Source organism: Solea solea, chromosome 6 (assembly GCF_958295425.1).
Source record: "Solea solea chromosome 6, fSolSol10.1, whole genome shotgun sequence".
NCBI lineage: Eukaryota > Metazoa > Chordata > Actinopteri > Pleuronectiformes > Soleidae > Solea > Solea solea.
In genome coordinates, this window is record NC_081139.1 from 22,015,037 (window position 1) to 22,085,278 (window position 70,242).

General features: G+C 39.2%; 7 protein-coding genes across 9 annotated transcripts in view; 2 read left to right on the plus strand and 5 right to left on the minus strand.

Annotated features, from left to right (window-relative positions):
* The window catches only part of LOC131461126 (transmembrane protein 198-like), a 14,772-nt gene extending 12,479 nt beyond the window's left edge, over positions 1-2,293 (minus strand). The window contains exon 1 of one of the 3 annotated variants that reach the window (XM_058632139.1): positions 1,751-2,293. The gene's annotated coding sequence lies outside the window, so the exon portion shown is untranslated. The remainder of the gene's footprint in view (positions 1-1,750) is intronic. The other 2 variants (XM_058632140.1, XM_058632137.1) reach the window with 2 other exon arrangements.
* A 5,384-nt stretch (positions 2,294-7,677) lies between these two features.
* On the minus strand, positions 7,678-20,397 carry timeless (timeless circadian clock). Its single transcript, XM_058631886.1, has 30 exons — positions 20,264-20,397; positions 19,273-19,393; positions 18,996-19,149; positions 18,719-18,833; positions 18,525-18,587; positions 18,326-18,427; positions 18,052-18,207; positions 17,833-17,966; positions 17,086-17,173; positions 16,817-16,993; positions 16,399-16,616; positions 15,397-15,500; positions 15,070-15,239; positions 14,854-14,979; positions 14,406-14,557; positions 14,174-14,271; positions 13,817-13,943; positions 13,524-13,725; positions 13,273-13,412; positions 13,002-13,081; positions 12,783-12,906; positions 11,987-12,069; positions 11,718-11,872; positions 11,345-11,594; positions 10,028-10,096; positions 9,791-9,909; positions 9,211-9,454; positions 8,802-8,853; positions 8,638-8,705; positions 7,678-8,113 (listed from the first exon to the last, which is right to left on the minus strand). The coding sequence occupies exons 2-30, from the start codon at positions 19,352-19,354 to the stop codon at positions 7,983-7,985; spliced, it is 3,783 nt and encodes a 1,260-aa protein (XP_058487869.1). The 5' UTR covers positions 19,355-19,393; positions 20,264-20,397; the 3' UTR covers positions 7,678-7,982.
* Positions 20,398-21,826: 1,429 nt separating this feature from the next.
* prph (peripherin) lies at positions 21,827-27,197 on the minus strand. Its single transcript, XM_058631887.1, has 9 exons — positions 26,509-27,197; positions 24,751-24,811; positions 24,292-24,387; positions 23,816-23,980; positions 23,602-23,727; positions 23,291-23,511; positions 22,965-23,014; positions 22,742-22,815; positions 21,827-22,595 (listed from the first exon to the last, which is right to left on the minus strand). Exons 1-9 carry the CDS (start codon positions 27,135-27,137, stop codon positions 22,515-22,517), a joined length of 1,503 nt encoding a protein of 500 aa, XP_058487870.1. The 5' UTR covers positions 27,138-27,197; the 3' UTR covers positions 21,827-22,514.
* A 6,421-nt stretch (positions 27,198-33,618) lies between these two features.
* pmela (premelanosome protein a) lies at positions 33,619-40,314 on the minus strand. Its single transcript, XM_058632715.1, has 12 exons — positions 40,171-40,314; positions 38,744-38,839; positions 38,493-38,639; positions 38,145-38,279; positions 37,268-37,429; positions 36,895-37,179; positions 35,841-36,806; positions 35,604-35,759; positions 35,375-35,477; positions 35,016-35,221; positions 34,836-34,926; positions 33,619-34,145 (listed from the first exon to the last, which is right to left on the minus strand). The coding sequence occupies exons 1-12, from the start codon at positions 40,226-40,228 to the stop codon at positions 33,992-33,994; spliced, it is 2,559 nt and encodes an 852-aa protein (XP_058488698.1). The 5' UTR covers positions 40,229-40,314; the 3' UTR covers positions 33,619-33,991.
* Positions 40,315-45,678: 5,364 nt separating this feature from the next.
* cdk2 (cyclin dependent kinase 2) lies at positions 45,679-49,836 on the plus strand. The gene is made up of 7 exons (XM_058632052.1): positions 45,679-46,137; positions 47,356-47,433; positions 47,534-47,654; positions 47,753-47,923; positions 48,406-48,507; positions 48,618-48,821; positions 49,605-49,836. The coding sequence occupies exons 1-7, from the start codon at positions 46,022-46,024 to the stop codon at positions 49,707-49,709; spliced, it is 897 nt and encodes a 298-aa protein (XP_058488035.1). The 5' UTR covers positions 45,679-46,021; the 3' UTR covers positions 49,710-49,836.
* Positions 49,837-52,887: 3,051 nt separating this feature from the next.
* olfml3b (olfactomedin-like 3b) lies at positions 52,888-57,480 on the minus strand. The gene is made up of 3 exons (XM_058632051.1): positions 57,302-57,480; positions 55,724-56,009; positions 52,888-54,658 (listed from the first exon to the last, which is right to left on the minus strand). The coding sequence occupies exons 1-3, from the start codon at positions 57,398-57,400 to the stop codon at positions 53,874-53,876; spliced, it is 1,170 nt and encodes a 389-aa protein (XP_058488034.1). The 5' UTR covers positions 57,401-57,480; the 3' UTR covers positions 52,888-53,873.
* Positions 57,481-59,879: 2,399 nt separating this feature from the next.
* Positions 59,880-70,242, plus strand: part of avil (advillin) — a 12,474-nt gene continuing 2,111 nt past the window's right edge. Inside the window, exons 1-18 of the mRNA XM_058632900.1 lie at positions 59,880-59,986; positions 60,169-60,292; positions 60,393-60,467; positions 62,225-62,421; positions 62,504-62,612; positions 62,696-62,806; positions 63,923-64,128; positions 64,224-64,302; positions 65,204-65,302; positions 65,391-65,544; positions 65,667-65,767; positions 66,231-66,368; positions 66,513-66,671; positions 66,760-66,939; positions 68,361-68,509; positions 68,624-68,768; positions 69,885-70,073; positions 70,170-70,238. Coding sequence (XP_058488883.1) covers positions 60,233-60,292; positions 60,393-60,467; positions 62,225-62,421; positions 62,504-62,612; positions 62,696-62,806; positions 63,923-64,128; positions 64,224-64,302; positions 65,204-65,302; positions 65,391-65,544; positions 65,667-65,767; positions 66,231-66,368; positions 66,513-66,671; positions 66,760-66,939; positions 68,361-68,509; positions 68,624-68,768; positions 69,885-70,073; positions 70,170-70,238 — 2,220 coding nt within the window. The 5' untranslated portion in view covers positions 59,880-59,986; positions 60,169-60,232. The remainder of the gene's footprint in view (positions 59,987-60,168; positions 60,293-60,392; positions 60,468-62,224; positions 62,422-62,503; positions 62,613-62,695; positions 62,807-63,922; positions 64,129-64,223; positions 64,303-65,203; positions 65,303-65,390; positions 65,545-65,666; positions 65,768-66,230; positions 66,369-66,512; positions 66,672-66,759; positions 66,940-68,360; positions 68,510-68,623; positions 68,769-69,884; positions 70,074-70,169; positions 70,239-70,242) is intronic.

The window sequence follows — 70,242 nt, forward strand, 5'->3', positions numbered from 1 at the left end:
TCTCTTTTTTTTTCTTCCCCAAGTCGGGGAAGGGTTTCCTTTCTGCCTTTACAAAGGGACAAAACCATCTGGTGCAGGCTGAGTAGGTCAAGTAGATTGTGGGGTGGGGGCCTAGTGGGGGTGTACTGGAGTGCTGTAACTACAGACTGCTCACTCTCCCCAGTAAAGACAGGACTTGTAGGCTGTCATCATACTGCCTGAAAAACCAAGAGGCACTCCCCACTCTGGATCACACAGCAGAACCACAAGACCAGGGCCTTTTTGTACGCTACGTGGGCCAGAGAGAGACATTAAATGTTTGAAGCATGTTTCTGTCGGGCTAGCATAAAAAGGATGTGAGAGCATAAAGGCGCCCTTTAAAGATTTGCCAAACAACCTGTGGAGTCAGATAACAAAAGAGTCCATGTTTACGTGGGCAGAAATATTCAGATATTATTCTGAATGAATGAGAAAACACCATGTAAACAGCATTTTCAAATAAACATGATTAAGATCTTAATGGGGGATGTGGAGTATTATCTTAATCAGATTTGTCTATCTATTTGTTTTAGCAACGCATGAACATTCACTATGATGTCAGAATATGGTCAATAGCAGGGATGGCTCAATAACACGTTTTGTATCCAATACTGATATCACAACCTTGACTAACTACCTATTTCTTTAAACTAAGCAGTGACTAACACAGGTGTGCTGATGCCAGCCATTTCACAAATGCACTACCAATTCACACGCATGTGGTGGAGGTGTCAACTTTAATGTTTCTGTTTCACTTTGAATGAGCTGGTATGAGAGTTTGTTGAGTTCAAATGATGTGTATGCATTTATACTAAAACTGTACACAGAATGCAGCCAACATTGGCAGAAATAGTGGCGCTTCAACAATTCATGCTCCAAAGTTAGTCATGACAGTCACTGCTAAATAACTGTGAGCCAATATTCTACTCCAACATAATTATATCTGTATATAATCTTTATTCTTTTTTTAAAATATAATTATTCTTATTCTGATTCTGTTCAAATGTTGCTCCTGCTTTTTATTAAGTGTTACCTCAAAATATTGCACTGTTTTTCTTCTTTCTTTTATCTTTGCATAAGGCCACACAACTGATAAGAGTCCTGCAGTGTGGCAGACAGCAGCCCTCACTCATGTTCTGGTCACATGACTACAGGTGGTATCTTGATTTATAGAAGCATTTATGCAACGTTAAAAATGTATACATCATAACTGATTTTTACCAATTTTTTGTCCAATATCTGATCCAGTGAGTTTGACCAGTATGGACCAATACTGCGTCTCATATCATCTCATCCCTGGTGAATAGTCTGTCTGTGGACTGATGGAAGCATGGAGCTGGAGGATTTTGGTCTAAATGACCGGATCGCCGCACACAGATAAAGCCTTTATTATCCTGGATCATTATGTCTTTGTCCTCAAAGGCTGATGGACTATGTCCCTCAAGTTTAAAATGCTTTAAAGTGGAGAAGGGGAGAGAGACACTGCCATGAACCAGTGTGGCTGAGCCACTACGTGTTATTTCCAGCTGTGGAGTTTGGCTCTGACTTGTCATCATCTGGACCTGAATCACTCAGCTATCATCAATCATCTCTGCTAATAATGAATATGCAGATATTGTCTGCATGAACAGACTGGAGTAACCGACACACACACCCCATTGAGACTGCCACACACACACACACACACACACACAGAGAAGATATTTAAGTAAAAATGAGTGCAAACACTTACCTTTGAGGAGTCTGTCGGTGCTGTAGCTTCTATATCAGCGCTGTCAAACTGGAAAAACAGTCCTCTCACACACACATAAGCGACAGTAAGGCACCAGGGAGAACCGGTTTCTCTCCTAACCTTTTCTTTCCCTGCGCTCTTTAAAAAAAACCTCACGGGCAACCACTGAAAATCGACAACAGCGACATAGTTGTGTTCGTGTCTTTGCCTCGTTCACGCAGCAGAACCCGTAAAACAAAGCGGAACTAACAGTGAGCACAGATACGAGTGAGGTTAGCTCGTGTCCAGGTCGGACAACTTTCAGGCTGTTGCGGCTCTTCCACACTTCTCCAGCAGAACCTCTGGAAAATGTTACTGATACTCCTTCCTTCCTTCCTACCCTTCCTACCTCATTCACTTAACTCACACACCTCCCTCCTCTCCTCTCTTCTTCTCTTCTCTTCTCTCCTTTCTCCCTCTCTCTCACTTCGCTGCATTTAAAAAACAAAGGAGGAAAAGTTTTTTCCCTCCTCTCATCTCCTCCTCCCGGGCAGTTCCCTTCACAACCTCCATCCAGCGTCATCAGTTTGTCCGTTGGCAGAGGGGGAGGAGGAGAGTGCGAGGAGAAGAAGAGAGAGGGGCCCCGCCGGCGAGGATGAGCTAGCATGCACGTGAGCTAGCTTAGCTCAAACCTGAACTTTTTTTCTGAGAGGACCAAGTCTAGAGACAAACAGTGGGGAAATACAACAGTCTAATAGCGGGTGGGCACTATGTGCTCAAATATATACAATATACAATATTCCATCATGATATCACAATAAATATATTCTTGATGATATTTCACAGAATCTCATAGTACTTGTTGTATATGGAATGGTGTATAATTCCCAATAAATTCACATTTATGATGCAAAATAAATCTATTATTAAATAAATTCAAAATTAAGTCAATAATATCACTGACAACTGTAATTAAAACACTAAACAAGCTTAAATGTGGAATATATTTTTAGTGGAATGTTATACATTTAATAGTAGTTTTATTAAATGTCTAATATTAAAATCATAGGTTAGTAATGGCTGAGTTCCAATTAGACTATTAATTTTGAGGGTGCTGTCCTGACTTCGTTAACAGGATCAGTAACACCTCGGCTTTTTCTGCTACTACAAAATTGCTGCTGTGCAAAAGGCCTATAGAAATGTCTGTTTTCAGACAAGAACTCAAGCTAATGTCCAGAGATTGGGGTCTGGACATTTTGTGGAGTTTATCTAGGTGAGGTGAGTTCACAACATCAGGAAGTAACACAAAGGAGCCGGCAGTGAAATACACAAATAAATAAAAAGTTACAAGTAACATGCACATCATTTCAGGTAAAAGGTCAACTTTACCTTGAATGAACTTAATTTGCGTGTTACAGGCTGATGTCACTTTTTTAGTCCGTCGAAGAATTCAATGCCTAATTCTGGAAACTTTTCAGTGACCCCCATTTGAAAACCACAGCTCTAATAACACAAGTCTGCACCATGCCCCATAACTGGTAGGCTATAGTGCTTATATGCAGTTGGATGGTAAGTGAGGGGCCAAAGTTAATTTTGCCCACAATGAGGTCCCTTATAAGATTAACCCAGCGATGCACTCAGTTGGACACAGATCAACAACAAACAATAATTTACCTCTTTTCTTTGTCCGTGGTTGGCCGTCCTGAGAGCCAGGGATGGAGGGAACATGTCTCAACGTGTCTGCTGTGTGTGCACAAATTGTCTCCCAATATTGTACCTTATTTGAAGAAATGGTAAATGTGTGTACCATTTACTGCTTTGGGACATTAATGTACCTTTAACATTCAAAAATTTGCCTATATGGACTTGTAATGTAACCCTATTTCTGACAGTGAATCTCTGAAGCAAACAGACTTTGTGGGAAGACTTTCTCAACTGCTGTTTCATATCAAAATGTAAGTGTTGTGTGATGTAATCAGAATATTCATATACAATTATTTAAGAGATACATTTGTTTTTCTCAACACAACTGATAATTCATTTTAACAGAAACCCCATCTACTTAGTTAGACACAAGACACAAGAACAGTTTTTTCCCCCAGGCCGTCACACTACTGAACACTTGACCAGTTTATTTGTTTATTTATTTATTCACTATCTGCACCTTATCGTTTATATATATATTTAAAAATAGACCGGACCTCTGGACACCTTATTTATTCACTCTTGTTGAATGTATGTTAAGTTATGTTGATGTCTACGTTTCATGTACAGCGTGTGTTTGAAAAAAACGGAGTCAAATTCCTTGTATGTGTTCACATACTTGGCCAATAAAGCTGATTCTGATTCGGATTCTGATTAGTTTATGTTTGTATTAAAACTACTAAATCATAGTACTATATCATAGTACTATACAGACATGAGCAACATATTCAAGTGTCTGTATGAGCCCTGTAATGAGCTCCACATGGTGGGACAGTGAGTAGAATATGAATGTGAGGGTGGACAAGTTGAATTACAGGCTAAAGTCATTTTGTATTCGTACAGTCGCACACTGAAAAGGCCTGGGAATTTGCTGCACCAACTGGTGACACAGGACCTTGTGGACTGTGTTGGGACTTTCTGGGGGAATGAGCTACAGCTGTGCGTGCTGAGACTGCAGGAGCGCTTCATTGGGCACAACAGAGGAGGAGGAGGAGGAGGAGGAGGTGGCGGCAGTGATTTGTGCACCAGAGACAGGATCTTATTTATTTATAAACTTTGTAGACTCTATGGCCACAGTGCTAACAGTTCAACAACTAATCTCATGTGTTCAGTGTTCCTCACTAGTATCAGGGTGTGTTTGCATATGGAGATCATTGTATGGATTAGGGTTACAGTCAGATTTGATTTGACTGAGCAGATCGTTATAGACGGCATAGATTATTACTTTGGCGTGCCTTGCAGATTCCATGGTTACTTGGAATAATTTGACAATTTACTGGAACCTCATGAAAATTCATTTCCTGGAAGATTTGGCAACAGACAAGTGTTTTGGCCATTGTGCCGGGGAGTGAAATAAACTGTTGATTTAGTACGTGGAAAATTGAACAAATCATAGTTTCTTGTGCTCTTTCTAGTGATTAACTGAGGTCGTTGTTGACAAGGTCCAAACTAAGTTTTGCATATTCCTCTACTGGTAAAGAAAAATAAAAGTAAAGTAAAGATGCTGTTCTCTTCTTTCCAGTAGACATTTGAAAGTTTTACTATACTAAATAAATACACACAAAAAAGACAAAACAGCATCTTGAGACTGGGAGACATTTCAAACAATGCCTACCATTCACATACATATGACTCTTGTTGCAACATGCTGTGACCTCTGAGGAAAGAAGATTTCACTGACAGTCAGTGTATTTCCAACCTGTTCATAACTGAACTGACAGGTACTTTTACCACAGATTCTACCCAGCAATTATACTTTTCTCCTTAAGTAACCTACAGCAGGAGAAACACTGACGAGTTCTTCTACAGAAGCTTGTTGAAGTAAATTCAGCCCCAGCTTCTGTGTACAGTATACAGCTCGTCACTGGGGTGGTACCCTCTAAGGTACAGATTTATACCCTTGTGGTTTGTACCTTATAGAGATGTTGTTGTTCCCCTATAGTGGGCAATTTCCTACCTTAATTTACGAGTACAAAATACAATCCTTAGTAAGTCTTAAGTAAGACTAATTTTCCATCAACTTTCTGTCATATAGGTTTTGAAGTAAAAGCAAAAACCATGATCAGTGTTTGGTAGATCCACACTGAGAGTAGGGCCGGCCCAAGCCTTTATGGGGCCCTTAGCTAAATCTGATTAGCCCCCCTCCCACCACCTCAGAGTCACCTGTTCTTGACTATTATTGAAACACTATAAATTGCATTATAGTTATATTATGTACACCATTAGCGGGCAGTAAAATCACAAAAGTGGTCTAGTATATAATTTACACTTTCATAGTTAAGTTGAAGCACTAAGCATGATGCTACTGAAGCTGAATTGAAAAATAACAAAACACAACTGCAGACTTTGCATTTGCTGCAAACTACTAAACCAGTTTAATGGCGTTGGTTTTTACAACTTGGAACAAGTGTGCACTTAATGTGCAATCTGCAACTACAAAATAAAACCAAATAACCTTAGATAAATATATGTAGATTTCTTTAATATGTTAAAATATCTTTTTTCTCGCAGCCATTTAGTTTGCTTACGCTTTGGGCGGGCTGTTTCAAAAAGGTACAAATATACAGTATGCACATTTTATTTTATTTTATTCTATTGTCACTTTAACTGAGCTGTTGTAAATGTGCGTTTCCCCCCTGCTTGGGAACATACATACATATACATACACTTTTTGGGCAATGAAAAATGGACATACATGTACTTACAGGTACAGTAATTATCCCTTAGGGCTTTTATTTGCCTAAATTGTACCTATTTCTGACAATTTACTGACAATCTCTAAAGCAAACCAACCTTGTGGGAAGACTCTCTCAACTGCTGTTTTATATCAAATTGTAAGTGTTGTGTGATGTTATTAACTAAGAAGTTAAAGTTTTAGTGGCCATAATGTTGCTTTGAATATAAGCACGTAGTGGCTGAGGAAGACATGCCAGCCAAAGCTTTTAAATAAAACAACAGGCCTCCACTTGCATTAACAATAGCATGATTACTATTACTATACTGAGATTTTGGAAGAATGACATAATGCATCTGTTACTCACATGTGTGCAAAGCAACCTCCAGGCGTTTCCCTCTAAAGTATAAGTGCTCGACACAAAACACATCTCATTTACTGGAAAACTAAGTTTAATTTCAAACGCAGTTAATGTGTCAAAATTGCAACTTGAACAACATTATTTGCAAAACAGAAAATCAGATCACTTTGTTTACGCCAGCCTGTAGTTTGAGAGCTTGCAGTGAGACTCTGTTTGCGTGTTCTTGCTCAAGAGTGTCAGAAACAAACCCTCTGGAAGAGTTTATGTGATGAAATCAGGCTGAAATCTTCACCCTCTGTTTTTAAATAATCCCTTTTACTGAATGACTGTATGAGTTATAGACAGTCTTACTTTTTTAAGAACCACAAAGCACTTTGTTCCTGCTGTTTTGGAAGGTGACCTACAAATACATTTATTGCTATCGTTACATGTACAGTGGGGGTAGAGTACATCATGCCACGCAAGTTGTACCATTTCTATTATAATATGGTTGTACAACTTGAAAATATATGAATGAACCAAATAACCTCTATTTGTACAGCACTGTTTACACTCAAACAACACACTCAGTTTACACAAGAATAGATCAAACAAAGATGGAACCACTTAATGCATTATACTGGATTATGCCATTAAAGATTACAGCATCATTTTAATATTTTTGCCAGACACTGAGCAGAGAAGGTTATATACCTTTAATAGCTTAGCACCACCATTGTACACATATGCTTAACTCACAGCAGCATCTGTAGATTGTCAGGTCGGCCTCGGGCTGTGTGGGATGGGGGCAGAGCAGATGCTGTGACAGGAAGTCACTAACGTGGTCCAGATGTGAGGACAAGAGCCTACCTCCGACACAGCTGGAAAATATGGACAACTTGCAAGCATCGACTGCACATGAGTGAAGAGATCTCCGTTAAAAGGCACAAGTTTCTGTCTTTTTATAGGAATGAAAAGTCAGATATAAGATTAAGGTTTTAATCCACCCTGTGCCTGTCCTCATTTACAGCAGAGGAACAATGATAAAAAGGTTTGCCCAAAAAATGTATTCAAGTCATAAACAGCATATTAAGGACTTCTAATCAGATATACCACAATAAGTCCACTAATCAGACGTTATTCATGAAATATATAATTCATTAAATAAGGTAATTATTTAACAACCAACTGCCCTCTAGTGTTCAAAAAGGTGCAATGCAAAAAAACGAGTACAAAGGCAAGGCACTTTTTTATTATTATTAATAAACAGAAAAACAGGAATTTTAGAGTGAACAGTTCCGACTGACAAGTAAAATATTTTTTGTAAAAATGCAGTAACTTTGTAATCAAAGATAATAATTGGTTGACAAACAAAGGCCTGTTTTGAATCAGAGGAAAATAACAAATTACAACAAGTAAGAACATTTAAACAAATACAACTCAATTGATAACGAAACAGGTTAAACAAGAGAACTGTCCAGCTCAGAACAAAGTGAGGGAGTATTGCGACTCACAGTTCCATTAAAAGGTTCTCACTAATCCTCATCGTCCTCTTCGTCAATTAAGACCATCTTGCGTCTACGTTTCACAGGAGCAGAGACGTCGTCCCCGTCTGAATCTGCATCACTGTTGGCATCCATGTCCATCGCAGCGGAGGAGTCATTCTCTGTAAAAGAGAGAATTGTGTTAACACTGTGCTTCATTCATGACTTAACACCACAGAGAGTGATAACCCCAACACGGGTAAAACACTGATTACAGCCCCTCTGATAAAGATGTATTTATGTTTTGTCAGTTATGTGTTAATTAAGGTTAAATTAATACTGATGCTAAACCCCAACTGTTATGCTAAACCCCAACTGTTCCTGAATGTTCCTGCCATTCAATAAAAATAGTCATTATCTATGGTGGGTATGTTTTCATGCCTTTGGTAAAACCAGGCATGATATTGTGCTCTAATAGATGTTTTTCTCCAAATATGAGTGATGTGAAACCTTCAAAAAACACACTCCTTCCTCTCAGGCTATTTACAAATTTAAATAAATCTGCGGTTCGAAATTCGATCAAAACAAAATTAGGGCTTTAATACTGAACCCAATCTGCTGTGGCACATTCAGTATGTGAAGCTTTCAGTGTAAAATGTGCAATAAAAACCTAAACCGAGTTCACTTTAAAATCACTGTAAAATACCGTTCTCCTCATCATCGTCGTCGTCGTCCAACACTCTGCTTCTCTTAGTTGAGGTCTTCTCTTGGGACCTGGCGTGTACAAAAATATGTTTTAAGGAGATTTAGAAATAAAAATAGACATTTCTCAGCTGTGGATTGGCCTAAGTGATAGACAAAACACCTCACCTCTCAGCTGTGCTTTCTGTGTCCTCAGTGGGGGTGAAATCTGACACAGGGGCTAAAAAAACCCAAAACAAAACAAACACTTAATCCATGACCCACCCATTAATTAGCCAAGGGTTTTCAAAGCAAACTGCAGCAGAAAAGTACTTTACAGTGAAGGTTTTTAGTTCCAAACCAAAACAATTGAGGTGGTAGATTTATATTCTCTTTTATCCTTATAATACATTCTTAGAAAATCAAATCAGTAACAACTTTTTCTATATCACATTCTTAGCTACCTGACTGGCCAAAGCAAGCTGTAGCAGAATTTATGCGCAGCATGTAACTTAATGCTAAAATACCATGTGAGAAAGCTGCAATTAACTGGTGCAACCTGACACTACAAAGCAATTGTTGTGCCATTCCCACACACCTGGACACTCATTGGAGCGGTGTTTCCTCTTGCGTGCGAACAGCAGAGCTCTCAGAGCCTGATCCCTCTGTTCACCTGAGACCACCTCATCCTCCTCATCCTCCTGCTGAGCTTTTTCAGTCGGACTCCGGGGCTCGTCCTGCTCTTCGCCAACTTTTGGCTCATCCTCACTTGGACAAAGAGCTGCAGCTGCACTCCTGAGCTGGGATTTGCTCATCTTTGCTGGGATTCTCCAGAAATATTCCTGATAAACATTTATTAACACATTTCAGTCGAAATCGAATCACATTTTAGTTATAGGGCATATTAAAAAAAGAACACAGTTGGCCAAAGTGCAGCACAGCTGACATTAAAATCTACAAAGATAAGAAAACAAACAAAGCATAAAAGACAAACAAGTAAAATAAGGCCAACATCTCGCACTGTATCAAATGCCATGGGAAAGGGACCATCACAACTAAATGCTGAACCCTAACCCTTAAACCAAGTCTCAAAAAGCCCCTTTAAGAGCCAAAATGTCTTAACTCCCTAAGTTTCTTTGTTCCTCACAAAGATGCCACACAAGAACACACACACACACCTGTTCATCTGCAGGTGGACGTAGCCCCAGTTTGCGTAGCAGCCTCTGAAACCTCTTGTTGTCCATGGCATCTTCATTCGTCTCCGTCAGAGGAACCAGTGGCACAGGCTGGGACAAACCTGTGCAATGAACCACAAAGATTTTTTTTACGACACGCTCACTCACAATAACTCAGACTCTGTAATGAAGTAAATACACAGATCCAAATGCTGTGATAGATCATAAAGTGGCACTAACCATTTTCTTTACGGTTTTCTGCTGTTTTTTTAAGAGAATTCTGCAGCCACAACAGCGGCCCACTCATGCCTGTTAAATAGAAACATAAAAACATTTCATTCATGTTTATACAAATAAATACATCAACATTAAATATTTACTTCTAATTTGGCCTGTAACGATACACCAAAGTCACGATTCGGTTCATATCACGATTTTCGTCCCACGGCTCGATTTATTTGTTGGTTTGTTTTGGGGAGCTCGTAGGAAAAAAAGAGAGAGCTAGAGCTTCTACATTCTGTAACAAAGTCAATTGTTGTTAAAAAATAATCTCCTCCACACTGTGAGGTAACAGACGTCCAGTCTGTGGTGTGAATCTGAAATTAAATAACAAAAAAGTAAAACAAAACAAAGCAACATTTGTCTTTTCTAAAAGTCCATTGTGGAGATGATTTAAGCTTAGGAATCAAACTTTCTGTCTGTGCCATGAACCACAAATATGTAAACAAATGAACAACTCTTTTCATAAGAGAACCAAATGTGTTGCATTGCAGAGTTGATTCAATCAAGATGAAAACTCTTTTTCAGAATACACCATCATGTCCACATTGTCTGGCTAGAGGTTTGCTCTCTGCGCTGTGACACTGTCCCCAGTGTCCCCTGCAGTGGAAAAACCCTCTCACTGAGAACAGATGTGCCTGCTGGGGCTCCAGCACACTGAGCAACCCCTCATTCTTGACCCCCGCAAACAGGCGCATATGCAGCAAGTGCCATGAAAACCCTGGTCCGAATTAGCAGGTAACTTAATGTGAAATAATAATAGACTGCGGCGTTAGGCGTTTCCTCCGCGCCCCACTTAAATAAATCTCAGGATGGAGCCGTTGAACGTGCATTGACATGTTGGACGTGTTGTGCGTCACTTTAAAACACTTTAAAAAGTTAGGGTCTTACTATCGGGAAGCCGAAACGCTCCCATACTGCTGACTTAAATAAACTAGCAGGGTCTGTTATTAGCCATGTTTCCTCTACTCCTCACGTTGATGAACTAGCGGTAGCAAAACTTTGTCTTACTCGTCATATGATTGGATATGTACAGTCGTATCGTCACACAACACACAGATGGAGGAGACGATGAGAAAACTTATCTTAAGTTTTTTTTTAAAAGCTCATCGGGCTGTTTCTGGATTGGAAGGACAAACTCAGGGAGTTGGAGGGGGTGTGTCGCGAATCTGCCCTGTTCCAGCTGTGACACAGGCTTGTGGGTGGTTTCGATATGCGTATTGTTACAGACTTACTTCTAATCTAATATCAACTGGCTGTATTATTACTCCGTCTCACCTTCCTGCTGCAGCGCATTCACCATAGTGCCCACATCAGCTCTCCTCTCCCCCGTGGATACCATGCTTTGGCTCTTCCTCATGCTGCCATTTTGTGACTTGGCCCCTCTCTTCTGCTCTTCATCTTCCTCATCCTCACTCTCTTCAGACTCATCCTCCACCTCCTCATCATCGTCGTCATCATCATCATCTCTGTCCACAGAATCATCTGGAGAACCTTGTGTTAGTCCTGTCAGGAACTCTTCTTCAGTCTGTTGCAGAAGACACAGTAGACAACATGTTTTAACAATATACTTGGGGATATACTGTATTAGGTAATTGAAGACAGTCTTATTGTAAAAGACCTGAATACTGTATGTTTAAAATGACTTTACCATTCCTTTTCCTGAGCTCTTCCGTTGAGCATTGCGACTTCTCTTCTTATACAGCTCCCTTCTCTCCGACACCAGGCCCATACTGAGCAGCTTGTCCACCACTCGTGCGCGGGATCGCTTGGCAGTCAGCTTCTTCATGATGTTTCCCAGCACGTCTGTGAGAGCACAATACATTGTTAGCACCAAAGACACTCAAACTAGCCCAGTTTTTTTTATTGGACTGAAACAAAAAGAGAAAGGTTCTGTGAACAAGCAGATTATTTGTATACCATCAGAGTCTTTGTACTCCTCAAACAGCATCTGTAGTTCCATCTCTTGCTCCTCCCTCCAAAGTACAATCTGGGTACCTTTCCTTTGAAAAACGATACAAACAGTACTTATAGGAAGTCATTCTGTGGCATAATCCTCATTACATTTTTATCAGCACTCATGGAAAGTGTTTTAAATGACTCACTCATTCAATTTCCAGTCCCAAGACAACCTGCACTATTTTTGTTCAATGAAACTATGGTTAGAGATAAGGCCATTAGGAAGATCATATTTGAAGGATTAACCGCTGCCCAACTTTGAACTCTTTGAACTCTGGTATAGTGTTGGTCTAGATTTGTTTATTTATGTATTTACATGTTTTATAATTTCATTTGTCTTACAGCATTTATACACATCTGTAGGCCAATTAGAAGTTGTTTTTTTCATGTTCAGCTTGTATTTATCCTGTATGTATCTGTATCTGTTTGTTTATGTGTCTTAATTCTTTGTGTCGTGTTTCTTGTTAAGATCACTTCAAGCAAATACTCTGTGTACATGACAGAACAAAACACAACAACAAAAAAATGCACTTGAATCCACTTTATATTAATTTTCTTGGACCATTTGCTGATCATATGATTTTATATCTTATTCTTATAGTTCATGTATATTATATTTATATTATATTCTGTGTGTTTAATTTCATAGTTGTAAACCTGGTCTTGGCCAGGACACTCTTGCAAAACAGATTTTCAATCTCGGAGAGTTTTATTCCTTGTTCAATAAAAAAATAAACGAAATTCCTCGAGTACATACTTCTGTTTCTTCAGTTCCTTAGCGCTGCCCACCAGGCCCATACGCACCAGCTGTGTCACCACCTGGCGCCGAGTGCGCTCCCTGCTGCTGAGTAAAGGCAGCAAAGTCTCCACGATGTCTGGGACTAAAGCACAAGAGCAGAAAAAGCAGGTACATGGTAAGCAACTGTATCATAATTTAACACAATAAATGAAAATAAATAACAGAAAGAAAGTTTACCTTCAGAGTGTTGGTGCTCCTCATAGAGCTTACGCAACTCCTCCTCCTCCTCTTCAGTCCAGTTTGGCTTCTTTTCCTCTCTGGCATATTTAGACACCCAATGAGAGAGACAATATTTGAAATGGTAGAGCACTAGATTTGCTGGTTTGTAATAAACATGATAACATGAACTTTTTGAATGAAAATACATCTTTAACCTGTACCTTGTAGGTAAACTTAATACAATGTACCCTTACAATAAAAAAAATGGAAAACAAAGAAAGAGACCAACCCATCCTTGCTGTAGCCCTCTGTCATCTCACGCACAGCTCCCACATTTTTCCAGAAGAGCAGCTCAACATATGCCTTGTTGTTTTTTGTTGCCAGTGAAAAGAAATGGTTCAGCACAAACTTGGCAAAGGTCACCAGTTCCTGTGAAGGAAAGTATGAAAGGTGAGCTCTGGGTGACACTGTATCACCACATACTTGCATGACAATAACAGTTTTTTTTACTTTCTCTGCTACTATACTATGCCACTGTACCCTGTAAGCAGCTGCAGCAGGGTCACTCAGGATTTTGTTGAAAAGGTTGAAGACTGACAGTTGGAAAAGCAGGGCGTCCATTTTGAGGTCAACAGCCAGGCGGTGCAGCATTCGTGCGATGCAGTGGTTTGTGTGGGGAGAGTTTTTCGTGTACGATTTCAGTAGGATGAGGTAAGGACGCACAATATTAGGGCTGGCAAACCTGTGAAGGGAGGGACAGAGACAACATGTCCTGTGAGGAAGCTCACAGTGTGACCAGCCACAATGAGGGTTAACACAACTCTTTTGTTCACCTCTTGATGAAGTCCAGAAAGTTGAACTCCGTTTCAGAAACTTGGACAGACTCCAGCTCTTCTTCTTCTAACTCTAGATCATCATCATCATCCTCCTCCTCTGCCACAGGCTCAGGAGCAGACGACCCTGAAGGTCAAAGGTAAGAAATCACTGACTAGCCAAACGAAAAAAGAATAACATCCTCTCTGGTGTGCGAAGGCCACAGTAGTTCCCAGATGTGCTTGGGAAAACGAGGTGTGAGTGGTTTGTTACAATAGTAATAGATAGTTTCACCATAAGATGCCAATAATGCACAATAATGCATAATACCAGACCTTCAACTGTAGCCTAGAATTTTATAATTTATAGAAACGTACTTGGCAGGTTGGCGTGCAGGATCTGCTTGAGAAGCTCCAGTTCCTCTTCAGGTTCCACATCAGCTGCACCAAACACATCTCCCTCTGGCCACACCTCCCTGAGCACGACAAGAGAACAGAAACATATTGATATTAGACAATCTATGGAAAATCATAAGGAAATTATGATATACTTCAAATTAGAATGGCCATTAAATAAAAGGCTAATATGACAAATATGAGTCTCAGTGACCTGGCAGCTCGCAGCAGCCCCAGTGCCTCTGGTCCCAACCGAGCCAGCAGTGCATCCTTAACCCGAACCATAGCCTCTGTCCGCTGCTCCTCCAGAGGAATTTCAGATGCGGCATCAAAAGGTACGATACTTTCAGTTATAGACTCTGACAACTGCAAACAGAAGACAGAAAAATCCTTTGGATTACCTTTTCAAGTAAAACACTCTTGACATGTGTGATCTTGGGATCTGTCTCTAGCTAAGTCGGTAGAGCAGGGCCCTGTGGTGACCCAGGTGCAATTCCACCCATAGTCCTTTGCTGCATGTCTTTCCCCCTCTCTCTCCCACCTTTCATGCCAACAAAATCTCTTGTAAAAAAAAAAAAAAAAAAAAGTCTGTACAACAACTTAAAATCCAGACAAGGTGATAAAAGCTTTCTGGTCCCTCTGAGGTCGACTCTCACACAGACCTGGAACCCTGAAGTCTTCAGCTCTTCCTCCACAATCTTCCAAGTTTCCTCCAGGGCTTCTGGGCTCGTATCTGCAGATGGTGGATTTTTATTACCTCGAGACTTTCTCCGCTTCACTTTCTTTTTCTGCAGAATGACCAGAGCAAGATATTAATATTTTAAGCAGACACTACTGACATTTACACACACACACAAAAATCTAACAGAAGGAATTACCTGAACCATCAAGTTTCTGCGACCTGTGCAAAAGCGTTCCAACATACGCAAGAAGAGATGAGTCGTCTCCACTAAGTCTTTGAGGTAAGAGTGAGGCTGGTGTGTTTCATCAAACTTCCTCAGCAGGGTCAGAAAAATCTCTCGGTATTCCATCAGGTAGAATATGTTACCTAAAAGATCACAATAATTAGATCATTTAAAGCTGGGAATTGTTTGACTGGTTTGACGTTGGCTATGAAGTGCAAAACTGTACTACAACCCTATGTATGATCACATTTTGAAACAAAATAAAAAATGGCCACTTGGAAAGAGCTACAAGCATCTTACTTTTGATAACGTTGGAACTCTGACGGATGCTCTCGTCCTGTGAGCGGTCCATCTCGTTCACAGTCAGCAGCAGTTCTTGATACGCCTTTAGAGCCAAGTGCATCCTAACGAGATAAAAAATTAACATTAGCCAAATTCACCAGTTAGACATTTTTCTCGCAACCTCCGGGTACATTTTTAGACAATGACAAAAATGTAAGGCCGTATAACATAACATTGACATCTATAGCCTGAACCTATATAAAACGGACATAATGTTGAGTTGCAACATGCAGTCATGTTGATGGGTTTACTGAGGGTCCACAGTTAAACTATTATTTTTTCAATCTTGAGTTATCAGCAGTCTTTGGCAGGCCTGAACACACATACACAAATCAAAGGGAAAAAGTGGTAAAAGTATGATGTAGAAAATAATGCCAATCATTGCATTAAGTAAATAACTTCAGGAAGATCCATTACATAATGTTATTTATTAAAACATTTGGAAACAAGTGTGACATATCAGTAAAATCAATCATATTCCTGGTTGAAGTTTAGAGGGAAAAAAGAACAGGCTGGTCTGTCATCAGTGTGGATGATGCTGTGAGAGAGGAGGGGGCAGATGTCTGCTAAACTAGTGGTAAACATATCACAGAATATAAGTGAAATGCATATAAAGGGATAAGGTAAGAACACTACACAGTGTACTCTTCTTCATGGTAAAAATTAGGTGCGAACATGAGATGTAGGTTAGTGACTTTAACAATTCTTTTCAGATTTGAATATGTAAGGGACACAGGACGCAAACGTACCAACAATTACCTCAATGTGCACTAGATTTTGTACAATAATTATATTTCCTATAATTGCAAACATGACCTTTTGGCTGCATGGGAATATTCTCGATCACACTGTAAGGTTGCCTGTTTCATATGTGTTCATTTAAGGTGGATGTTTAACCACAAAGAGATCAGCTGTCAAACCTGGGGTTGTGAAATACTTGCAGGCCTGCTTTGTTCTCACCTGCGGGACCAGGATGTTGCCTCTTTACGGTCAGTAAGTATCATCTCATAGTAGTTGGTGATGTTGCGCTCAATGAAGTGAAAAGCACGGATGGACATAGTCTCAGACACCAAGTCCGCACGGAAACTGTCGCCACGATTGAAGGCCATGAAAAAGCTGAGAGCCCAGAGGTAATAGGTTTCATCATGTTGCTGCGTTTGCTCTCGAATCAGATTTTCCTGTCGAGAACACGGGGGAGATCAAAGTAGATGGCAAAGAAACAGTAAATAAGATCAAAATGATGTTCTTATTTCAACAAGGCATTTGAGTGTGTGTAGCATGTCAACGTATATGACCAATTAAACAAAATATCTGTTTGGCATTGGCTACAAAAAGTAAAAACAATACAACAAAGCCAGTTATGAAACAGTGGCTTTACCTTGACCAGGTACATCAGGCGGTTGTAGCAGTTCTCCAAGAAGTCTACACAAAATTCTCGTAGAAAGAGACGCACATTTAAGGCCGAGCGCCGTTTCTCCTTACTTTCCTTGGCCTGACGATTCCTCTTCGGTACACGTCTCACTGCTTTGCCCGTGTCATGAGTATAGTTTTTGAACTTAAAAAAAACAAAACAAAAAACCTAGATTATTATTGAATATGTCTCTGTTAACCTTAATAAAACTAATTTCTTCAAATTAAACTACTCACATTATTCAGATTTCTGTGATAGATAACATCTTTGTCTCCAAGTGCCTTGAGACCTTGCACAACAAAGGAGCCTCCAAAGCGAGAGTGCCTAGAAAAGAATAATTTAACAAATATAATTAATTCTAGTGGTATTTCTCACACTGTATTACAATTTTGTGGAAAGAAAAAAGAAAAAAAACTATGGCACATATTAGTTTGACAGCTGCAATAATCCGAGAGGAGCCTGGTTGCAGGTGACGCTTCTGACCCTTTGATTACAAAACCTGAACATGGCGCCAGCCAAATTGTGACTCAGGAGGCTTAGTCAAAACTAAATGAAACACTTAGGGTAGAGGTAAATTCATATATTTACAGTTAACCTCAGATATGAATTTCCTTCAGACTTATCAAATGTAACTCGTGTTGTGTAGGCACAGCCTACACATTTATTTTATAATCGATTTGATAATCGTCAACTATTTTGATAATCGATTATCGGTTTGAGTGTTTTTTTTTTCAGTTATTAAAACAAGCTTTGTGATATTTCAGCTTCTTTAATGGAAATCGTTTCTGGTTTCTTTGCTCCAAATAACAAAGAAATAATTAAAACTGAATCATTTTGGTATCTGGACAAAATACATTCAAGAACTTCATCATTTCCAAGGTTTCACAGTGATTTTACAATTAAACGATTATGTAAATAAATGTTAGTTGCAGGCCTAAATCATTCATCCAGTGTGCACTATGGAGCATCGACTTGTGCGTCACCTGGTTCCTCGTTGTAATTTGCGTGAGTGTTTCTCAGCTTGCTCTCTCTGCCTAAGAGACTCCAGCTCCTGAGAGTCTCTCTGCTTCTCCTCCGTCGATCGAGCTTGACCGGCGCTGACCAAGGCCTCTGGGGTCTGCAGGAAAACAAGAAAAGCTCATAAAACACAGAAAACAGCCAGCAATCTCCAAATGAGCCTCCAAAACATTATATGATCTAACCTGATCTCTGAACATGAGCGAGATTATTTCCAACACGTGCATGCTCCACTGCTGCTCATTCTGTGCCGATGCCAGGAACTTGACCAGGTCATCAAAACCACTCATGTGAATGGCCCACAGCAGCCTATCATGGATGCTGGCATCATCATCTACTTTCTACATTGGGAAACAGAGACAGAGAAGGTAAAAGGAGGAATTAGAGGTAACTGAGATGAGTGATAAACCAAAGATTTCTTCTTTAAAACAATAAAATCACATTGGTATAAGGACAGACCTTCTCTTCATTGGGGTCTGCAGGAACATGAAGCACATTCCTGACCAGCAGCAGAATCCTCTCTATGAGCAGATTATCCTCCTCCTGCCTCTGCTCCCAGTCCTGACAGAGAAATATGTGTTCAAACAGAACTGATTTACTCCATAATTAAGTAAACAGATCAGAAGCGGGCAAAGATTTTGATCAGTAAATAACTCACCAGCTGTAGAAGGTTGTAAAGTGTTTCACTTAAAATACCAAACACCCCTTCATTGGCAAATGCCTGAGAATAATGGAGAGGATGCAAGAGAACAATTATCTCTGTACTTCAGTTTTCAGTGTTGACTGTACCGATATAATTCAACCTTTAAAATGTGAAATAAATTGTTGCATTATAATTAAAGGAGGGAATACCTCTTTATAGGCTTGCAAATGAGAGGTCACTTGCAGAAAGTGATGTCTGAATACGGGGTCGTCAGGGACTTTACCAAAGCAAAGCATAGCAGGCTGAGTGAGGTTGACCATGAGCCTGAGAAGAAACAAATATATGAGCAACATTCATATTATTTACTTATTTTAAGTTCTTCAGATTCCTCACAAAACTGCACAATAAGAACAGTTTTTTAATGTAACTTTAACATTCTTATGTTATGACAAAATAATACGATGTATTATAAAGGTATTTTCTTACCTGATAGAGGCATCAAATAAAGCTTTCTCTTGTCCATGTTGGATGATAATAGGTAGAAGATCATTCTGTACAATCTGGGCTGCTCCCAGCTGCTGACGAACATCACGAGTGTCATCTTCGTGGCGCAAATACCTGATCAAGTCTTTCACGCTCTCTGTATGGCAGAGACAACAGAACGGCTAAGATGATGACAGCTCTAAAGCAAAATTTTATTTTGAACGAATTTTGTTCCAACAAAGTAAAATGTTAACCAATTCACTCAGAACCACTCACTCACCAAGACAGTCGATTTCCTTGTGATAGGTGTTGCCCTCCAGATAACCAAGAGCACTGCAAGTTGCCAGAAGTTCGGAATTCATCCTGAATAAGTCTGTACACCATCAGCCAGTGTAAAGGCCCTGTTTCATCAACCACACAGTGGCACACAGAAAGAGAGATGATACATAAATTCACAGTATTAGTCCTCATCAAAAATGGATGAAGCCAATCAAGACAGCAGAAGCCAAAGCTGTTTGTTTGTGAATCACAACTAAACATCTTATCTTTGTTTGGTATTACTAGGACTGAAGACAACATATCATATTGTGACAGATATTGTGATGCTAGTATTTATTCATGTGGAAATACTTAAATTTAAAGTGAGTATGTGATTTTTTTCCCTGGCTATCAAAAAATTATTTTAAGTGTTTTCGAGCCATTTCAGTGGAATATTAATAAAACCAACTCTTTGTTTATTAGCTGTTCAATCCAACAGATAAGATTAGATAAAATGACTGATTTATAAGTTCTGCCATGGGAAATATGCAGACATTCAGCAGGACAGGCAGTAAAGAATAAACCAGAACACTGAGCATGCATTATAAACACAAGGATGTATACAATGATAGAACAATGTGAAGCATTAAAAATAAACAGTATAAACAGCATTTTTGTCAGGGATTGCACGCTAACATGTAAAAAAAACGCTGCACTTGAATTCAATGATATTCAGTTGACTGTTATAGGAAGGGAAAAAAGGAAGAGCTGGAATCACAGGACGTGTTGTCATTAAAACATATTAAAAACAATAACAATAATTCTATTTAAGATTAAATTGCTCGTATGTGCTGCCCTTAAGTACAGAAAAATATAACAATACCCTGGTCATGTCCTGTTATTAGCTGCAGTGTCTTGCTAATGTTATGTAGCCACTGGTTAACAGTAACTTGCTGCTTCAGTCTAATTCACAGCAGACAGAAAAACAACGCAGACGAAAAAAAAGGATTTACCCGAAGGTTCGGGTTAGTTCCTGAGTCCAGCAGCTGCTGTTGCAGACACTTCGTTCCGTTTACACTCTTTAAAACAATGACTTTCAGTCGCTGTCAATTTCTCTCACAATCCAGACACATCACACAAGTCTCGCGCCAACACAACTAACCGGATGTAGAATGTCGTCATGAGTACAAATTACACCCTCAGTTTGGCCTTTCAGGTAGCACTTTATCAGAAAGTGTATAGAAACAAGAAGTATTATCGCTTTTATGTCTTAATTTGATGTAAAAAAATACAGTTTAACTGAGATTAAGACAATTGAAAATGTTTGAATGAACTATAGTTTGTGAACTAGGTATAATTCACCTGCAGTTTATGCTTAGGTGCTGCCTGAATTAAAAATCCAGGGCTAAACAATATCTATTTCCGGTGCACGTTTTAACGCACATCTTTGTATGGGGAAAATCCTCACATTCACAGCTATAACTTTCAGAGACCTAATAACTGGCTTTGAACAGTTGTATAAAGAGAGTTCTCTACATGTTCTGAACAAGACTGATAACGTTGTGTTCAGCACATTTTTTTTCATAATTCTTCCCAGTTAAAGATGTGCATTCAAGCTTGCACTTGCTTTTGGTGTTTTATTTTGAAAGCGGATGTCGATATCCTTACAAATCAACTAGTTAATTGGTTTGCAGGCTTATTTTCTATTTTTAACCGTAAAAGAAACGCCTTTGTAAGGAAGTCGTCAAAGTTCAGATTTTGAATCTAACAACAACAGGTGGAGCATGAACATGAAGCTTAAAGGTGAAGATAATAAGGTAAGTGTGGTGATGACTTCCGACATGTCAAAAGCCAAATGAAATAAAGCCCTTGTAGGTACAGTTAAGTTTTTTGACTTGCAACTAATACTGTTATATCTCATCATCCTACTTTTTACTGAGGACGTAGGTCATTATACGACAAAGAAGTCAATAATACACAATATGTTTTTGCAGCAAACACACAGATGTTATTGATAATATTATTGATGGCTCTGTTTAGATCAAGTAATCAGGACAGTGTAACAGTGAGCCAGTGTGTATTTATCAGTAGTAAATATAACATAATTCATTGTATAATTACACATTCCTATTCAATTCAATTCAATAGTCATCATTTTGACAGGTAACAGTGGGAAAAGCACAGCTGTAATTGAATTGATGGCGGCTTCCATTTAGCTTCCTCAGTTGAAGTGTGCCTGCTGGCTCACAACCATCGTTATTGTGATAAGTAACTTTTGTGCTTTTCTTGCTTTCCCTGCTGAAACTTGTTAAAATTTCTCCTGTGCAAAAGGCATTCATGATATAATTGTCTTTATACAGAGCAGAGCCAGTAGAATGGAAATTACGGTATCAGTCAAACTATCTGAATATAATAGGGCCTGTAATGAAAAATGATAAGTGGCAGTGTGGAAGTGAGCTGCTCTGTTTTTCATTTGTCACCTGTCCCTGAAAGGGACTTAGTTACCGTCTCTTCACCAACAGGAACAACTGTTTTTACTTCATAAGTCCTAAAACGGAAAGTCAAGACAACCCAGACTTGCTCCAATTAACTTTATTAGCACACACATATTCATTCTTCAGTCTTGCCAGTTACACACAGCATTGCAAAGCACATTCAGAGAAAGTCTTCTCAGTCAGCTGTTAATGTCAACATTTCCTGTCTGTTACATGTTAAGAAATGGTCCATGTCTTCGCTGATTTTTCAGTTTGCACAATAATAAGAGGATAGCAAAGCTTCTAAAACAAAAGCATACACGTGAATTTATTCTCGGTCTGTCATATAAGGTGTGCAGACCTGAGGGCAGTGTCTGAAGGCTCGTTACCATGTCAAATCTACGAAACACAAACTCCTAACATCCTGTATTTGAACTAGGTATTTTAGCCTGTAGTTAAATAAGCTGCTACAAATGTGTGGTCGTCTAAGTATTCCACGGGATTGCACTGTAAATCAAGGCCTCAGGTGGTATGTAAATAAAGTGGCTTTGCTTCGCCCTATAGATGACACGTGTGTTTAGCACTTGGCTTCAGTAGCACCAAGGGGTAACTGTCTAAAGGGATTCATTTAACATTGCACCATTACTGAGACTCTATGCTAGACAGATAAACACATAACTAGAAGGAATGAGGATTACATATAGGTTTGTCTTTTTTTTCTACTTGATTTTTTTCAGATTTTTTCTATCTATTATGACACTGATCATTGCATTTTCTCATCAGTTTCTCTCTAGTCATCCTTGTCATCCTTCTCATTCTTATCAGTGCGGGCTGAGTCCCTGTCCGTCTCCCTCCTGGATTCCTTCACCACCTGACATTAAAAAAAAAGATAGTTTAGGTGACATCAAATTTAATTTATATTAAGTAACTTTAAATTGTATGTTTTCATAAAACAAATAATATATAAAAGGAGATATATTTCCTTAATATCCTTTTATTTTGTATAAAACGTTGTACCTCTCCATCTCTAGTCTCAACTGTCTTTATCACCACAGTCCTTTTGCTCCCGCTGTCTGAAGTGCGTTCATAGTCTAGAAAAAAACAGGTCAAAGAACTGCTCAGTTCATTTCCATTCCACAAAATAGATGATTTGGGTTTCTGGTTGAATTATGTTTATCAATAATAAACATAATTCCAAGAATTTGGAAAAGTAAAAGCTTATTTTTGAAGTTAAGCTTACCTCGATCTAGGTGGTTGCTCATGCCGATGTTTAAGATGGGAACAGTAATCCTAAACAAGGATATGAAATTTTGGTTTAGGTTACTTACTTAGGTTATGTAAAAAACTTGCTCTACAGATATTAGTAGATCATCAAATCTGACAACAAAAGAAAAGTAAAATGTAAATGTATTTATGACCCAACTAACATTTAGTCAGCAGTTAAACTGGACAATTAGACAGATCTAACACACAAAGTGTTATTTTATCACTTTAACAACTTTACTTTACTTTAATGAGCAAATTTCTATGATAAAATTGGACCTGAAAAAAAATATTCTCCCTCACCTGCTCTCCTCCCCCTCCAGCAGCTTACGGTAAGTGGCAATCTCAATGTCCAGAGCCATTTTAACATTGAGGAGGTCCTGGTACTCCCGGAGGTGGCGAGCCATCTCGTCCTTCAGGTGGCGGATCTCGTCCTCCAGTCTGCCAACACTGTCCTGGTAGTTGATGATCTCATTGCTAAACTGGTCCTCCATTTCACGCATCTGCCTCAGCAGAGCTTCATTCTGAAAAGCACACATCCACTCAGTACCAAATGTGAAGTAGTTTTTAATACTGCACCACAAATGAATATATAAAGTGTACTTTTGCCTCACCGTGTTTTTCAGTGCATCAACTTCGCAGTTGAGAGACTGTATCTGCCTCCTGGACTCATTGCTCTCCTGCTTGGCTTGCCTCAGGGCATCAGTGTTGCGCTTTGCAGACTCAGTCAAATCAACAAACTGTAAGAACAAAACATGTAGCACACAAGCATGAATGTGTGTTTGAGAGATTCTGTTAGATTATCTGTCCTTTTGTCTGTCTGCCCACCTTGGACTTGTACCAGTCCTCAGATTCCTGCATGTTCTTTAAGGCAATGGTCTCATACTGAGCCCTGATGTCCCTCAGAGCACCAGTTAGATCAGGCCTGGAAGTGCTGTCCACCTCCATCTTCAGCTGGTGGGTCTGGACACTCACTTGCACATCTTGGATTTCCTAGAAATTATGATAAGGAGAAAATGAAGCAAAATATTGTCACTTAATGAATTAAGTGAAGCGTATATGCTGAGGAAGCTCTTATTTATAAATTGCATGCATTTCAGGCTAAAATCAAACATTAACACAACATATTTGAACTATCTCTACCAAAACAGCCAATCACTGGGATTATCATCTCTATGTCATCACTGTCGGAGAGTGAGTCGCTTCGGATACCGTTTCTTAATGACATAGAAACCTACTCTTGAAAGAAAAGGACCTCTAATTTTCTAATGACAGTGAACTGTAGTGGAGCAAGTGGAGCTTACTTCATCATGGAGTTTCTTAAGGAACTCAATCTCATCCATCAGAGACTCAATCTTTCTTTCCAGCTCCAGACGGGACAGTGTGGCATCATCCACATCCTAGTTTTTCATATAAGAAACAAAACATCCGTTACAAAAATAGCAACATGATTTTTATTCATTGTTTGATTACTGATAAATTCCAGTATATGTTGGTTTCAGTCATGTTTGTTTGAGTTAAAATGTGGAGAAAAATCTCATTAAACTTTCTGTCAATATACTAAGAAATTACGCTTTTTGTTAAGAATTTTAAAATGTAAGACAGCCAACAATAACTACAATACATTTTAATGTTTTTGATCATTGTTCTATCACATTACTGTGACTCTATAATTCAAGTGTTGAAGATAGAACAAAGCTGTTCATTTTGACCTGTTACCTGAGCCTGAGGACACTGTAATCACCAGGGAAGTGAGTGTTTACCTTTCGGAATGCAACCAGGTTATTCTCAGCATCTGCCCTCTTCTGGGCCTCTTCATCCAACCTTGGCAACGAGAGTGAGACAGAATAGTTCAGACATTGGATGAGTAGATCACCCTTCCTGTCTAAGGTTGCACCAGGGCATCAGCTGGCAAAAAGCTTTTCTGGATCAATTAGTTAATGCAATGTCCTGTAAAAAGGGTTTTGGTTGTGTACCCAGTGGGATCACCAGCTGCGCCTCTCAACTAATGTGGTTTGCCCACAGGTCAATAAGGTCAACTACACTCATTCAATAAGGTTATGTACACACACTTCCCCCCTCTTTTTAAAGATTTATCTTGCTCTCGTTATATTGATCACTATTGATTCAGAGACAAAGGAGGAATATTTACAAGGTAGTAATAAGAACTATGCAGCCTGTGAGCTGTTTTTTTGTGAACTTTCACAAGCAGAAATGTTAATTCACGCTCCAGAAAAAAGCAGCAAAGAAATAAAAAAAACGTCAGCCTGTCATGAAATGGAGGTGTAGATAAACTGCAATGAATTAACATCCCATCCAGGCCTGGGTGAGTAGAAATACTCTGGTAACTGGAGATAAGCACTGACCAGATTCTCCTTCATGTATGACTTGTCAATACAAAAGAATACCTGCGGTCCTGCATGACTTATCGAAGTGTTTACGCAAACTCAGTTAGAGTTCTTGATTTTCCGCGATGACTTATCACATTATCACAGTATATGTGAGTTTGTTGATTTCCTGCTAACTTTATTTTCTGGGATGGACCTCGCGCGGTCAATGTCTGGATGTACGGCTGCATCTGTCCTGTCAGACAGAGGGCATTCTTGGACCAAACATGAAGTAGATTAGTGAGGAAAGCACCACATAGTGGGACCTGCTCCCTCATCTTTAATTCATGTGATGTTACTCGGGGCCCTTTTGTCCTAATGGGGTCCCTGGCACCATCCCATCAGCACAGAGGGACACTCAAAACACCTAATGGAGTCATTGAGTCACATTGATTTTTCCTGATGCTGCTCTGGCCACGCCTGATATCCATCCTCTCCTCCTCCTCCCCTCCCCACTCCTCAGCCAGCCCCACCCTTTGTCTGGTCCATCCATCCTGTTACACTCTGATCTCTTCTCCCTTTGTGCATATGTGATTATGCACATTTTTAAGTCAATACATTCATTTAAAAAAGAAAGAAAAAAAGTCATTATTTATCTTCATGATGTAGTTTGATAGTAAATAGTGTTTTTAACTTTCCTGCATGAGAACACGTCACACCAAACACTCCGTTATGTTAATTTCAGCGCATAAAAAATAGCGTAACATACACATATACATGACATTATGCATTGATGCATGCGATGCAGTGCAGTGTCCTGTATCATGCAGTTGCTCTATTGTCCACTCTGCTCACATGCCACGCCCTACTCAACCATCATATCTGTGTCCAGTGGAAAGGTGCCTTGGGAATCTCTACCTCTTCTGTGCTTGTGTCAGTGATGACTGTGATGGAGACATTAGCTCAATGTTTATAACTGAAAAACCTACAACTGGAAAATTTGGAGGAAATAAAAACCATGACTATAAAGTGTTGGACAGGTCATAACTTTCTCTATTCCTACTGACCTTCAGCCATCTGAAGTTATCACTTATAAGCATTTCTCTATTTATCTTTTCTCAATGTCAGAAGCTCCAATCATGATCTTCTACACTACTACACTATTCTTTCTCATCTCTTCATGCTGGTACCAACCTCTGCTTGAGCAGAGCCAGGTCTTCTGCAACGTTGTCCCTCTCCATCTGGTACTGGTCCCTCTCCTTGACGACAGCGTCCATCTGGCGCCGTAGCTCCCTCAGCTCCTCCTGGAACATCTCAGAGGCTCGGTTGGGCTGGCCATGCTGATGCTGGCCCTTGAACTGGTTTAGTTCCTGCTGCAGTGCACCGTTCTGCTGCTCCAGGTAGCGCACCTTCTCGATGAAGCTGGCAAAGCGGTCGTTGAGCTCCTGCAGCTCGGCCTTCTCGTTGCTGCGGGTGGTGAGGAACTCCTGGTTGACGGCTTCAGCCAGGGTGAAGTCCACCTTATCGTAGCTGAGACGAGGGGGCTGAGCGGTGGGGCGAGAACGCTGTTGGTGGTAGGTGGTGCTACGAGATGCCACATTAGGTGATGCTGACCGCATGTAGCGCCCCCCAGATTGGGGCATTCGGGACGACACAGAAGAGTAGGAGGACATGGGGATGGGGTGAGGGCTTCCAAAAGTGCGCCTGTAGGAAGTGGAGGTATGCATTGAAGAGTGGCTCATGGTTGGTCTCGTTCTGTTCTCTGTCGATGTAGAAAGGTGGAGAGCTGAAGGCTTGGTGATGCTCGTGAAGCAACAGGACATTAGACTGAAGACTGCCAGGGGTTTTTATGCACTCTCACTGGCTATCCCATCATCCCCCATCGCCTCCCACTCCCTCACTTCTCCTCACCCCACCCACATGAACTCTTCCTCTCTCAGTCACACATCAGCATACAAGCTTTGGCCACTCCCTACCATTCAGGGAGCGATTCTGCCTCTCTGTGTGCCTTCACCAGTGCTCTGTCTTCCTGTCTGTCTTGACAGCTCCACCCTTTTAACCAGAGCATTTGGCAGGAGGCCAGACTGGCTTCTACATTACTGCTTTGATAACTAAAGATGTCTCCCTGCGTCGCCTCACTGATTTACACCCTCATTAATGCTTTTCTCTGGCTCATTCATCCATGTTTGATTGTTATTTCTCAAGTGCGATTCCTGTACACTGTAAACAAGTTTACTCGCTCTCACTTGTACTTTTATTGTTTTTAACTTCACTATCAAATAAGTGAAGTAAGCTACCTGGTTTCCAATAGGAAAATGTGAAATTGTACTCTAAATTGAATCACACAGACACATTGATTTGATTTGGATTTTTTCTCTTCCATTTGTCTCCCTCCCTCTCTCCTCTCTGTCTCTCTCTCTCTCTCCTTTTACTGTAATGGAATACTTTATTGATATTCTGGGCGTCTAGGACAGAGCCATGACTCTGCAGTTATTCTATCCTTTTCAAATGCATCCAGTCATCAGTGTAAGAGTACGAGTTGTTGAATAACGCTGGTTATTTTCACCAACTAAATAATCGTTTTTAGTGCAGAAAGTGGACCAGCGCAGTCATGTAGACTCTGAATCAGAACTCAAATATCAATGAGGTCACAGAATAGTGACTGTTACACAGCAGGTCCATGAACTCGGTGACATGCCCAGCACCACGCTCGAGGAAGCCATTATCAACGTGTTTACTGCTTTGAGTTAAATGTGACTTTGAAAGCAATCATTTAATTGGCTGATGCTGTCAAGGTTGCTGGCAACAGTGCAGCCAGGAAGGACTCCTGCTGAAGAAATGAGATGTGGTGAAGATGTGGTGAGTTTACTTATGGCACTAATGGAGAGGACAAATCTTACAGACAGAAAGGTGGAGGATCAAATAGGTGGGTAGACATGCAACAGGTGGCTAAACTCAGGGATCAGGTACATAAGGACACAGGGACATAAAGAGACAAACTGGCCAGATGGTCAAATTGTCTTAATTTAAATATTTCAGTGGTCTATGCTATGTTTGAATATTGAACACTGTCTACTGCTTTTCACACTTGTCTTACAAAGTTATTGTCTTGCTGTCATTGTGTGTGCTCAATGTGGAAATAACACCATCATTAGAGAGTGAGAGAGAGTGTGTGTGTACATACATACATGCATACATGTGAACTTGTATTTCTTACCTCTTTAGGATATTTTCTGGCATAAACACTGTGATATATGGTGTTTACACTAATGTGTGTGTCTGCATGTCAAGTGTAGCCTTGTTCGCATTATGCATGCCATGTGTAAACTACATTGGTGTGTGTGTCTTCATGTGAGTGATGTGTGGCATCAAATCAGTATTTGTATTGTGCCAAATCCCAACACATTATTTCAACGTCCCACTATCATTTACGAGAGGAAAAACCCAACAGTTCACTTAATGAGCAGGTCTGTGAGGAGTTCAGTTGCTGGTCATTGGAGACGGGCAGACAGAGCATGATTGACAAGGGCTTTTGGCTGCCATGATTGTCCTCTGTAAGACAGGGCTGGTTGGACAGTATCCTCTCCCTCTCTCTCTCTGTATGTGTGTGTGTGTAGAGTAATTTTATTTAAGGTCGAGAGACAGGCCAGCAGATTAGTTGACGTCATTCTGAGCATGCTCACTGTCAACTGGGTGTGGCTCCTCCTTTTAATTTCCAGTGAAGCTTGTGATCTTTCATTTTGTGCATTTTCTTATATACAGTTTAACACATAACCTGTTACACACTGTAGTACAATTGTAATAATTCTAACATTCATCAACACTCACTGGCACACATAGTTTTCTCTCCCTCGAGGTCTGCATGGCTAGTTCTGGCTCTCTCTGGTGTAATAAATGGCTCATGTTAGTCTTAATCAAATCAACCTGCTTCATGCTCAGTAACTCTCCCTTCTCTCGTCCTCCTCTCTCCCCCCTTTTCTTACACCCTGCCTCACCCTCTCCGGCCACATCTCCATCCATCCATCTTCTTCTGCTCATCCTGTTCAGGGTTGCAGGGGGGAGGTGAAGCCAATACCAGCTGACATAGGGGGAAGGCAGTGTTACATACAGGGTGGTTGCCAGTTAGACCACATCTCACTTTGTGTTATTTTTCCACATCCTGCTGCAAGCTGCCCATAAAGCCCCTGTCACGGTTTTATATCTGCACTCCCATTAGCAGCATTTATGTCGGGCAAAACACAGGCAAGTGCAAGAATATACGACTCAGTGAGTTTTGACCGGGCTGCTGAGCAAGTAATACTAACCCCCAGTCAGATGTTACCATTAGCAACTGATCCTCCTGGTGCTTAGGGAATTCCTGTAGGGACTATGAAATCAATTGAGCATCTTTGACAGTGTCAGGCTGCAATATCTGTTACCATTTCCACAAACTCTGCTCATAGTATGTGTCTCATGTTTTAGTCAAAATGGGGATTGTCTGTATAGCTCTGATGCAGTCTATGGGGAAAATTGGGTGTGAACATGTGGGATTTTAATTAAATTTTATGCAGGATAATGAAGTAGAATGCTTGAATTTCCTTTGCTGTATGACGTCCCGAGTGTTGGGTGTGGTCATGAGTAGGATTGTGACTCTTTATTGTACATTAGAACATTGATCCTTTAATTTATCCAAGATAACGATACATTGCTCGTAGGTTTACACAAATTTGTCATAATGAGGAGACCTCACTTTTACACATAATAACAAGATCGTTATTATTGCATATTTTATAGTTAAAGAGCAATACCAAATTATATTTTTTTTATAGTTCATTACATCATTTGCATCAAACAAACTTATTATATAACACATGACAGTGGTTGGATTTGTGTGGAGTGGGCGTGGATCGCCACAAGACATTATTGGGTAAAGCCTGTCACTGCAGACAGGAAGACATGTATGGTTTTATGACCACACTTGATTTAAAGTGCGTTAACATCTTTATTGCTATACATGTTGCATCTGTTTTGTTTTAAATGTAACCGCAGTTATCACACATGACTGGATATGATGTCAGGAATCCATTGCGGTAAAAAGAGTATAATACATTGTAGATGCCGAGCGTGAACATCCTTTATAACATTCAGTCGCTCACTACTTTGTGGAAGAGAGATGAAGGAAACTGAATCCATCACCTTCAGGTCTGTTGCCAGGGAGTGGTGAGCAATAAAATTAATCAGAGCTGTGCAGCTTCTTGGTGTCAAATGACTCATCTGAAAAAGGGCTGGTGATTTGGCAAATTAAAAACTCAGCCCTCTCTAACCCTCAGCTGGTGTTCGATGACAGGTAAGCCAGTGATGCTGTGACCTATAAAAAAAAAGGTGCAGGGTTGGGGAGAATTGAAGAGGCCTGTCAGAGACGAGATAGTGATCATCCTCCTCCCAGCAGAGCTGTTGTGTTCCATCTTGGCTGCAGAACACGTCCGCTGTGAACGGAGATGACTGAAATGCACTTTGCTCATGTGAGCAGGAACCGAGTCGAGGGTGATTCATGTCTGTGTTTAGTAATTACTGCAATGGAGCACAGCACTGTAGAAGGATATTCATAACATGGAATATTTATGCACTGTATGTAAGCTAAGAGAGAGTTAGAGACCCTCTGGTACAAATGGTATACACAGTAGTAGAGTAGTAAAGAGATCACACTGCTTTGTGTGTTGATATTGAGCTCTTGTTTACAGCTGGTCTGGCAAATGCATTTGAGAAGTGCAGGAAACCCCAGACCCTTTATATAAATATGTTCAAATTGGTTTGTATGTAATGTTCATGAGACAAGCCCTGCTGCTGCTGCTGGTTTATTTTATTTTATTTGTGCCAACCAATATAAAACACCAAACCATTTTGACACATGGAGCTTTTACTTTGTCACCCATTTGCTTAATTAACTCCTCGGATATAGTGGATCAAGAAAAACGGATGTGCTTCTACCCTTCTGTCCACTCTCCATGCGCTCAGTGAGGAGATGCAGCCCTGTTTCACTTAAAACCCTCTTGAAAATAATGTGAAAAATCATGTACATATAAATTATTCATATATTTATTTATTTTTCAATTAAAGCAGGAAAAGCACATCCTGGTTGGACTGGATAGTCTCATGAAATGTCTTTGTGATCTGCAAGATGATAGCTCAGGGGTTCTTTTATGAGGCAGTGAACAATTATTTTATTAGGATCCACAATTAGCTACTGCATTACAGCATCTATTCTTCCTGGAGTCCACAATAACATGTCATCATATACAATATTACATCCCATATTCACATAAGAGTTCAGACTGGATACTTGATTCTTTAGAAGTAAAAGGCTACAGGCCCTTGATCAATAAGGAGTGTGTGGTGTGGTATATGAAGAAAACCACACCAACACAAATTGCTTTGCAAAATTACAAAGTTGTGTTGATCACTTGATGACAACATGTCTTAATTTATATGTTGCTGCACAGAGAACTACATATGCATCTTTCTGGCAGGAGACCAAGCTTATAATTTTAGAATTTAGAAATTTAGAATAAAACTTAGAAATTAATTCATGCATGCTATCACTGTAACCAGAGAGAGAGAGAGAGGGAGACATGTCAAGTCCATGTCTTTGTTCCTGCTGTGGAGGCCAGACCATAGCCTCTTCTGCTAATGATTTTGCTGCAGTGACGTCAGCCTTCTTTCCTGCACTGCAGTGTGTCATACGATGTGCATGTTAACAGCAGTTCTTTGTCTGCTCAGTGCATGACGGTGGCCTATAACATCATAGTAAATCATTGTATATGAACAGTCTGCGGAGCATAATGCACCCTCAGCTGCTGCTCATCTACAGTGTAAGCGCACTACTACCTGAACACCTCTCTGCTGCTAATAAAGGCCGTTGATGCTGATGTCCATTTCATTGAAGATATGTTGCACCAATTCAATTCAATTCAATTTTATTTGTATAGCGCCAGATCATAACATACATTATATCAAGGCACTGTACATTGACAAGATCATGGAGAGCAGAGAAACCCAAAATTTCCCACAATGAGCAAGCACATAGAAGCACCATAGAATAAAAAGATTGAAGATGTGCCTCTACTTTAAAATTGATGCCAAAATAATGTCCTAACAAGTGTTGATCATCGCCCTATCATGAATCAGTCTTCGCTGTCAGTCATGACGTTTCACACTGTCTTGTACCATCATACAACTAATTAAACACAACTTACAGGAAAAACACTTGAGTATACAACAGTTTTTACTAAAAATTACGAAAATCATCTTTTGAAATTTGTATTTGACATGTACTTTTGGTTTGGCTCATGTATCATCCAACAAGCCATTCATCCATCTATCATCCATCAAGGAAGATGTGGCATTTATGACCTATACAGCGGTCAGCCACCAGGGGGAGAGCTGGAGTGGCTTTGGCTTCACTTGTGGGACCTGTTTAAGCTTTCATTCATGTCATCTGTCTTTGTCTTTGGTATAATTTTGGCATCTGCAGACTGTTCAACTCTGTGTTGCTAATGTTTTTGCTAGTGTTCTCTTCAGAGCCTGCAGCCAAAGGCATATGTGGACTAAGTGACTGCTCATTTAATTTCCTATTTTTTTAATTTAATTTTATTGTTTGAGTCTGATGATAACATTACCCAAGCCAAGGCATGGCATTATTAAAAAAAACTAAAAAAAAAAACAATAGACTGAATAATGTGAAGTTTCACTTATTTGCGAATCAACAAGGTACTGTTTTACTAAGCTATTTGACTTTCATTGTAGTGTTGTTTTTATTTTTACTTTACTATTAATGATAATATAATTATGTAGTATAGTTTATTTACTTGTCACTTGTCATGGTTACAATAAATGATTGTTTTATTTTGTTACTTTTTAGTAGCCTGATACCATATTCTGTATACATCTTAGTATTGTGCCATTTTGAAGACTAAGACCATTCTTCAGATTTTGCTGCCATTTAAGAGTAAGTGTGCAGAATTCCCCCAGAAGAATTATGTAACATATTACATTATTCGTTCGTGGCATTGATAAATGGCCCCATGAAGGCTTGGGCCGGCCCTGGTCCTCTCTTTCCTCCAACCACAAATTGACTTGAAAGCAGAAGCATACAAACATGTGGTACCTTGGAATTTAATTTGTGCAATAATCATTAAGAATTTAACTTTCAGTTCTCACACAAACCGCATCTGTTGCAGTTCTTCAGCTAAGCATCAGAGTTTAATACTGCCTTTACCAGACATTATTGCACAATACTGTATATGGGAGACAGAAAGCACACAATAGTGACGAAGTTGTGTTTTATTTATTTCAGGGTGCCAAAGGTAATAGTATTGTTTAGTGCACATAATTTAAATTACACGGTAAAGAAATTAAACTGAATTGTGCTTATCATGATTTTCTAATTAGTTTAGTATAAATTGGCCACAAATCACAGTTGTGGCTTCTATCAACTATTCGTGTCAAAATAAATAACTTCTGTCTACAACATTTCAAATTCCTCTTTTTTGTACAAATGTTGCATATGGGGCGGTTTCACAAAAGTGGACGTGGCTTAAATCGGATGTCTGGGAGTTACAATATACAGTATATGATTAAAGCTGATATGGTAATGAATGCTGTCGATGTTGATGTTGAGTGCTTAAGCTGCTGATGATATTCACACGAGTCTCCCCTGAAGCAGTGGACGACTTTCCCCCGGTGACTGTCGGCTCAGCAAGTTCCACAACAACAAAGGCACTGATGTTACGGCTGAGCTGCCTCCATTATTGACAACGTGGTCCTCTGTCAGTGGCTGGTACTGCTTAGACCGTCTGTTACGATACAAAGTGTGAAATGAGTATATGACACAAAATAAATCAAAGTTCCTGAAGAAACAATGCCATAAAAAGTAAACAAGTTATCGAAAAAAATAAAGAAGATGATTGTAGCTTGTCATGTAATCAGTTGTGTTGTTTTCATTAGGTAATACCGTTTTGTAATAGTACATGTTATGCTCACATTTTCACATTCAGTTCAGTGTTGTTAGGCATTATATCTACATGAAGGTGAAATAACTTTTGACATTCCCAATATTTATTTTGTACAGCATCAGCTTTTAGCCACTGTGGCACGGCTGCAGGGATGATGATTTCAGTTATTTACTTTATATGCTGTTGGTGTGAGCTAACAGAGCTGCTAATATGGCTGCAGACCTTGAAATTCTTGTTTTTGTAGTGCTACCAATTACAACAGGAGTCCAACAGGGTTCAATCCCTGGACCTTTTCTCTTTCTAATACTCCAAACGTGTTGGTGGTGATTTTGTTCTCTTGTTTGTTGTGCATGCTGACTGACTTTATGAAACTGAGTTTATTCCATTGTCTGCTTTTCCTGCTTTTAGAGTTAAACAAAAAAAGATCCACATTAAATATGGATCACATCATGAGGTGATGATGGATGCTGACAATAAACTTGTTTTGCATAATTGAGCTCTCACTTTGGTCTCTATTGATAAATGACTCACCTGTACATTAAACCAATACAACAGACGACGCAGGCGAGGACCATAACACCCAGTACTGTAGCAGCTGTTCCAGCTGGGGAACCACCAGAGGCTGTAATTGAGGCACAGTAAATGAATGAGACAAAACAATAACTAGATTGAATCATTTAGAGGCTATTGATGGATTGTTCTTTTACTCACCTACTGTTACACTGACTCTAGCACTTGCCACAGCCAGACTGACATCATTGGTCAAGGAGACATTGAGGCAAAATACTCCAGAGTCATTGAAGAATTGACGGAGGACCATCTGACAGTCTGGAGAGGGTGTAGCTATGTTACACACAGTTTCTACTGGTGTGATACAGTCAGCATCTGAAATGACTGTGCAGACCTCACTTGGAAGGCTGAAAAAATGGATAATTTGGAATGAGACATGGAGTGCACATCAGATTAATTATGAGTGTATACAATAAACACAGCTTTCTGTTGTCCAACTGTTCTAACTTTGGACTGGCTTGTGTTATCACTCACTGACTCTAAAGAACAGTTCTACCCACCTTCCCTGACAGGAAATGGTGACATCCACAGCATTTTGATTTAATTCAGTCGCCACTGCCACAACGTTGGTCACCTGCACAATCTCTACGCTTTCAATACCCTCTGCACGATTGAAAGATGAATAAAGAGGATATTAAAGCAAAGTTTATTGGAGTGTTTGTATCAAAACATTTTTGTTATTATTTAGTTTAAAAGTGCCATAAATACAAAAAAATAGTGTTTGCTTACGAACGACATCTACAGTGGCTGCCAGGGAGCCATAACGGTACACCATGCAGTCAGCTGTCAGTTCTGGGGCTTGTCTTTTAGCCACAACAAGGGCAATTTGTGCTGGATCTGCTTCCACCTCAGCTTGAACTTCACCTTCACCTTCAGCTGCTTGCTCTGCAGAAATAATACACATTTGTTACAAAAGTGTACTTTTTATTTGATGTATGCTTATTTTAGTTTACAGTCAATACTCACCTGCTGCAGCTGCAGTGGCCACAACTTCATTCTCAGTTTCCTGCACTTCAGCCTCAGTATCAGCCGGTGCTGTTTCCTCTACGGCTGTGGCCTCAGTGGCAACTGGAGCAACGACATTATCAGCAGGGGCTTCTGTTTCAGCTTGGACAACCTCTGCATCAGCATCAACAACATCAGCTGCAGCAGCATCAACTGCATCAGCAGCACCATCAATTGCATCAGCAGCACCATCAACAGCAGCAGCAGCAGCGTCAACGGCATCAACAGCATCAGCAGCAGCAGCGTCAACAGCATCAGCTGCAGCATCAACAGCAGCAGTATCAACGGCATCAACGGCATCCACGGCAGCAGCAGCATCAACAGCAGCAGTATCAACGGCATCAACAGCAGCAGTATCAACAGCATCAACAGCAACAGTATCAACAGCATCAGCAGCAGCAGCATCAATGGCAGCAGCATCAACAGCAGCAGCAGCAGTTGCCACAACTTCAGCCTCTTGCTCTACAGGTTCCTCTGCCACAGGAGCAACAGTGACACCGGCGGCAACCTCAACTGCAACAGGAGCAACTGAAGCAACAGCAGCATCAACCACAGGCACGTCTTCTTCAGCTGCATCTGTCACCACTACGGCTTCACCTGCAACGGCTACATCAGCATCTGCTGGCTCTTCAGCTACAGGGTCAGTGGTTTCAGCTTCTTCTGCTGTAGCATCTGTTTCTTCTGCTGTGACTTCTACTTCTGCAGCAGGAGCAACAGTGTTTGCAGGATCTTGTTCTTCTGGAACAACAGCTGCATCAACTCCTGCAGGTGCCACTGAGGCAACCTCTGCTGCCTCCGCGTCTGTATTATCAGTTGCTGCTGCATCTTCTGTATTTGCAGCTTGTGGAGTGGCATCAGAAGCAGGAACATCCAGAGCGATCACATCTCCTCCATCAGCTGGAACAGCAGAGGCATCAATTGTAGCCACTGAAAGAAAAGTTAAAAGCCTCTGAGAAAAACTTAACTCAGACATCACATGGGATTGCATTTAAAAGAACAAATGATAAAATCTCACCAGCAGTGGGATTTGCGCATCCGTTGGAAATGGTTGCCATCAGGACCACCTGAGGTTTGAAGGTTCCAACAGTGAGGAACGTGTGTGTGACTGTGCGCTCTCTGGAGATCAGAGTCCCGGAGCTGTCGCCAAAGTCCCAGCTGAAGCTGATGTCTGCGGTGCTGAGATACTGACTGGGATCGTGGAGATTGACACTAAAAGCAATGGCTCGGTTCTGGATGAAGTTCTGGTCGTCCTGGTTTATATCATTGACTTGGCTGAGGGATAAACTGAAGGGAACCTGGTCTGAAGACAGATGGAGAGATGCTAATGAGATATTTTGTGTAGAATGGGGATTGTTAAAGGTTGGCTCAGAAATTGCTGAGTTGGTTACCTGTGACAATGAAGACTGAGGAGGCATAGCCAAGAGGGATGAACTTGTTTTTGCCCCGGCAGTGGTAGATGACAACCTCCATGTTGTAGGAGCCCAGGGGGACATTGTCTGTACCAATGGTGAGGGAGGAGGACGGGCCGTCTGCCACCTGCCAATAACGTCCTTAAACAGAAGAACAATTAGATTATTTTAACAACGTTTTAATTACTTCAATTCAGATTTATTTTTTTCATTGCTGATTGAGATCTCTGATTAAATATTTAGATTTTGATTTGATTCTTATTTACCAACACAGGAAAGCATGATTTAAACTGCATTGAACAAAAAATTTTTCATTTACAAATGCAAAACTTACAAAATGTTTAATAGATAGACAAGTAATGATGCACAGCCATAGATTGGATATAACATATAAAAAAAATGAATATGGCCCTCCTGTCCTCCTGAAAAGTGAAATCTAGGGGGTTGGATGAAAGTTTCAGTTAGCCACACATACACTGTATATGTGTGTGTGGCCCGAGGCTAATGTCAACTTAAGTCAATAGAGAAGAAACTTCTCATTGAGAATTTCACAGCCATTTTTACAGCTGTTTGTATATACACTGCATAATATGTATACATATATATATATATATATATATATATATATATATATATATATATATATATATAGAATATATATAAATAATGTGTATATGGAGACTGTGGTGTCATAGCTGCATTTGACAAATGATATCCCCTATAACTCACTATCTCTTCAGTAGTAATGTATATATAGATTCTGTTTACCTCAAATAGAGCATCAGTATTTCACATCACTTTACTTTGTCAGTAAAACAAACTGTTGCAAATAGAGATGTCATTTTAAAATCTTTACCCCACGTCTTCCACACAAACACATAGTGAGGTTTCTTCTCTTGGCTCCTGGTGAACCGTGAGCCGTCTGGGAAAAGTCCCACCTGCGGAGTGTCCTGGTCTGGATACACGGCCTGACCCTGCTGATACTGTTGTCCTGAGGAAGAACACAAATTAATCAGACATCAACAAAATAAAAGATGAGAGAATGCACATATACTGCATTCTCTTAATATGTACATAAGTTGCAAATAAGAATACATTATTTGTACTCAATAGTACATTACACTGAGGCATTAGAAAAAGAAGTCATTGTCATTGGTTGTGTTTTTAAACATGAATGAAAAAAGGGTTCTCTCCACACTCTTACCATTGATGGTGCAGTTCTGTGCCCAGACCACCTGCCCATTTGTGAGCACTGTCTGATTTGGTGGGAAATTTAGATTAATATTGAAGGTTGTCTTTGCTCCAGTCAGAGTAGGTGCATCATTTTTAACATCAAATGTTACTTCACCACCTGGGGGGGGGGGGAGATCAAGCTCAATTTAACATCTTTAGATGGATCTGTTGAGAAAAACAGCAGCATTTTTATCTTTAAGACTAAAGAGAGAGTTTGCTCACCGAACCAACAGTTTCTGAACCTCGCGTCTCCATCTTTCCAGACAGGATACATCTTTGAGTTCCATGAGCGATAACGTGTGAACTGACTTCTCCGCTCTGTAAGGGATATTACAAACTCTTCAGAAAAAATACCTATGACGTTCAACTCACATTATTCTCATCATCAATCAACACAATTATCAAGGTTTGGTATATGGTTTTGGTTGTGTGGCTGTCATTACATATATTATTTTTTGTATAGTATTTTCCAACTACATATTTTAGTAGAGTTGAAGCATATTGGTTCTTAAAAAGAGACATAATCTCTTTACGATATCAATGACAAAAGAGCTGATTTAAACGTGAGCGGCACCCTGTTGTTTGATGGGGGAGTCAGGAGTGCCAGGGGTTCTTAGCAGGGGGGGTCACATGACCTGCAATCTCCCTCAATCCCCTTCATGTGACTGTCAGCTGAGCAGCAGCATCAGTAATCCCGGCATGAGGAATGAGGGATTCCAGACTCAGTGGCTTTTTTTCTCACACTGTGTGAGTGTGTGTGTGTGTGTGTGTGTGCACGCTTTTATGTGTATCTTTTTGAGGACCAACAAATTTATAAACCGCCTCCGCGTACGTCTATGAGGGTCCTCACTATGAATGTCTGTCTGTCTGTGTACTTGTATTTATTACCTTTTTAGACCTTTTTTGGCATAAACATTGACCCTGTCAGGACCAGTAGTACTCATGGAGAGCAAAACCAGGTCCCTAATGAGGCAGAACCAAATTTAAAGGCTAATATTTGAATTGTGGTTAGGTTATGGTTAGAGTTAAGCATTAACTGGGTATAAAAGGTTAAGAATAACACTTTTGTTTAGGTTGTCCAAATGAATGGATGTCCTAAAAAGAATATTTTGTGTGAAAATGACAATAAAGTATCTTAAAATTAAATAAACTTTGAAGTAAAATGTATACAATTGTTATTAAAAACATGAATTACAATTCTGTTCTCCAAATGGTATCACTTACATATGGAAAAGTGGCATGAGAAATTATGTAATTGTGTGACACTGGCGTGTTAATGTTTGCTAATCTTCCCTGGGTTTAACAGAGTGTGAAGTGTGTCAGCGTGAAATCAGCGTAAAATGACAGATCTGTCTGTTTACCTTTCAATTTTTGCACCACAAAAACAAACAAACAGACTTTGTTATTAAAGGGGAAAATACATTTGTTTCGCTAGACCGACTAAATTGGTTTTACATCTCATACAACAAATCGCTCAAAGTTAACAAGTCATTTAAATCGAATGAGAAAGTGAGAAAGAAATAGTTGATCTCTTTCAGTTGCAGAGTGTGGTGTAATACAGTTAATATTTGAGGTCCAGATAGTGCAGAATAAAAGAGAAGAAAAAGGTGACAAAATGTTTGTAATGAAAGAAGTTGAGATGTACTCACGAATTGCACTGGCTGATGTAAAGGCCAAAACCAGCAGCACCAGAGCCTGAGTCGTCATCCTGATTGTGTTTGTGTCTGAGCCCCGATCCTCACCCGGCAGTCCTGAGCCCCAACACAGCCCCAGAGAGAGATTTAACAAATATCTCCCCACTCTCTTTAAGAGGGCCTTGGACCTGAATTACCATAAACGTTCTTCTCACCTCTGACATCATTGTGAGTCTGTAAAACTGGCACCTCCCACTTTAAGAACACATCTAAGTGCTGTTGTTTTGAGGAAACACAACAGTTGTTTTCATTCATAACCTTTGCGATCATTTAAAATGTACATTATTACGAGAGTTAATGATATATTCTTTGTTTGTTCATGTGTATACATGCTTTTACTCTGTTTCATTTTGAAAATGTCATTCTCTGATTGTGATGTTGCACGTCCTACACTAATACAAAAAGGAAGATCATCTGCTCACTTGTATGTGAGTGTGGTGAGAACTGTGTTGGAGCTTAGCCGGAGTCATGCCGGTGTTTGACGTGTGACCTTGCAGCTATGTGAGCACGGGCATCACAAGATGAGTGTGTGGACTGCAAATCAATGGCGTCCTTTTATTTCCCCAGCCATTTGTCCACATCCTGCTGTCCACCTCGGGCTGCTGCAGCTCTAAGAATCTGTGCTCGCAGCGACGCAGACACACCCATGCTCTGTTTGTGACATACATCCTCCTCAATAATCCACTTTCATCGCCATCAGGATGGCAACACAAGGGGAATGGGCTGATTCATTATGGAAGTGATTAATAAACTCAAATCAATTTCCACTTAGAACATCTATGCTACATAAAATATAAAAACAATAAAATCATTATTTTCAAAAGCTACATTTGTCTACCTGCAAATGAAAAAGAATTGTAGTTTAACTCATACAGGATAAAGATGAAATAATATTGCAAAGTTCTATCTCCCTTTTGATCTGATATGATTTTATATTTATTATGGATTCTTTTTCATAATCTGGGTTATTTATGTATTTATTTTTGTCTGTCTTTCGTTTTATTTCAATATGTTTTAATGTCTACCATTAGCTTGCATTTATCTGCACCTACTCCTGGTAGACATTTCTGCTCTTCCTTTACAAATGTTCTTTTTCTGCCAATGATATTGCTACAAAAAACATGCTAAAAAAACCCACCTTTAAAAATGTTATTTTTCTGCCAATAACATTGCTAAAAAAAATATGGAATAACTGCTTTTTAAATTTATATATTTAAATGAATGTGTATGTTTTGCCAGCAAGTCTAGTTTTGATGAAACATCCCCACATGTGGCAACGTGCACAGATAACATCGATAAATCCTGAAACAAGATATCACTGATACATGAGGATTAATTATTAATGTTAATCTGATTCTGAGTGTAATCATTCTCAGAAGTCATGAGCTATAAAAATGCAAAATGTAAAAGCAAAGTTTGTTATAAAGTTTATTATACGAAAAAAAACGATGTCTGTTATTGTTGTAGACTGTTCAGACAATTTAATAATTATTACATTAATATAAAAGTTTTTCATGATATTCATTTACTATAGATGATGAAAATATTCCTAACAAAGGTTATTCTAATGAAAAACGTTTTTGAGGAGCAAAATATACATTTATGAGGACTAAATTTCTCACTATGGCTTTTATTATTCACAGGGGTTTTTTTTATATTTAATGTATTATTTCTTTAATTTTCTTTTCTTTTGAAGCCCCCCTCATTTATTTATTTTACTCTGGTAACTGCCTTGGTATTAAAAAAAACAAAACCAAGGTGCACAAAGGTCTCGATAGATGATTAAGAACTAAATAAAGGGGAAAACAGGAGAAAACTCTTTACTCCAGACTTGGTCATTATGAGCTGTGTTCTTACACAGACTCGTGCTTTCCTCACTGTTGTCTCATGTCTGTGGGACTGTTCACACGGCACTACATGTGACCTCTCATGTGCTTACAGCAAAGTTCAGGGGGAAATAAATCCATCCCACAGAGCACCTGATTTAACATGCCGCAAATAGTTTGCCGTTAGCTTCTTTCTTCATTAGTTTCCACTGTACAGCATCTAAGCAGCATTATTCTTGCAGTCCGGAGACATTTTGAGGACTTTTACTTTTCACTTTGCAGGAATATTCCTGGGTATATTTCGACAGCAAACAATTCAATTCAAATTGTGCAATACAATGATTTAACATCGTGCCACAGTTGAGTTTAGGTCTAAACATTATATAAACAGCCTCTTCCTGACCTGCAGTCTCACATGCTTAGAGTCGCTCTGTTTTTCAGCACCAACTCACATAACATTTGGGATTGTGTTCTATGGCTGAATAAAAGTACGATCAATAGAACCATCTGAATTGTAAAAAGCCACCTAACGATCAGACCAGACAGTCAAATAAGTTCACAAATACAGCAACAACAACACTAAAAGTTGATGATTTCACGTGGTTTGGTCCTAATTCCTTCTGGGTTTTTTTTGCCTCATTACCACAAACACAACTGAAAAATTAGACAAAAGAATGTTAAATTACTTTCATCAGGAGACTTTTAACAGGTCGCCAGAGTACTGATTAAAAATGTCCATGTACAAATCTGTGAATAACCAGCTTTTACATACTAGTATAGCCAGAACAACCACTGTAAAAGTAGACAAAGCTTTCAAGGAAAGGAATGTCACTCCCATCCAGCCACAGTAACGTTTGAGCTCACTCACAGAGGAACTTCACTTAAGCCTCTGGGCTTTGGTCATGTGTTAATGCCTCCATGTTGAGTCACCTCAACAGATACTGTTCTAATGGACACTCGATGGCTAATGTCGAAAGCCGGGTCCCTAACGTATTGATTGAACTTTTCCAAAATCCTAACCAACCCTGTTAAGTGTCACTTCCAGGTCTCCTAATTGTTCCTTGGAAACAGTTGATAATGATATTGGATGTATGTTTAGGGTCATTGTGCTGCAATCAGGAGTGGGCAGTATTTCTGATGCATGTATTTAAGATACGCATTTAAAATACAAGACATTAGTTTGTAATTTGTATTTTCTATTTAAATATTTTATTCAGCTTCATATTTGTAGCAAAATTCACCACTGTTCTCACAGAAGAGTGACAACCCCATACCCCATATTGACTGCAATAACACAATATTTACATTTTACATTATGTATAAATATAGCCACCTCAAATTAATTCTCCCCTTTTGGTTAGAGTCAGATTCAGGAAGTACTTTATATTTGGAAAATACAAAAATGCAGTGTTTTATTTTGATACATGTTTAGTTTTTAATTCATTTTTAGTTGGATATTTGGTATTTTATTTTAAAATACATTTTGATGTATTTTTCCCATGAATGTCAGACAACTCCCTGACACTGATACTGCATGATGGATAAATATCTGCCACCATGCTTCACTGTTGCCTGCACAGACTGTCATTATTTTACTTTCCTCCTGCCCTTCAACTAATAAACTGCCTGCAGCCCAGAGCACCTGCTGCCATTTTTCTGCACCCCAGTTCTTATGTTTTCTTGAATTTATATCTGTGAAATCATTCCTAATTTACAGCATTTTTCACACTTGCTACAACTTTTGCACAGTAGTGAATATAACAAAGGCACAGACTGTATCATATAACTGCTATGCCACCAGCTCAATTCCTGCTGGGGGCCCTGGTTGTATGTTCTACTAAAGGGGGGAAACAGGAGCTTTGATTGAGGCCCTGCAGCTCACTTACGCCTGGAGGCTTTGTAACTGAATAATCTGGATGTGACCCTGGAGGAACACTAGGGCACTTACAGGGTGCTGGTGGGTAGTGAGAGGTTGGGGGGGAGCAGGAGGAAAACATGTGGAATAAGAATTGTATTTGAATACACTATTTAAATTCCAATACACTATCTATCTAATTTAAATGAACTATTTATATGTATCATTTACATATATCCTCTACAACCTTGGTTCTCAAACTGTGGTGCATGGGTGTGTGATCGTAGTGGAGCTGAGGACTTTTGACTGGATTGCGTAGAAAATGAAACAAATAACAATGTAATAATAATATGTTTAAATAATGAATCTCACTCCATCTTAATCTAATTTCACTAAACCAGTGTTTGAAGTATAAGAATAAATCTGCCTCCTGTGTAAAGTCTGTAGCTGACTTGGCTCGACCTATTTACACCGCTGTATTTTAACATTGGTAATAACGGTGTTACTTTGAGAGCTCAGTATGTTCTCAGGTGATGAAAAGTTTGAGAACCACAACATTTACACTGTAAATATTAAGGTCATACTGTAATCTACACATTATTATCTTAATATTTGATATTTCTGTATATCATATATCTTGTATATTCATAGATGTTAAAATGTTTATTATTTAATGTCAAGAAGGGGTATATGGCTTGATACGTTTATAATGCTCTCACACTCCTATATAGGACACATGGAGCAATGGAGTTGAGAATTGTTATTTTGATGTGACGTTTTAACATTTCTTTATGTTATTGATAGTTCTGGCCCTTTATTTATATATTTTTACTACTTTAATTTGTCTGAATTAATTTATTTATGAATTCCTTCAATCTGGTTTATTGCATGAGTGTGTGAACTAACAACATTATTTTTTGTTTTCTACGGGGACTTGACAGAAATCTCACACTGACTGCACAACCTCACTTTCTTTCACTAGAGGGAGCAGCAGTCATTCCCCTCCATCATCTGCAGTAGATAGTGAAAGCATCAATTTACTGCTTTAATTTGACCTCTAATATTTCACAAAATTATGTTTTTTTCCTCATTAATGGACATTTTCTGTTTGTTTGTTTGTTAGTTATTTCTTTTGTTTTTATTTCATTCATTGTTTTTGAAAATATTACTATTTCTTTCCTCTTTCCTTTACATTACATTACTTTCCTGTTAATCACTTATACATTATACATACCACATTGAATGCAAAATATGTAAGCAGAAGCAAAAACACACAAACATAACTCAAACACATGTAAACAAACCAACAAACAAAAGAGAAACACAACATATTACCCCAAATGACTGCCCAAACTAACATTTTTAACTACATGAACACATTTTATATCCATTGTTTAATTATTATGTGATTATATGTGCTAATTTTTAAATGCTTAATTATTCTCTTTGTTCAGCAGCTACATAATAGTTTTTTTCTTCATAAATAAACGTCCGCCGTTGACGTAAAACGTCATCGTCACTTGACCATGTGACTTGTGAGGGCTGTTTGTTTGAATCCTGCGCATACGCCGATATACCGCGACTCCGTCTCCCGACTCGCGCTCATTAACTTTGAAACCACTGACATTCTGTTTGAAAAACATTTCACTGACTCTTTGTTGTCACGTTTATTAAAACAGTGATTCTCTCAGAGGACGCCTGTGATGAAGCGATTATAAGAATTCAGAAGTTCCGTCCGGCTCCAGTAGTTGGTGTGTCTTGAACACAGAATCAAGCGCTCCCTTGGTAAGGCGGGAAACACTGCTCTGCTGGTTGGTTCAGTGTTTTCCAACCGAGGAGCAACCGCCGCGCTAATCTACACTGGAAACAAGTGCAAACATTAACTAATGAGCCTTTCCACGGCTTTTAGGGTCTTCAGTCTGACTCTGACCAAAGAAACAAGTCTCTTCCCAGGCTGTGGAGAGTCCGGAGCGCCTAAACCAGCCCAGAGGAGCGGTTAATTTTATGTCTGTCCACGCTCTGATCGTTAACGTTTGCCTCCGTAGCCACCGAGCGGCTGTTAGCTCCGACACAAAGAGGAGCGTGTTGCTAACTAGATAAAGCAAAAGTTATCCAAGAAGAAACTATGGATACGTTTCAGAAGGTAGAGAAGATTGGAGAAGGGACGTATGGTGTGGTTTATAAAGCCAAGAACAAAGTCACCGGAGAAACTGTGGCTCTTAAGAAAATAAGGCTGGACACGTAAGTGAACGTCAGTGTTGTTTGGGTCCATCATCCTGAACACAGCTCAGCTGTTTCCCCCGTCTGACAGGAGAATATATACAAAAACATCACCGCAAACACTATCCGTTAAATCTGAAGCTGTGCTTTCTTTTGAGTCACATAGTTTGTAACCATACGCCCATCACATTTAAATTTAATCGGGTTTATTTGTATGGTGAACATACAAAATGGTTTGCCATGTGTACCTAATAAAGTGGTTCAAACAAAACTCAAATCAGATGTATTGACATTTTACTGTACACGCAATCGAAGTGCAAATACAGAGAAAACATTTCCCATAATACCCAACAGACACAAAAACAACAAAACACTAATCTGTGAGTCTTTTAAAATGGCAGGTGCATATCCAGAGGGGATATACTCTCACTGCCCCCTTTATTAGGTACATCCGTTGAACTGCCTGGTAATGAACATTGGCCAATCTGCCAATGTGCAAAACATGGCAGCAACTCAGTACTTTTAAAAGTCATGTCGACATTCAAAATGAGCATTTGAGTGACTGTATGTGACACCGTATTTGGTGCCAGGCCCCATACAGATGAGGTCATCAGAGATCTGCTCTCTGAAGGGCTTGTTGTTGTCCAGTCTCTGTGCTCTCTGTGAATGTGTCCTCCTTAAGTCAATGATCATTTCCTTTTCACATTTAAGATCTGATTAAATACTCAATTTCAGCATCTGTTTAGTTTCAACAACCTTTATTAACAGAAAATAATTGACAACATAATGTATGTTTTAATGTGTGCATTTTCAACATATAGAAATAGTTGTTATAGGCATTAAAATAACAATGATTACTAAAGTTCACTGATTATTACCACTAATAAAAATAAGTAGGTAGTAATTATTTGCAGCCATTGTTATGACTAGTACACACTGCTTTGCTGTGGTAAGAAGTAGACAGGTCAGTTTTTCAGCAGGTGGCATCAGTGAGTCACTGTATTTGGAGTTTTATGATCCTTCTGTCAGATCACAGGAAGCAAAGTCATTGTTGTATTTAATCAGTCTTTTTCTGATTTGAACGCTGTGCAGTCAGTGATGTATAACTTTTTTCATTTGTCGACGTACATAAAATAAAGAATAAAATGGATTAAGAATGAAATTGAATCCAGTAATCTTGTTATAATGACAACATAGCCCAGGATTATAAGTAGTTGATGTCTGGTTTATTTAATGCAGGGAAACAGAAGGTGTACCAAGCACTGCCATCCGAGAGATTTCTCTTCTCAAAGAACTCAGTCACCCGAATATTGTCAAGTAAGTGATTTATGTTACAGCTCTAGAGAAACTCTAGAAATGATTATATTGTTTATGTTTGAGTTTTAATTCCACCTTGTCTCTTCACGTTTTCTTTCAGATTGCGAGACGTCATCCACACGGAGAACAAGCTCTACCTTGTGTTTGAGTTCCTTCATCAGGACTTAAAGAAATTCATGGACTCTTCCTCAGTCACTGGAATCCCACTGCCTCTAGTCAAGGTTAAATACGAGCTACTTTGGTGATACAGGCTGGTCTTCTTGAAGGCTGTGTGTCTGAGATCATGACTCACCTGGGTTTATTTTTCTTGCATTTGTAGAGTTATCTTTTCCAGCTGCTGCAGGGTCTGGCCTTCTGTCACTCTCACAGAGTCCTTCATCGAGATCTGAAGCCTCAGAACCTCCTCATCAACGCTCAGGGGGAGATCAAGCTCGCTGACTTTGGCCTAGCAAGAGCCTTCGGAGTACCAGTCCGCACATACACACACGAGGTGAGCTGTGCAACTATTATTAACATTCACTAACAAGCTTCTAATTTAAAATAGTGTCAAGTGATTCTGTGAAATGAACCTGCACACATTTCCATACAAGTTAGAATCATATTATGAAAATAATCTTTAATTGCAGCCCTAGTTAGATGTTTCTTCTGTTAGATAAACTTGCCTTGATCTCAGTAAGCATTTGTTTTGTTAACTACATTTCAGAGTAAATTTGCTCCTTTTATACTTCCAAAGTCCATTTTTGAAGCACAGATTTATATGGTTAAAATATCTTAATCTAAAAATGTCTAAGTATCCACACCTTTGCTTATATAGTCAGATTATTTATTGTGTTTTCTATAAGTTAACTACATGCTCTGCTTAAGTGAGTAAAACATGATTTGTGACTTATTCTGAAAGTGATTCTTTTGCAGCATAGTTGCGTAAAATCAACATTTTGTGTTTTTCTAACTTGACTGTGTGGTGATTTTCAGGTGGTAACACTTTGGTACAGGGCACCAGAAATCCTCCTTGGCTGCAAATACTACTCTACAGCTGTTGACATCTGGAGTCTTGGCTGCATCTTTGCAGAAATGGTAATATGGTCACTCTCATCCCTTTAATGTGAATGAACAGAACCTACACATGATTAACAGTAACTCAGTATCTCACCAATAGTCTGGCCTCACTGTCCACTCTTATACAGATCACCAGGAGGGCGTTATTCCCTGGCGACTCTGAGATCGATCAGTTATTCCGAATCTTCCGCACCTTGGGAACACCTGATGAAACCATCTGGCCTGGAGTGACATCACTGCCTGACTACAAACCATCTTTCCCAAAGTGGGCCAGACAGGATTTAGCCAAAGTGGTTCCTCTTCTTGATGAGGATGGAAGGGAACTGCTAGCTGTAAGAACATTAGTCATTCAAATATCATATTATTTGCAGAACGAATCAAATTTTACTGTGTAAAGTACAATCACTGATTCTGTTTGTCTGTTTACGTAGTAACAGCAGGGGTGGGAATTGGCAGAGGCAAATATTATATTAGATATACTGTAATTTACTCCTGCACAACAACTTAATTAGTATGAATATAATTAAATAATAATGAAAGGTATTTTAATTCTGAAATATTGATCTCTGTTTATGCCAATTGGTAACAAACGGTTTTATATCTCTTCACCATCATGTCATGGTCAAGTGGTGTAGTGCTGCTTTAAGTTCAATTGTTGCTTTAAAGAAGTTTCTTCTAAGATTTTGCAAAATGGCCAACAACGCAGACAGATAAACAACACAAGAACAGCATAGTAAACGTGAATTCAAAACTGTTTAAGTGGTCTGTCTATTTTCCACGATTTTGGAAATTTTGTAGTCATTATTTGTTTTCTAGCTAATGGTAATATTGTTTACTGGCGTCAATTTGATATTTTAACGCAAAAATGATTGTTTTAAGCAAGTGCATGTATTTTAGTGTGATGAATAACATTCAATGGCTAAATTGGAATTTTGGTAAAAGCAAGAGGGTGCTCCTGTTACCAGGTTTAAAATTTTACATTTGTATTGATACTTGGCATCCACATATAACAAAACATTACAATACTATGCTGTATCGATATTTTTCCCCACCCCCAGAAATCCAGTTTATCAACATATCGACTGAAGCTATTTGTGTTTATTTGTTTTTCACAGGAAATGCTCAACTATGATCCAAACAAAAGGTTATCTGCAAAGAATGCCCTTGTGCATCGGTTCTTCCGTGATGTCACCATGCCAATCCCTAACCTGAGACTCTGAGTCGAGCCAAACATCAGGCCATTTTCATGCCAAATGTATGTAAACAAAGGACCCCAGCTGCCATTCAGGGTCACACATGGAGCAGTGGACACTACAGGACAAGTTGGATTAAATGGATATTTGATAACACTGAAAATCAGCTTTCTATCAAAAAAAGAAAAAGGCTTGTTCTTTCCAGCTATTTGTGGTGTACTTATGAATATCTAACTAATTTTCATATTCACAAGTTTGCATATTATGTGCAGTTGCCATTTTTGATGTAAATGTTATTTGTTATTCCGATGGTGCTTTGACCAAGTGTAGGTCAGGATACTCTAGTCAGATGCCATTAATTTACTCAAATAGCCCAGAAGTTAGAATAAAATATTATACATTTGTGGGATAGTGCAAAAAAAAAGTCAAATGCTTTGTAAGACTGAGCAGCAGCTGAATGACTGGTGAGGCGACAACACATCGTCAGCTGATGTAAAACAGTTGTTGCTAGAAACACCAGATTGAAACTGTTATTTGATTTTTCTTGAAGTTCATTTTAAATATTGGATCCAAAGTATCCTGAAGTGACTTTGAAAAGCTGCACATTTGGTTGGCTACACAAATGCTTGATGGTCGTTCAGGTTTTCTGTCAGAATAACTTGGTAAACTGAGGTTCTCAGCATTGTACATAAAAACAAGTACAGTTGTAATATTCAAACGTTCCTGTTGAAATTTAGATTTTACAGAATTTATTATGCTGTTGCATTTTTCTTATCCCAGATTTTATCGGAGGTTAATGAACTGTTTCTTTTATTTACAGTTTACAGAAAAAAATAAACTTGTTCACATAAATAACTCTGGTGATCTTTGGCCTAGAAACTTCCACTGCGGTCAGATGGTTCATTTGAAAGGAATTCTGGAGCCAAATCAAACAATTATGTCAAATACCAGAGTCAAACATTGTTTTGCCTCATTAAATCAAATTACTGCAACACTTTGTTAACGTTTGACTCAACAAATACTAAGGTCAGTGGGTATTTCTTCACACACACAGTAAGACGGTTAACCTGGTTTGTTTTTAGAATAGGTAGTGTTAGGTGTAATATTGAGACCAGACTGAGGTTTATGTTGACTATGAACTGTAGATGTGTTCTCATCAAATCATATGAAGAAAAACATGTCTTAAGCATGGCATTTAGATATTACACACAAAGGCAGGGGTTTAAAGTCATAAATCTAAAGCAGGAAAAAGGGTTTCAGTGTTTGAAAAAGTAATCTGTATTTAATACTGCCTTGTAAATGTATAGGGACAATAAGCTTATGTTTAATGGTCTGTATTTATATAGTTTTTTTATTCTTCACCACTGACATCTGCATTACATTACAGTTTATGCCATTTCACAAGGGTCATATTTTGTCAGGATCAAAATGTAGACTAGTACAGCCAGGTATTAAACCCACAATTTTCTGGTTTAAGGATGACCTCTACCACTGCACAGCTGCCCAATATGGATCATGAAAATAATAATAAATAATAATGATCTGTCTTTTATGAGAGCATACTGCATGTATGTTAAGGAACTCTGCTTATTGGCTCATTTTGAGCTAGTCACAGCTTAAATCTCAGCACAGGGCAGTTGTTGACGTCAAACTTGTGTGTATTTGGTGATAATGTTTTCCACACATGTTAACCTTGTAATCTGATAATGTAGTATGTTTTCTTTTTATCATAAGAGCGGTGAGTCTGCCAACTCACTCACAGAGAGAGAGAAACACTCAGGAACACCAGTGAGAAGTGGAGCTGCTCGTAGAGTTATGGAAGGAAACAAAGTCAGCCAGTTGTCTGCTCCAATTCAATATCAGCAGGTAACCAAATAGTTATACAAGCGTTATTATTATTGTTATTATTATTTATTAGTCACACTATATGTAGGCGTCATGTCAAACAATACATATGTTCATTTTTTAAAACCACAGTGAAATAAAAAAAGAATATAAAATCTTAATTGTACAAATCCTAGTGGCTTTAACGTTTGTTTAGTTTGCATTTCATGTTTTACTGCGATAAAAAATACAATTTTATTATAAAGAAAATGTATATAGTGTTTTGGTGATTTTCATTTACACTACAAAATACATATGTTTGACGAGTGGGGCACATACACGTACAGCATAATAACAGAAATATACATTAGTGCTAGCCAGCTAGCTGTAAGTTAGCTGTAGTGATAAAAATGACAACACCATGGATATTTTGATGATAGTTGTTAGTATTAAACTCAAAGTCAAACACTGGCAAGTTTTTAACTTGTAAATAAATAAAGCTGCAAGGAAAGTGTGTGTTTTTGAAGCTACAAAGGTTTGCTTCCTATTATATATAATAGTATTATATATAATATACTGTATAAACTGACTTGTTTCACAAGAGTGAAAACTTGATTTCGACTTGATGTTGTTACTTAGGGTCTGAGCACATGACCAGTGAGGAAAAATATGCTCATCTGAACTGATTTACATGGAAATTATAAATCAGAGCACAAATACAGCTCGACTTCCCAGATTACAGTTGACTCATTGTGCCTTTACTGCACACAAGTGACAGGCATAGTATATGTATATAAGTATATGACGGAAAGATTTTGTGAGGTTATGGTAAATAGTTAGATGTATAAAATATACTGTAAAGCTTTTGGTATATGAATGAGAAAGAACAAAAGCACTTAAAAAACAGACAGTAGCGGTCATGAGATCATGTACAGTAAACCCATTCAAGTTGACCCATCGGTAGACAAAACCGATGGTTAAGATGGAGGTGCAGTGCAGTGTACTTAGAAATGTAACCCTCGTGCAACCTTTTTTTTTTTGATAATTTTGTCTGTGTTAATGGTATGAAATTTGCATTGATTTGTATGTGATGGTTTCAAATGTTTCTTCTGTTCCTATAATATGTCTATAATACCCTGTGTAAAACAAACAGTTACATTCTTCACCTTAGGTACGAAAAGTGTCAGCATTGAAACCCATTATAAACTCATTTTATCCCTCGTCATTGCAGCATGAATAATACTTTCCATGTCTTTATGCTTCTATCCTGAGATCATGGCCTCAACTGTTCATCATCATTTTGGCCCAATTTTCATAATTTCCCTGGTAATCCAGCAGGTGGTGGTGCTAAATTATAAATGGCCAGTAGAAGCCTATTCATTGATCAGGACTGATGTGTTACCAAAAAACCAAAACGAATTTGCATAAGAAGGGATAGGACAAGATGGATGCAGATGATCTGCTGTGGTGACCCCTAAAGGGAGAAGCCGTAAGAATAAGAAGATACAAATGGGACATTTTTGGCCCTTAAGATGTCGAGAGTGAGTAAGTAATACTACACAAAAGATAATCAAGCAGGACAAAAAAACAGTATTGTTGGTAATCTGATACATATACCAGGTTGCTCTATCCCTTCAAACCATCATGTATTATGTAATATATAATGTAATATATTACATATTTTTGTGTTTATTAAATATTACTTTTTTTATTGCATTTGAAAAGCTGGCATTTAAAGGGTTACTTATAAAAAAAATATGAGTAATGTTTTTAATTATCAGGCTTGAAGTTTCATTTAAACACATTGAAAATGAATATACATAATAAACATAACGTTTAATTAAAAGTTTAATATCAGTCTTTTGACAGTTTTTGCACTTAAGGTGAAGGGCGTTATCCTCTAAAGGTTGCATGAGGGTTAAAATCATGGCAAACATGAGACAATGATAGAAAAATCCCACAATCAACAAAAATCCTCACTGGCCTGTTTTACTGTTTTCTGTAACTACATTTATTATTTTGTCCTTGCTCCTGTGTTCCACCGAAAGTCTGCCCCTTAAATTCGAACCATTACAGTGTGTAAATTACACAGATACATCTGAACAATTATTAAGTAGGAAACAATTTTCGTTATTAAAGATGTAGATCTGATTATTGTTTTAAATAATATAAAATGGAAACTAATGGCTGCATGAAAAGTAAGAGATAAGCGTCTGAATTTCTACACCACATGTTATAAAGTGGCCAGTTATATGAAGTAAACATGACTTGTACGAAGCTAAAACTTGCCAAACCTCTGGCATGGTCGTGTACACGTTTATGGATTTGTTATGGAGAGTTTTTTGAGGATTGTTTGTACTCATGAGCTCATATTTCTAGTTTCTTCTTCATGACGAGCTTGTACAGGATCTGATATCCATCATCCCAGGCATACAGCAGCTGCTCCTGTGGGTTGTACTTCAGACTGGAATGAGCCCCATAACGTTTTGGGAAGTAAATCTGTGGTGCGTCCTCATTGGTCACCATGTCATTAACATCAAATACACACTGCAAACGAGAGCGACCAGGTTGCTGGGTGTTGTACACAACATAGAGAGTGCCGCAGATGACAAAGGCGGCCTCTGCATTCTCTTGCGGGCAGTTAGTGTCCCACATCTGCTCGATGCCCAGCAAGTTGGTGTCCATTTTTGCCACAGAGATGTGCCTCTCGTTCTGGCGTGTGGCGTAAATGGCCCACAGGCCTTCTTCATCCACAGCCAGGTCCAGCACTGTCTCAGGAGTCAGGTCGTACACTGGGACGTGGTCCTGGACAGGAAACACAGCCCTGTCTGTCACTGAGTTGCTCCTCAAGTCATATTTAATCACCATGATCTCGTCATCCTGAGTTACATAGTAGGCATGATTTTTGTAGATGACATGTCCTGTTCCTCTCCACGCCGATGGTAGCTTCAGGGCCTTGGACTGAAACATCCCCGGAGAGCGGGTGAAGTCCTGCACAGAGGAAAACTCGTGGATTGTGTCCCCATCTGTCCCGTTGAAGATGTAGATCTTCCCAGAACCTGAGCTGCTGTCTTTGCTCCACGCGCCCTTTGGCCCTCCGACTCGTTTCAAGATCTTCATGGCTTTTATGCTCGAGATCATGTCACTGCAGTCTGTGTATGAGAGAGTGAGAGGGTGAGAGGGTGACGTCTCCATGACATTTTAATAACATTATCTTCTGTTATCATTTGAAAACTGCTTTAAGGAAGGCTCCTTTTTCTGATGATTGCTTTGCACAAGATCAATTCTACTCCAGTGTTAGTTGTCAGGCAGGAGGTGTTAGCTTAGCTTCTAAAGTCCTGTTGTTGTTACCATAATATCTCGATTAAGATAAAGTCTTAATGCTAAACTAAGAATTTGTTGTGCAACATGTTTACATTTGTGTGTTGTGTGTACATATATGTACTGTAATGATACATGCACTTAGACACACTCATACAATGTAGGTTATTTGTTGGCTTGTTCCTCTATTACTGTTGTATGTTATTGAAAACAAAAAACAGATTTGTTTCTTTAAAGCTAACATAAGCCAGTCAGCTGTTGGTTTCAGTTTATTGTTCAAAGACATATTTGAATCTCCTCATCTTTAATTTGGTAAAGATGAGGTTTCAAGTGCTTAAAGGGCAAATCCAAGTCAGGTCTAATGTTTGAATTATTTCAACAATATGATTCTTATTCTACTCAGAATGACTGTCCTACATAAATATAACTTCTCCCTTCTGTATTTGTGTTATTTACAGATTTCTTTGGGCTCAAAGAAGCCACCAATACACACGCAGCATTAGTAAATACATCTGCTCAACATTCTCAGTGTGTGTTTTCAATTTGGTTGATATTTGGGGATTCATGTTGTTCCTCCGAATTTTGTCGAATTGATCAGTGACTGGAAAAAAACTACATGCGTTTTCTTTTTCCTGTAATTAGTTGGACATGTTTTCCTGTTGTCCTTATTATCATTTAATCATCTTCCTCATTTGCACACAAAATGATTTTGACACATACACTCTGCTTATCTTAGACCAAAATTGTGGTGGTGGTGGTGGTGGTAGTCAGAGTATTAGTAGTAGTAGTAGAAGTAGTAGGAGTAGTAGTAGTACTACTAGTAGGAGTAGTAGTAGTAGTAGGAGGAGGAGGAGGAGGAGTGTCAGTGTAGTTTCACATCTTATCTCATATCTCACCTGACAGTTTGGAATATTTGGCCTTCTGCTTCTCCGTCACCAGATTGACCTGCTGCTCTATCAGCTTGTCGTCTACATCCACACACGGCTGGTTCCCATTCTGAGTCTCCAGGTAGTCCAGCTCCCGCTCCACCCGGTCCACCCTGGTGCCCACGCCGTCCAGACTCACTCTCAGCACCTCTTTCTCTTTGTCCAGATTCTCCAGCTGAGAAACCATTTGTTGCTTCAGCTCCCGCAGCTCTGTGGCATAACGGGCTGTCTGTTCGTGCCATAGAGAGATCCGGTCCTGTTGTTTTTTAACAAAGGTGATAAGTTATGTCTGAGTCTATACACAAGCAGAGTGTGGCAAGTCTCCGTCAAGGATTTTTGTTTCGCAGGAACAGTGAGTGTATTTTTAGAAAGCAGCTGAAAATAGGAGGCCATAATTTTATGCTCCTCTCGGGAAATAGATTGGTACATAAGCGACATAATGAGTAGGAAACTCATCCATCAAATAACCAGGTTGAGGCTACACGTGGCAAGTATCCTCCCTGTGACAACATGTTTCAGCTGGACATCCTCACTGTGATCTGTGCACATGCTGCTCTTTTACAGACTGGATAGGTCTGGAGCGAGGCGGGAACAGAAATGACACCACTTTACTGACAATAAAGAGCAACAGCATTTGAAGACACATTATAAAAAACAGTACAGATTACTTTAATATGAGTATATGAATAAATGCATGTGTTAAAATAACACTTTAAGTCATTGTGATAATATTTGGTTCATAGTGATTCTGCTGTGATGAAACTAAAAACTGAACAGGTAGATGATTCATGGTTATTACACAGAAACTGTGACTGACCACAGGTGTCTCCAGGTAACAACCCCCTACGTTAAACATAATATAAACAGCATTACCTTGAAATTAAAGATTATGTGTGTGATACAAGGAGAGGATGAATTTCAGCTAAGGTTTCAAGTTTCATTCCCAAACATTTTCAGGTGAAGGTATTACACTGATGTAGCCTTATTACTATACCTCCATATTATTTCTATGTTATTTCTGAGCTGTGATGTAAAGTTTGATCATATAACTTAATGTCTTGCTCCCTTTGATGACTCGTATCTTGTAATTTAGCATTAGTCTGTTTCCTGAATGAATGAGATGTTTCTCCACACACAGGAAGATCCCTGGAAGTTGATTCATTCGCCATGTGTTGAAGGGGAAATTGTGTAATTCATTAAACAGATACAAATTAAATGAAAACGTGTGATGCCAAGATAATACAAGTCTCATAATCAAACCAGGTCTATTGTCAAAGATAACAATAACAATAACAATAATTACTTTTTCTAAATAATGTAATCATGTAAACTCCTTGCTGAAATCACATGCATACAGTTTTAACTCAGTGTCTCAAAGCAAAAAATAAGCTTATGATTCATATACATTTTGGAACACTGCACAGCACCAGCATTTTCCCCAGGATTTGCCCACATCTGCATTCCATTGCCTTTGCCCTGTCCCTCAAAGTTTCCTCTCAGAGGGACTCTGGAGCGCAGGGCTCGGCAGGGAGGTGAAGGGAGTCTTACCTCAATAGCAAGCAGCCTCCGCTCCAAATAGTCAATCAGTGCTTGGTGCTGAGCGGTGGCAAAGCAGGCCAAAGTTACCAAGACAACAAGTCCTCTCATTTTTTTGTCAGCTCAGTCTCTCTACCTCCTGTAAAACCTTGACTGGAGTTGAGTGGCGGCGTGTTAAGGAGCCAGCAGAGTCCCAGAGGTGGGCTGGAATGTTTTACTAAGCAGTCTGGGAGGAGCCAAAAGCATCTGGTAGAGATGGAAACACATGCAGGGTAATGGAGACAAGACAGTCCATCCTTTATTTCAGTTCCTACCTGCTAGAAAAATTGGAAAACTAAATCTAACGATTATAAATTATTACTCCCTCTATGAGAGAATTTGCACTGTTAAAGCAGCAAAGACAGTAAAAACAGTACAATTAATAAATAACAGAAAACCCAATACTGAAGAATAACACAACATAAACAGTGTGTAAACATCATTTATGAGCATAGTGTGAAGCATAAACATTTGCACATACAGTGTAAGATGTGAGTACTGCAGTTATAGGTCCAGTAACATTATAAATATCACTTAACAATAAAAAAATACCTTTTGTTTTCATAGCCTTATAGTTAGCCTTTAATGCAGCACAATCAAATGTGTATTTTGTGTTTTAAAGTATAAAATATATTTATTGTCATTGTCATTAGTGCAGGAGATAAAAGATTGTAAAATACCTAAAGTATGAAACTATTGTTAAATATAACACAAAATAGACTGAATGAAAAATGTAGAAATAAAACACAAGAGACAGGCATGTACTATAGATATTCAGTATATTATTGCAATATTGCACAATCCCTCAGGTATCACAACTGTATGTGTGAATCATTTTATGTATTAAAGGCTGTGGTGTAAAAACCGTCCTTTAGTCTGTTTGTCTGTGTTTTTAAAGATCTGTATCATCAGCAGGTCAAACTAAAATATTGTGGGCTTTTCTGAGGCCGTGGGAACTGTGGAGTTCTTCCAGAGAGAGGAAAGGGGAAGCCAACAATTTTCTTCAAGGACGACTTTGAGAGCCTTCCTCTGTACCACTGTGCAGCTGGAAAACCACACTCAGAGACAGTAGGTCAGGATGCTCTCTATTGAGCAGCAATATGCAAATGAAGAAGAATGGCTCCACCCACATTAACCATACACCAACAAATAAGAAAGAGGAAATAGCAGAGGGAGTGGGAGAAAGGAGAGTGTTGTTATACAAGGGTCACCATAGTTCCCTGATCAAGTTGGGAAGGTGAGTCATGAACAAAATAGTCCTGTTTGTTGCACTCTGCTGTCTCACCATTAGAGGTCACTAATTATTACACACTGGACTTTTAAGTGGATTTCCAAGAGATGCAGTGTGTGTGGTTCACTGTGAGCAGAGCTGGTTGTCCAGTCTAACAGCAGCAGGGAGGAACAACCTGAGACACCAGTCTGTTGCTGTAGGAGATGCCCAGTGCTGTGATGGTGTGTCCTGCAGAGGGTGGATGAGAGATGAGAGTGTGGCTATTGTTCTCCTCTCTCCCACCACCTTCACTGGTTCATGGGAGGCGTCCCAACAAGCTGATTCCTTCCCACTCATTTTATTCAGACTGTTCATGTCTGCTTTTGAGATACCTACTGTATATCCCAGCAGACTAGAAGTCATAAAAGTCTTCAGGAACTCCTCAGCTGAAAAAAACCCTGGTCTCACCTTACATGTGCAACCCCTGTTTATATTACAAAAAAAAAAAATCAGTGTTAGTTTGAAAGAACCTGACAGATTAGTGGCTTCTTATTTGTTTATCTTCCCTCCTTAGACAGATTATATCCCGTCTCACAATGAAGAATAAGCACATAAACGAAATGACAAAGAAAGAAAAATGCAGGTTCAACTTCCATAGTTGACAATATTATGTTATGAAGGTAACATTAAAATCTAACTATATTAGTACAATGACTTAAAGATTGTTTATTATTCCACTACCAAAAGATTAATAGCTTTCAAAAGGAAACAAAAGTAAATGTAAATGAATTCTCTTATATTGAATTATTAACAGAACATATTCTTCTTGTACAAGCTTACACTTGCATTATTATTTGTTATCTGCAGCTGTGCATGTATCCATAGATAATGTGGAAGGATACTTTTGAATTAAAATTAAATTATCTCATTTCTTTTTCACTTTTATGTTGCTGATATTCTGGGATATTTGGTGAATTGTATAGGATAAGTGAAAATGAGGTTCATGAGTTTGATTGAGCATAATGTACGAAATGGATCTGGGTCTCCCTGTCAGTTGCATATTCACACAGATTGTCATCCTTTTGTCTTCATAATGTGTAAATTAAAATTAGATTCATATGATGCCATGTTGTTGTTCAGGGCTGAAATGACTAAACATGATGGTGGTGGTCAGTGTTACTGTGTGTGTGTGTGTGTGTGTGTGTGTGTGTGTGTGTGCTCATTTGAATATGAGTCAATCCCTTTTTTTTTTCAGCACATTTGTTTACAGGATTGTGAGTGTCCTCAGTGATTGGGCCAAACATGGTGAAAGGTCCTGGAACATGCAAACACAGGCAAATGTGGGGCCCAGAGGGGACGAGGACTGAGGGCCTTTTGTTATCACACAGCAAATCAGCTGTGGCAAAATCATCTCAGCTGAGAGGAAGCTCGTCAAACAAGAATATCAGGTGAGTACTACAGCTGATAAAATTAAAAAATCCTGAGCTTTGATCACGGTGACTATTTGTGGGTTTCTAGATTATCAAGAAAATATAACTGTAGCTAGAATATTTGATTTACAGCCTGAATAATAGATGTTTCTTATCATCAGGAGAAGGATTTTAATGTCCACTTCTCTTTGTATAATCAGTTCCTCTCTCAGATAAAAAGAACGTACAACAACAACATTGCACCAAACTGTCGACTGGAGCAAAATGGAGTACACATTCAAAGCAGTAACTCACAGCGCTGGGATTATAATCTGGAGAATTGAGGTAATTTGATTTTGTTTTTTCTCAGGAAACAGCTTCCACCTGTGTAGGAGAAAAAAATACTCAAACAGTTACTGAATATCTGTTTTTCTTTGTGCAACAGAAAATGGAGCTGGTACAAGTCCCAGAGAAATCGTATGGCAGCTTTTATGACGGTGACTGCTACCTGCTTCTGTCTGTAAGTGTGGTGTCATGTTTGTGTACACTGAAATATAATACTGCCATTAAGTTATATGAAATAATGATCTTAATCACCCTTATGTCAATTTTTAACACGTGTTACTACATTTTCAAAAGTTAAACTTAATGTTTTCAATTTGTTAAAATGTTTTGAGGTAAAATAAATGTTATGGAAGATGTGGGGTGTGAATAGGATGTAAAAGGGAGGTGATATTATGATAATACTATTTTATTTCTCATGTCATTTCCATGTAATAGCATGGTAATGTGAAAAATTATAGTGTAACATGATAGCGTAAATGCTTGGTCATTTACAATGATGATTACCATGTTATAAAGCTGAAATTCATCCTGCATTACTATATGTTCACACACAATTTTTAATTTCAGTTTATTATATATTATATTTCATGCAGGCTCCTGTTATCTGGAAACACCTGCAATAGGTGTAGTTACACTATTACATCGTTATCACCAAGCTATTACCTGAACATCGTATTTAAAATGAGTTGGTATTTCCCTAAAAAGGTGTCACTGTTATGATTTTATTACTGAACTGTCATGTAAAGTGTTATCTAAAATTGCAATGATACTAATGAGGATGTCAGATGTAATATGCTGCTTTGTTGTAAAGTAATCCACAGATGCCTGATAAACTGCCTGAGGAAACAAAGGCATTGTTCTTGTTCAAATACCTTTTATATTTTTAAACAAATGAGTTGTTTATTTGGGCAGCCCATAGCCAAGCAGACCTTGGCTTATAACCAAATGCTTGTCAGTTTGAGTCCACGCCAGGTCAAGGTCTGTGGTACCCCTGAGCAAGGTTACCCAATCTCCATTGCTCATTGTTAACACTCTAAATTGACCCCAGCCAGTGTAGTCCTAGTCCAAGCCTGGACAAATGGAACAGTTGCGTCAAATATGCAGATCATCTGCTGTGGTGACCCCTAGAAAGGGAGGGGCTGAAAGAGGGAAGAGTGTTATGGTAAATGTTTTGTATTTATACAGTTCTAGTCTTGATTCATGCTACACTTGTTGCCTTTTGCCCACATGGTTTATACTCATTCACATGGGCATGTAGACTAATTACAATCTATTTACTTTAACTAACAATTTAACTTGAAATTGCCACTTCAATCTGGAAGTGCATGGTTGATATAGCAAGATACAATTATTTGCTGTTTCAACTTGCTATAAGTTAAACAACTCAACTTCCTATGTTGAAACATATACATCATCAAGTTGAGTACGTGTAGACTTTGGGTACATGGTAGAGTGTACTGTATGGTAGGTATAGGTAGTGTATGGTGTATGGGGTATACATGGTTTATGGGGTATATACTGTATGGTGTATTGGATATCGGGTATATATGGTGTATGGGGTACATATGGATTATTGGGTATAGGGTATATATGGTCTATCGGATATATACTGTATGGTCTATGGGGTATACATGGTGTATGGGATATATAATGTATGGTCTATGAGGTATACATGGTGTATGGGATATATACTGTATGGTCTATGGGATATACATGGTGTATGGGATATATACTGTATGGTCTATGGGGTAAACATGGTGTATTGGGTACTACTATATGGTGTTTGGGATAAAAGTTATATATGTGTATGGGGTACATACTGTATGGTGTATGGGGTACATATGGTGTATGGGTTATGAGGTATAGGGTATATGGTGTTTTGAATGATGACGCACTTCTATCTATACTCTTCCTCCACTCTTGTTTCTCCAGACACATAAGGTGAGCAACTCTCTGAGTTATGACATTCACTACTGGATCGGCTCAAAATCATCACAGGACGAACAGGGTGCAGCTGCTGTTTACACCATACAGCTCGATGAATTTCTGGGCTCCACTCCTGTGCAGCACCGTGAGGTTCAGAACCATGAGTCTGACACCTTCAGAGGATACTTCAAACAAGGAATAATGTGAGTGAAAGTTTTGTCACAGAAGGCCATCAGTGAAAGACGGTAAACGTAATCCTGAAAAGAAAACTCTTTTTCTGTTCAGCTATAAAAAAGGTGGAGTTGCAACTGGTATGAGGCACACTGAGACCAACACCTATGATGTTAAGAGGCTGCTTCATGTCAAAGGGAAGAAAAGGGTGATTGCCACAGAGGTGAGCCAGGATTCTCAGAGGTTATATAACGTTTACAGGACATCCTGAGGAAAAGAAGCCGTTATTGTTTTGATTTGTTTCAGGTGGAAATGAGCTGGAAGAGCTTCAACTGTGGAGATGTCTTCTTGTTGGACATCGGGAAGACCATTATTCAGTGGAATGGACCAAAGTGTAACAAACAGGAAAAGCTCAAAGTAAGATCTGTGTGAATGAACACTTTACATTAGACTATAGTAACAATACGGTAATATTATAGTCATCCTACCTTCTGTCCACACACTGTTCTTATTGTTATCATGTTATTACCAAGATATTACTAAAAATAAGATGGTATTGACATAATATGACTTCCCTATTACAAAATGATTGCCGCACTACAACCATATTATTGATGTACTGTCGAGTTTTACTGTTTTCTGTAGGTGTATATGATACACACAAGTAGAACTTGACGTCTGACTGTAAGTCACATTGTTAGCCAGAACAGAAAATGTAAAATCATTCGTAAAGATTTATGGAAATGGTGTGTAGATCAGATGGAACTAACTTCCTTCTTCCCACAAAAAAAAAGACTGGATCCTCTGAATGGTTCACTGTCCACACACACACTTCTATACACACACACAATCCATACCAGTGCAGTGAGGCATGAAACCTTTGAGATAATTACTATTATAAAAAGTCTTATTAGATGTATATAGTATAATTTATAGCATTTAGCTTATATTATTTTGTACATACTTTACATTTCAATTACTTTTTCACAGCAGCCATTCTGACACGTCACAGGAGGAAAAGCACAGGTGTAAATAATTAAATGAATGATGGATGACTTCCATTCAGCTTCCTCATATCAAGGGCTTGCTGGTTTCACTGTCACACAGGAACTGAACTGATCCATTGTTCATGTTATCAGTAGCACGTGTGCTTTTGCTGCAGAAACATGTGGTAAAAAAAACAAAAAGAAAAAGGCCCATAGTCACTTTCAGATTGTGGCAGCACATTCTACTAAACTGGGGGACATGACTTATTAATATTTGGAAATGCATTCATTCATTCATTCACCTGCTTGCACTTCATCCTCACCATGAGGGTCGTAGGGCTGCTGGTGCCAATCCCAGCTGATAAAGGGCAAAAGGGGCGGCGACAAACTGATGGTCAGTGACCGTGAACCAGCAACCTTCTTGCTGTGAGGCAACAATGTGAGCCACATGCTCCACTGTGTGGACCTTCCAATAACTAATCATATGATGAGATGAAGTTGAAGCTTGTGACTTCTGGGTTTTGTAGTCACATATTCTGCTTCTCAGGGAATGTTGTTGGCTAAAGACATCCGAGACAGAGAGAGAGGAGGTCGGGCAGAGATCAGAGTGATGGAGGGGGACGCAGAGAGCGACTCTCCTCAGATCATGAACATCCTGAATAACACTCTTGGAGAAAGAACATCTGGGCTCACAGATGGAGTTCCTGATGAAATCGCTGACCAGGAACAGAAGGCCAAACTCACTCTTTACCAGTAAGTTGCTCATGGCCCAAGTGTGATGAATTCGGAGGGAGTAAAGTCATTCAGTCAAAGTTGTTTGACTTTGCTTATTTGTGCCATTGTTACAGTGTTTCAGATGCTGACGGCCAGATGAAGGTCACAGAAGTTGCTACTCGACCACTGGTTCAGGATCTTCTCAACCATGATGTGAGCTCATGTAATTTTGACCTTAGGCATGGGAGACATTTACATTTCCTGTCATGACATAATATTATTATGGTCATGTTACCAAAAATTTGACAAAATGACAAAAATGACGTTACCAAAATGTGTGTATTTACAAGACACTGTTATGGATTTATTTTTAAAAAGATGTTACACAAATTGCTAATGTTACAATGTTACAAAAACTTGTTATTAAATGTTGTCACACTGTAAAATTTGCACTGTTAAAGTCTGAGTCAATTTAACACCAAATCAGATTAGGAGTAAATCCACCACAGAATAGTGTTAAATTAAACTCTTTTACTATTAAATTATCACTAAAAGAGTCAAGTAAAGAGTTAAATTCCTGTTTGGTCCTAATCAGAACTGGTGTTAAATTGATTATTTTGGAAGTGACTTTACGCTGCAAAATTGACTGTGCATGTTTAGATTAGAATAGTTTATTGACTACAAAGGATATTTTTGCATTTTTTGAAAAAACAAAACAAAAAACAAGACAGTAAATAAATAAATAAACAATACATAAAAGTACCAAACACATCAAGATTTAAGGAAGTAGAGCACTGTCATTACAAGAAATGCATTACTGAAATGTGTTACAAGATGTTTCAAAAACACATCACTGACTATGATTATATAGTCTTATATTATATTATGATTTTCTCTATTTACAAGTATCCTGATAAAGGAAATTCATCACAATCAACCTATAGTGACCGATTTTTATTTGTATATATGTGCTGCTGCCGCAAAGAACCTGGTATGTGTATGTAGTCTTCTTGAAACTGCTGTTGGTCCAAAAGGAGGCAAAAATAAAACATTTTGTTTACCAATGGGCAAAACAAGTGCTCTCTTTATGTATTCAATATAATTATGGTTTTAGGACTGCTACCTCCTGGACCAAGGAGGGACAAAGATCTTCGTATGGAAGGGGAAGAAAGCAAACAAAGCTGAAAGACAGGCTGCTATGGAAAGAGCTTTGGTAAGTGACATTATAACATAATTCTGTGTTTGACTAATAAAAACTTTCACGTTTATATCTATATGTTGCCTTTGACTGGCTGTTATAGGAGTTCATCAAAATGAAAAAGTACCCCATCACTACCAATGTGGAGACGGTGAATGATGGTGCTGAGTCGGCTCTTTTCAAGCAGTTGTTCCAGAGTTGGACAGTAAAAGACCAGACTCAAGGTCTGGGCAAAGTTCACACAAGAGGGAAAGTGGGTATGTGTCTTTGTTAGTTTCAGTATACGTGAATAAGAACTAGCTTTTTGTTTTTCTTTAAAGCAATCTTCAATGGTTGTTGATTCCTGACTCACTGTTTTGTGACCATGTCTGCTTCACAGCTCACATCACACAGGAGAAATTTGATGCATCTCTGATGCATGTGATGCCAGAAATTGCTGCACAAGAGCGAATGGTGGACAATGGCACGGGTCAAGTCGAGGTACCTGTTATCTGTGGCGTATATAATATAAGACAGGAATGCTCATCCTCTCTGGGATATGTCTACAATGTATAGATATACAATAATAAAGTCTACAATATCTATTAGCTGCTTTATCCCCACCCCCCCCCCCCCCCCCCCCCCCCACACTCGCTGCACCAAATCCACCATTTTACGCTACAGCACATAGGAGTTGTTGATCCACTGCTGTCTCCTTCAGGAAGTTCAAATGTGCTATTTTGTTACATTGGTATTTGTAATCCTTCGTTCAGATTGACTTAAGCTAAAGTAAACTTACCGAAAAACGCAGCTGTAGATCAGCAGCTCCTGTGTCCACACAAGCTAAAAACCCTTTTTTTTTTTATGGACATTGGTGTGGGAGCAGTTTACAAACTTTGTGAATATATTCTAAGATGTCAGGATTTTACTGTTTCTTTCAGAGTTTCTTTACTTTTTTGTTCAGGTGTGGAGAATTGAGAATCTGGAGCTCATCCCTGTGGAGCCTGAGTGGCATGGATACTTCTATGGAGGAGACTGCTACCTGATCCTCTACACTTACTTAGTTAACAACAAGCAGTGTTACCTGCTTTACATATGGCAGGTGAGGATGCTTCAACACACACTCTCTAATGGATAATAATAATTCAACACCATACAATAAAATATTTTCTTTATACATTTGCTTATACAGATTGTTCTGCTTGTCAGTTGAAACATTTAAAAATTATTATTCAAATTGCTGTAGGGGCGTCATGCAACAACAGATGAAGTGGCAGCTTCAGCATTTCAGGCTGTGGATTTGGATCAGAAATATGGTGGTGAGCCAGTCCAAGTGAGAATAACCATGAGCAAAGAACCAAGACACTTTATGGCTATTTTCAAGGGTAAAATGGTTATCTTTGAGGTACGATTCTTGACAACATGAATCAGAATTTCTTTGTGTTTGTTCTGGATTTTCTTTACAGTATAGAATTTTTTTTTTTCCTCAAAAGGGAGGTACATCTAGAAAAGGATCCTCTGACCCAGAGCCTCCGATAAGACTGTTCCAGGTCCATGGCTCTGACCCATCCAACACAAAAGCCATTGAAGTTCCTGCACTAGCTGCCTCTCTGAACTCCAATGATGTGTTTGTACTAAAAAGCCAAGCAGAAATGTATCTGTGGTGTGGAAAGGTAATGAACATGCTGTTAAAATCAAAGAGAAATAGGCTGATAATTCTTTAATAGTATCTATTTTGTAATGTCTAATCTATAAAATGTACAGTTGCATGGTTACAGTGTTGTCCTTGCTTTTGTCCACAGCTGTTTTCTATGCTCTGTAATAGGCCTTTGAACGCTGAATTTAGTGCTCTTCAGGGAAAGAATTTCCTCTTTAAATTATCCTTGTGCACAAAGCATGGCCAATGAAGAACTGGTTTCTTTGTTTTGGTGTTGGAGAACTGAGCCTTACCTCAGCTACATCCTAGGGATGAATTGGAACACAAACTGATATTCAGTGTTGGACCTGACCAGTGATTTTGTGACTGAATTGGAGCAAATTTGTGCAGCCAGGTTCCAAAATCTGGAGGAAAGCTCAGAAACATTAACACTGTTAAAACAGCACAAGGCTCCAGTAAAAATAGTAGATTGTTGAGTCTCATGTGCAGGATGTTAAAGTCATCAGATGACCATGGACACATGCGTTGTTTCATGACCTGAGGCAATCTTGTCTCAGACTCTCAGCCGGTATTGACAGATGTGTTTTGTTTGACTCTTGTTTTGACCCTTTTCTTTTTTAGATGATTTGCATCATAGGCAGTTGTTACTGGTGCTGTAGAGTTAAGATCAGGCCCAAAAAAAAACAGAATGACCAGCGCCAGTGCACAATCTGTCCAACCCCACCCGACCCGTTAACTGTAATTATGAGCCCAAGCTCGATTTTAAACCCAACATTTTTCCAAGGTGTAGCCAAACCAAATTGTCCCTAACGAATATTAGAGACAGGACAATTGTACGTGTGTGCAAGGCTGTAAGAGGAGACAAGAGCCAGAGTGAAAGAACGGATTTTACGAGCATCAATGAATGCATCACAAAGCACTTGTCAAGTAGGAGTGACCCTTTTTCTCCATGCCTACTTGTTTTCTCTTTTGTAGACGTCATGCTACCAAACAAGAGAGGCAAATCACAAAACAAAAACAAATTGTGAATCAGCCAACATGATCTCGAGCCTGGCCCGACAGCTCGAGGACGGTGTTGTAAATTTCCATAAGTCTTGCTTCAGGCAGAGATTCTAAACTCTATCGTGCTGCACAGCAATCATTCAACTGAAGGGACCTGTATACAGAGATGTTGTAGTAGAACAGCCAATAGAAGCATCCTTTCTCTCTGTGAACTGCCAAGTGATTGGTCAAAGTCTCCTGTGGTAGAACAAACTTTACCAAGCCTGTAGAGAAGCTGCAGATGTGTCGTCCTCTCACACAGCACTTGATTTACATTATGTTAGAAAGTTATGAGTACTATCATTTGTTTTGTCCAATCGTTGAGGTAAATATCAATCACATTAGATCATAATGCCAGTCTCTTAACTCTTGGTTTATTTGGTTTCCTGTCACAAGGGATCAAGTGGAGATGAGAGAGCCATGGCGAAGGAGGTGATTTCTGTCATTGCTCAGAACATCTCAGTGGAGACTGTGGCAGAGGGTCAGGAGTCCATTGAATTCTGGGAATTGCTTGGAGGCAAAACTCCATACGCCAGTGACAAGAGGTAAGAAAACCACCAATACCAGCGTGGAAACAACAGGCTCCATGTGTGTAACATCAGGCACAGTTAAGAGGAAACACATTTGTTTTCCCCTATTTCTGGTGTTATTCTCTGCAGGCTACAGCAGATGGTTTTAGACCACCAGCCACGCCTGTTTGAATGCTCCAATAAGACAGGTCGCTTCATCGTGACTGAGGTGACTCAGTTCACGCAGGATGACCTCAGTGACGATGACGTCATGTTACTGGACACATGGGACCAGGTATGAAGTGACACTGTTTCTGAAAGTTACCCACAAAGTATTTTTTTAAAGCGGAACTTAAGAAGTCTTTTTCTCTACATATTTTTAAGACACCAGCGTAAACATCCATCCATTGTCTACTGCTTTATCCTCACTGTTGTAAAAACTCTCCCCTCTCCTGGCCAAGTGCATTTGTTTGTTGTGGATCCATGTCGGCATCTGTTTTGCATGCTTCTGTGTTTTTCGCTGTCACTGCCTTGAAATTGAAGATTTGTGAAACCTCCTGATTCTGAGGTCTCCGGGTTAGTGACCCTGATCTTGCAAGGCTGGTTTTTGTGGTAGGGGAGGTAGGGGGAGTGGAGAAAGTGACTCTGAAGCTGTTCTGCTGGCCAAAAGAAAAAGTATTTTAAAGGTCCAGTGTGTAGGGAATTGTGACATCTCATGGTGATGGTGTAGATTGCAACAATCAGAGGACTCTTTCAATCACCCTTAACTTTTCCCCTCAGCACGTCAGGGAACTATGGTGAGCTTCACATTTCAGAGAGGAAGTAGTTGTTAATAAATTGTATGTCGGGTGATTAGGTTCCATAAATACAGACTTAGTTCTGCTTCGTTAGTTTATACATTTATGTGGACAGAGCCATTCTTCTTCATTTACGGGGAAAACTTCTGCTTCAAAATATGAAACACATTCTGCCTGGTTTGTCCTTTCAGGCTGCTGCAGAAACATGGTGGCACAAAATGGCGGTCTACGTGAAAGCGTGATCATTTTTTTCTTATTCTAAGTCTATGAAAAACAAAACTATTTTTTAATCACGTACACAAACGCGCTAATGAGTAGTATATTCAATTTCCTTACATACTGGAAAACATGGCTTGTGACTGAAGGGCTGGGGTGTCCCTGAGCAAAGTACCAAATCCAAACTAATCATTGTTAATTGGACACTCTAAATTGACTCCAGCCACATTCATGTACTCCTTGTGCACATCCCAAGCCTGGATAAACAGGAGGGTTGTGTCAGGAAAGGCATCCGGTCTATAAAAATCTCTGCCAAATCAAATATGCAATATCATCCGCTGTGACGACCCCCTAGAGAGGGAGAAATATCTCTTTTCTTAATGTTGTCATCTGTTCAGGTGTTTCTCTGGATTGGTAAAGAGGCAAAGGAGGAGGAACGCAAAGAAGCAGTGGTGACGAGTCAGGAGTACCTGCACACCCACCCGGGAAACAGAGACCCAGACACACCCATCGTCTTAGTCAAGCAAGGGTTCGAGCCGCCCACCTTCACTGGCTGGTTCATGGCCTGGGATCCGTTCAAATGGAGCGTGAGTGTTTCGATTTTTTGAATATACTGTATCTATAAAAGAGCACTGGCAACAACATGTAGACACATGTGATTTTAAATATTTCTTTGTTCTTAGGGAGGGAAGAGCTATGAAGAGCTGAAGAAGGAGTTTGGAGATGCTGTGATACCTGTCCCTGTCGCAGTGGTAT

Bases quoted from the DNA above. Each gene is read 5' to 3' on its own strand.
- timeless (XM_058631886.1), bottom strand. From the start codon at position 19,354: ATGAATTCCGAACTTCTGGCAACTTGCAGTGCTCTTGGTTATCTGGAG. The intron at 16,994-17,085 runs GTGAGTAGTTTA...GTTTTTTTTAAG, and splicing joins ATCACAGAAATCTGAATAAT to TTCAAAAACTATACTCATGA. The intron at 13,413-13,523 runs GTACAGTGGCAT...TTTCCTTCACAG, and splicing joins CTGCTGCAGCTGCTTACAGG to GAACTGGTGACCTTTGCCAA.
- prph (XM_058631887.1), bottom strand. From the start codon at position 27,137: ATGTCCTGTTGCTTCACGAGCATCACCAAGCCTTCAGCTCTCCACCTT. The intron at 24,812-26,508 runs GTTGGTACCAGC...CTCGTTGCCAAG, and splicing joins CTGGCTCTGCTCAAGCAGAG to GTTGGATGAAGAGGCCCAGA. The intron at 23,015-23,290 runs GTGAGGGAGAAT...ATCCTTGTTTAG, and splicing joins CTGGAGGGGGAGGAGAGCAG to GATTACTGTTCCCATCTTAA.
- olfml3b (XM_058632051.1), bottom strand. From the start codon at position 57,400: ATGAGAGGACTTGTTGTCTTGGTAACTTTGGCCTGCTTTGCCACCGCT. The intron at 56,010-57,301 runs GTAAGACTCCCT...AAAAAACAACAG, and splicing joins GGAGGCTGCTTGCTATTGAG to GACCGGATCTCTCTATGGCA. The intron at 54,659-55,723 runs GTGAGATATGAG...TCTCATACACAG, and splicing joins CAAATATTCCAAACTGTCAG to ACTGCAGTGACATGATCTCG.
- cdk2 (XM_058632052.1), top strand. From the start codon at position 46,022: ATGGATACGTTTCAGAAGGTAGAGAAGATTGGAGAAGGGACGTATGGT. The intron at 46,138-47,355 runs GTAAGTGAACGT...TATTTAATGCAG, and splicing joins AAGAAAATAAGGCTGGACAC to GGAAACAGAAGGTGTACCAA. The intron at 47,434-47,533 runs GTAAGTGATTTA...GTTTTCTTTCAG, and splicing joins AGTCACCCGAATATTGTCAA to ATTGCGAGACGTCATCCACA.
- pmela (XM_058632715.1), bottom strand. From the start codon at position 40,228: ATGACGACTCAGGCTCTGGTGCTGCTGGTTTTGGCCTTTACATCAGCC. The intron at 37,430-38,144 runs GTAAAGATTTTA...CTTCTGTTTAAG, and splicing joins GTTTGTGTGGAAGACGTGGG to GACGTTATTGGCAGGTGGCA. The intron at 34,927-35,015 runs GTGAGTAAAAGA...CCTCAATTACAG, and splicing joins TAGAGTCAGTGTAACAGTAG to CCTCTGGTGGTTCCCCAGCT.